This window comes from Pinus tabuliformis, chromosome 8 (assembly GCF_031772625.1).
Source record: "Pinus tabuliformis cultivar Carrire ecotype Pingquan chromosome 8, CPIR1, whole genome shotgun sequence".
Taxonomy (NCBI): Eukaryota; Viridiplantae; Streptophyta; class Pinopsida; order Pinales; family Pinaceae; genus Pinus; species Pinus tabuliformis.
The window spans coordinates 50,392,345-50,464,433 of NC_142294.1; positions in this window are offsets into that span (position 1 = coordinate 50,392,345).

Below are 72,089 nucleotides of genomic sequence, written 5' to 3' on the forward strand. Positions count from 1 at the left end.
GCACTAAGCACTCACCAAGCATACGAACCTCGCTGTTTGAAGACAAAGTAAACCACTCTCATGTGCTAACAAGCAAGAGCTAAGGAAAATATTTAAGATAATGGCAACCAGGCCATCATACCGGATGGGACTCCTACACCAAATGGTGTGAGGTCTAGTTAGGACTTCATACCAGGGAGATCCCCTGAATGTTGGCGGGTCCAGCACCGTCAACATTTCTGGTGCTAGAAGGAGGGCCAGATGACAAGATGAGTCCTCACAATCTGTTTTGAATCTCCGCATACTTATCATGACTAAACACATAATTTCTCTTCTGGAGTGTATGTCTTATGGAAATGAATTTGAAATCTTGGAAGAGCTCTGGAATAACTTTTCACGTAAAACATACGATGGTGGAGGACAAGTAGCCTTGGCTAGACACACGGTTGGTGTTGTAGGCTCTTGTGAAAGGCATTAAATCTTTGAAGTTTACATGACCTATGCACTGTTCACATACACACTTCAAGGGAACCCACTGCATTGGTATGCCACGCTGCCCGAAAAATCTATTCACTCTTTCCATCATCTGATCATAGAGATAGACCATGCTTTCAATCATTTTGACTGTAAAGCGCTTAATAAAGAAATTCTGAAATTACGAAAAGCACCTGATGAATCTGTTGAATAATTTTACATGCGCTTTCATAATATTGCATATCGATTTCTTGAAGATGAAATTGATTAGGAATTCCTCAAAGGAAGATTTAACTATCTTCTTTACATATTTGAAAATCCACAATTCTTAGAATCATTCAAACCTCGCTCAACATACTTCAGTGATGGAGTTGTACAATATCAAGCGGACACAATTGCTGTCAAAAGTGACTGTCCGCCTTCCCCTCATCAAACAACTCCACCACTGCAGAGTGTTGTGGGAGAACGTGCACAAACATATGTTAAACTGTCACATCCTCCCAACCCACCTGCTCTTGATATCTGCGTGGATTTGGCTTGTAATATTGCTATTTGTCATGTGGACTTGCTACCTCAACCTTTGTCCCCATGTTTTGCTGATGCTCTAGATTGTACTATCTTGTGTTCTTCCGTTCCAGACTCCACACTTGTTGTGAACAAGGATCAAATTTTCAATGGAGTCAGTGCTGTGAAATCAACCTGTGCTATCATTCATAATGAGTGTTTGTGGTAATATAAACAAGAACTCATGGTGAAGGATGAATCCCTTCCATCCGTGCCTCATCTGCTCTATCCTAACATCCCTTGTGATTCTGCCACTGTTGATTTTCCTTGTGAAAAATCATTTCTAGATGTTTCTACTTCCGATCATTCATAGGACACACTAGATGTCATTCTATCATTACACCGCATAGAGGACACATCTTCCTCTGAAAATCCATCACATTTGTCCTATGTCATTTCTGAAAACATAGAGGTTGAAAATTCTTGCTTCTCATCTACCCCTTTGTATGATTCATCAAATCATGAGGATGCCGAAAACATCCTGAATTTTCTGATCATGGCTGTCATGATATTTGTACGTCATCATTTGATCACAATGTTGATTCACTCGTTGTTAATCTGTCTAAGCCACTGGTTTCCCATGATCTATTTATTGACGAAGTGGAAACCCCGTAGGCTGTCAAGGCACTTCAACCTGAGATGATTCTAGTTATGTCAGGCCCTCGTTGTCCTGAGGTCAATTCCACTTTCGATCATAAAATTTTCTAAACACCCAAGGCTCCTCACACTCCCTACTTCGCATTGAAGATCAACCAAACACCCAAATTTCACTTCCTCCACTCGAATCACATAATCCCATCGCTGAAGCTTTGGAGGAATATTACAAAACGAGTGTACTTGCAAAGCATAAGCTGTTAGTATTTCTCGTGTTTGCTCGTATGTCACAGTTCAAAGAGTGTGTATGTTTATCATTTGCACCCGGTGCGTTGTATCACCATGGTACATCTACAAAATGTTTGTTTTGTACATTCACTCTTTTCTATTATGTGGATGTTTTAGAACTCAGAGCATGTTGGTCTTCGCTGATCTATCTTTCTTGTTTGCTGGTTTACATGCATATATTTCTTGTTAACCATGCCTTCACCAACATGGGCCAGTCAATGCATTGGTGGCTGCGTTGGAAATATCACTTCACATGAGTAGGCCCATAAACTATGTAACGTAGGAGTAGGAGTAGTGTTTTCTTCTTTGCTTTGATTTGATTTCTGGTTTGCATGTTTTTTTGCTTCCTTACTTGGTTTAGTTTTCTTGCTTGCTTGCTTTACTTGTTTTGCTTTCGCTTTACTTCTTTCTTTGTTTTCCTGTACCTGTAGGTTAGCCTCTCATGAAACCATGTTTGGTTCTCAAGACAAGCTGGGAAAATCTAAGAGGACTTGTACAACTATCATCATATGGTTATCTGTTTTCCTCTCTCTTTATGAAGAACTTGTTGTCTTCAGTTGATGATGCCTTGATGGAAAATACGTTCTGTTCAAAGTGAGTCTTGGTGAAATCACAATTCTTACTCTAGTTGGTTGTTTTGGGTTAACCCTTGTCAACTTAGTCAAGTAAAGTAAGGTGAGGGGGAAAACCTTAGCAAGTATGTCAGAGGTAGACATAACATACTTCTCTGAAGGAACAACTTGTTCTAATCTTAATAAGTTAGGATCCCTATTATACCTCTGTAATAAATAAGTACCTATGCACAGTCCTTCAAAAATAAAATGAAAAATGAATACGGTGAAAGAAGAGAAAGGCTTCCTGCATAGAGAGGTGATGCAAATAACTCCACCGGGGTACTGACTAGGCTTGCTGGCAGCGAAGCGATGCTTGCGTTCTTGCTTGAATCCACTGGGGTACTATCTAGGCCTACTGGTAGTGAAGAAACACCAGAGATGAAACTTAAACTCTGATAGTTATATTACTTGTGCACCAATATACCCCTCATCCCCAATTGAAATGACTAAGTTGACTTGGCTTGGAATGTGTGCTGATCGATCGAGAGAATGGTAGGGACTACATCTTTCACACAAGCTAGTGCAAAATCCATCATGATTGAAGAATCAAGCAATACTTCCGGAAGCGTTAGACTTGATTTTCATGAAACAAGGTCCATTCGGAGAGCTGGAGTTCTACCAGTGTGTCGCCAAGTGTTATAGAGACTACATCCACCCTCCAAAATTTTGGCTCGCATGCAAATTTCAGAGCCTACCTTGGATCCTGTGATCGATCATCCTTGGTCGCTTATTGGTAAGTTGATGATTTCAAGCTCCCTTCCTTGATCTTAAGAGTTGTTCGCGTTCTCATCTTTATGCAGTATGTGTCATCATTGTCATGCAAAGGGAATGTTGTTTTCCTTCAAGGGAAAGCATGTGCATATGAGTGGTTGTCATCACATAAACATGTTTCACTCTCACTTCATGCACTCTTGTCATGATGGTTGTGGCATCAATAAAAGTATGTCTTATGCATTTTGGATGGTCTATCTTATATTGCTAATTTTCCATGTGCAATTGTAGTCAAATCCTATCAATGTTTACATATGTTTCACTGATCTCACACTTAGCCATTTTCCTAAGCAACCTAGCCTCACCCAGCTTCCAGGAACTGTGAGCTTTGCTTATGCAACCATCAAGCTTCCTCCCTGCCTGCTGAAACCTCGTAGTGCCTAGAGACACCAACCTCCCTTTCCTACTAAAACCCTGCATCCTATAGAACCTCCCTTGCCTGCAGAAACCCCTTAGCCCGTAGAGACCCCAGCCAACGCTTCTCTCCAAAATGTGAACAGCAGTCAGGAAACCAACACTGCTCTCCGTAAATACGGAGAGCAGTCTAGTTGCACTGCACTCAAAAATTGTGTAGAGGTGTCCTCCCAGGACCCCCATCCTGCAACAGTGTCATGTGCCTCAAAACTACACAATGTTGTCCAAGTTTCCCTATCTGTCTTGCATGCAGAAACTATGCAGACAAGTCTCCCAGGGCCTCATCTCTTCAACAACCACTGTCCGCTGACTACAAGAGAAGGTGAAATGTTGAAATTACTTCCAAGGAGTTGAGGAGAAGGACCAAGGAACCAAGTAATGGGAAAGATCAAGACCACATGAAAACTCCGTTGGATGCATCATCATCTTGAGGGTAAGTATGGCAAGTAAAGAACATCTTTCGAAGTACACCTATTAGTTGAGTTTGTAGGAATGCTTGTCATTGTCATATCATCCTTTCCTTAGCAACATGCATGTGCGCAAACACTTATTCTACATGTCTTTCTTCATTGTCACTTGCTCGACCAACTGTCGTCTGCGGCATGTTGCTTGTTATGTCATGTCTGAGACCTCATTTTGGTTATGTTGAAGGTAGTGTTTGAGTTGTGTTCAATATGTAAACATCTATCGTAATCACACACAATGTTGTAAGTACTATCGTGCAAGCATTGTCACGGTCGTCCAGACGTCTATCACAAGTGTCGCGCTTGTCGCTCACACCTGTCGGTCAGTGACATTGAGTGCATGTTGTCTTTATGGTTTGAGGTGTCTTGTCATCAAGTCATGTCAAGTGTGTGTTCACAAGGTTAAACACGTACGAAGTCACTCATTCACACACATAGTCATTTTGTTGAAACCCTAACAACTGGACCACCCTCCAACAGTCGAACCTTTGCTGAGTTGTGCTGCGCAGTCTCAGGCCTCAGTGATCTTGTACTCCTGCCAAAAATTGCGCAAAGCTTGAGGCTATCTCCTAGGCAATCTGCACTGCAAAATCCTGGAATCAACCTGACTGACTTTCACCCAGAAAAATACAGAAGTTTCTCAGCAAGTCATCCCAAACTATGCTGCCCGCAAGCAAATCCATCAGGCCTGCAGCTGGTCAATGAGAGAGTATGACTGGACAGTGACCACGGGGTTCACTCCAAAAAATTACGCACAAGATGCCAAGCATGTCTACTTTCGCTGATTGATGAAACTTCACAGACATGCTAGACAGACACCCGCTGCATGTCACTACACTTCCCTAAAAAATGTGCAGTTTTCTCAGCTAGTGACCCTATCAGTCGACCTGCTGCTCCTCTTGAAAACTGCGCAGTTTTCATGGGCAGTCTCCCAGCTACCTAGCGTCCCACTTAGCCCAGAAACTGTGCAAGGATGTCCAATAGGACAACCTCCTAGCTCTGAGTAGTTTTTTCCAACAACCTCCCCCAGCCTACTGCCATCCTCCCCAGAGAAATTGCGCAGTTTTCACTGCCAGTCTCCCCCTGCTGCCTACACTGTCTTCCTGAAAAAATTGCGTAGATCTACCCTCCAGCCGAGCTAGATCCCACTGAAAGTCACTTCCTATTCATATTTCCCATCTCAGCCTCCTAATGACCTCTACGCAATTTTCATGGACGGTTCCTAGAGCCCGCATCCTGACTTGAAATGTACCATGCACAGTTTAAAAGCCTTGTCCTCTCTCCCGGTCACCTACATCCGAAAGCGAAAAATAATGCATCATGGTAGACTAGGAGATTTCTAGATTTGATTTCATCTCATCATGAGTGATTGAAGATACATGTACATGGATGAGACATGATGCGATGACAAACGAGATGGAAAAGGAGCACATGCAAGGAGACTTGTTTGTGAACGGACGAACACATGGAGCATGCCAAGTACAAGCGAAGGAGAGACATGCACGTGAAAAATCAAGAGAACAACAAGACCATTGAAGACTTCACACACCTTGCCATACGGAGGTGAGGCTATGATACACCAAGAGCACACTCATCACTCAGCAGAACTGCAGCTCGACATGGACACCACCAGTAGCATGAGCATATCAGCTCTGTCGTGTTGAGTCATGTCATGAGTCATCTTGGTCACATCACTAATGTGGGCCATACTGTTGTAATCAATGTAATTTAACGTGGAAGTCCAAGAGACCCATATGTAAAGTTGAAGAGTCTTGTAAAGTCAAAGAGTCATGTAATTCAAATAGTCATGAGGGAAGTTGAACAGTCACAAGGGTCAGTTTCACCCTTGGCTATATATACCCCTCATTTGTACACGCGAAGGAATTTTCACCTTGGCTCCTCCCACATAGCCTTGAGAGTCTGTAATCTTTTCTTTGAGGAGAAAGCAATGGCTTCAATGCCCCGCTATTGTGGTTAGTGATGTAAGGGTGTACGAATGTGTCTTGGAAAATTTTTTTAATTCAGAAGCCTGTTAACAGGCCAACACGTTTTCAAACATGTATTGTATTCATTTGTAAGACAATTCTTTAGAATCTTGTAATGCATGTTTCTTTAACCTGTATTAAGACAGTTGAACTATTCGATTTTTTTAGTACAGATGCTATTGGAAATGTGTTGTATCAGTTGTTAACGTTGTCTCGCCCGTGTTGGATATCCTACCAGACACTCGACAAATTCATTCTTGTAAACTTGTTATAACATCCATCGCACTTGTGTGGACTGTTCCATTGGGTGTTGTACGTGATATTTGTTCACCTTGTGTTTTTGACTGCCACTTCTGTGTGGAATACTCCGCCTTAAGCTGCACATGTCCTGTTGTGTTGTGTGTCTCTAGCAAAGTTGGGTGTACTCCCTCTCAACCTGAGACTCACTTACACCCTCTCCCTCTGCAATGAAAGAACTTTGACACAAGAGATACTAAGAACTCACTAGGCATGCGAACCTCATTGTTTGAAGACAAATTAGACCACTCTCGTGTGCTGACAAGCAAGAGCGAAGGCAAATCTTTAAGATAATGGCAACCAAGCCATCATACCGGATGGGACTACTACACAAAATGGTGTGAGGTCTATTTGGGACTTCATACCGAGGAGATCCCCTGAATGTTGGCGAGTCCAACACCATCAACAATTTCTTAGGTCCACACTTTGAGGAAACCATAGCTGCATCTCCTCCATTGTTGTTTCACCCTATGTTGCCTCCATCATTGGGTCTATTTGAAATTATATCCACAACCCCTGTGAAGTTACAATGTACCACAACATCATTTCTTCTCTTTTTTTCATGTGTAATAAGATACCTACAACGTGTCATGTACCTTATAACAATGCACATTTACTCTTCATTGTTCAAAATGTAACATTGTATTGGGGAGTGATGTAGATGCGAGAGAACAAAGTATCAGTCCCTTTTCCACCATATTAAATTTGATAGTCTCATTTTCAATCTATTTAAGGAATTCATTAGTAGAGCCTCCAACGAATTGAGTCCACTTTGTGGTTACCCAAATCAAAAAATAGATCGTGACAAAGACGCTTCCCCTATCTATTGTTCTCATGCAACAGGGAGAGCCCCTCAAATGGTATCCTACATTGAACATTCAAATTTTGAATGCATCATGATATAGATATATGTTGTGGTTGTATGCATTATGTATGCAACCTTCATATCATAAATTATCCACGTGGGAATAAAGCATTGCTCGTCATGTTACAACTTTGAAAAGCATCCCAAGAAACAAGGAGCATCGACCCCTGGTTTGTTGGGTACTTGAAAAAATGAGTATCGCCAACATGAAATCTAAGCCCTATAAAGTTTATTGATATTAGCATAGGAGTTGTGCATCCTACATTGGACAACACATATTGCAGTAGTGTGAACAAAGAACGTCGTATGGTTCTATTTTTGGGAAAGTTGTGGATTTACAAAAATTAGTCATAATCTGCTTGATGTTTTTCAATGTTGTGTTCGTTGTGGTAAATAAATTGTTACCAATTTATATGTTATAGCTATGAACCTTAGTGGATTTAAACCCTATATTTCTTGAATCTTGGCTAGTAGAAAATTACTCATCCTGAATAGCATTGTCCATTCTCAACAAAGCCACAAAATTAACATCTACAATATTGTCGACACCTTTCATTCGTTGAACTTGAGTTATGGAAAAAATGGCCATATTTAATGATTTGTTAGATTTATTAAGTACTCTAATGTTGTCTATAGTTCATGTCACAATAAAAATTATAAAGGACACTCAATTTGACATTCAAACATGTTTGCAACATCCATAGGAAAAGATCGAGTTTCTCTAACTCGAATCACAACTATAACAAGATGAGCCACAACATCATAGTCATCATTCTAAACTTGTTTTTGTTTAGAAAAAATCTCTGTTTGAGACAGACTCTGATCAACAAACAACACCAAATCAAATGAGTGATGTTGAATCACATCCAATTCCCATTTCAGGAGAAATTTTTCATAAACATGCAGAAGTTTAGATTGCACTTCCCAATCCCATCATCATACCTTAGGAATAAATTGTCAACAACAATAATAGAACTAGTCTTAGATATGACAAGGACGTGTCCTTTCATATCATGGTATATTATAAGCCCATTTAGTTTCAATGCGTTTGGTTTCTTCATGACAGTTCATCTTCACCTCATCCAGATCTTACTCCTCTACCATAACAACCACAGATTGTCAAATGCCAACATTGTGACAGAGTTGGCCATGTGAAAGATCATTGTTTTGATCTTCACCCATGGAAGCATTGTAATAAAAATACTCATCATTGAAACAATGCTTTAGAAACAAGGCTCCTACAAGAACAAAGATTCACCTTGGATGGATCACTTCTTAGCAATTTGATTCAACAATGAATAAGGTATTTTAGTCATAGCGCATAATCTGTTCTTGAGTATTGACACATCTTGCAATTGAGATTTTTTCATCTTCTCACCTTTTATCCAACAAGGGGGGAATCAATGGTCATCTAAAAGCTTCAAAGATACATCAAGTAATCCTGAGCCACAACCAGAGTCACCCATACCTAGATTCAGAGTTGTAACCAGAGATAGAGTCATGCTCAATGAGCATACATTTTGGTTGGTGCACTTCCTGTAACAGAAGACTTCAACTTCTAGCCAAATTTGAAACTTTTCTAGGAAGTACATCAAGCATTCTAGGTTGAGACCTCAATCATCTCCCTTTTCCAGCCATATTTGGAACTGTTCTAGGAACAACACCAAGCATTCCAAAGTTAATGGTCATCCTTAAGCCACCATCGGTTGAGACCTTGAGTTACCCCACCTTGTACCATTATTTTAGAGAGCACATTGATCCAATTGCTGCCATGCATTTTTTTCTTTTTTTGTGTTACAACTACGTTCTTGGATTCATATATACCCCTTTGGATTAAGGGGGGGAACGTTGGAAACCTAATCCACTAAAGGTTATGGTGTGGAATATGAACAATAATTGGAGTCTAAGAGACCACTTGGAATATGAAAACCAAGGGTCATAAGACATTGTATACATATGTATATCATTATGAATAAAATATATTCAATGATTATCTAAATTTTGTCCACATTTTCGTGTGTATAACGCTAAGGTAACTATGGGATTGTGCAATAGTAAACTACATTGGTTATGGAAAATTTTAGAAGGGGGAAGAGATTCATGAAGAGAAAAACATGTTAAACAATCATTCATGCATCGAGAGAGACACCCATAGAGAGTATAGACACACAAGTTCCCAGGGAAGCAAATTTGTGAGTAGAATGTTTCTATTCCCGAGTGAAAAGTTTATTGGGATGTTCTGAGTGATATATTGTGTTTTAGGTGACCAAATATGCCTAGAAAAGTGTCAATCATGGATTGAAATGATGCTATCGTGTTTAAGGCTTAATTTTTTTTCTTCTTGCAAACATTTATAGAACAACTGTGACTCTACCTGGGAAATGTGGGATGCAATTTGATGTTTTGGTTGAGCATGACATGTAAGAGGTGGGGTGGGGAAGTCATTGAGGAAATATATAGAAGTGAAGGGATTCCCTTATTTACTATTATAACCAGTTGAGATGCATTTGGAGATCATGGAGGCCTAATCTTAATTACAAAATGAGAGCCCTATCTCTATCATGTGTGAAGGAGAGTTGCTCTCACTTAGCCAAATTTATAGTAAGTTATTAGTTTTATCCTACTAGTATCATGGCTTGACTAGGGGGTGAACAATTGTAGAAAGTTTATGTGTAGCTAAGCGAAGGTTTGGTGGAAAAGGCTCCTTCCTAGATCGATTGTTGGCTTGAAATTTCAAATAAATGTTTCCTCTATTCAGTTGATCATTATGCGTTTGCTTCCAAAAAAATGTTGGTAAATTAGAAATGAAAATAAATTTGTGCATTTTGAATGTGTTACATAAGTTAAATTATTATGTATCTTTGGTTATGAGATTTGTTGTTAGTGCTTAAGAGGATTATTATATTTATGATTGTTGTCTCTATATATGAAGGTCCATTTGCATATGTTTGCTAAATGGATTTGTCATATTAAGGATGTAGATTTTTACTATGTAGATTCAACAACTTATCTGATATGCTAAAACATAAGACATAATCTACTCTACTCTTCAGCGGAAACCAAAATTGATCAATGAAAACAATAATCAGAAAAGGAAGACTATCAATCGCACATAACACAATATTTCTCCGGGGAAAGAAACTACTAAAAACCCCGACTATCCATATTACATTAACCAAAAGATCTGAGAAGAAAATACAATGCTTGTTCAACCCGAACAATTCCTGCACAAGTACAATCTAACTCTCTGCTTCCTAGGCTAACAACTCAAAGGAACTCAAACCGGGCCCCTAAAATTTAGGGTTCACTCTACATAACTCTATATAGAATTCCAACTCGAATTTCCTAAGTCAATTAAGTCAATTTAACTTGATTAACTATTACAAGTTGTTATGAGAATATAATTACAATTTAATTCAAGGAAAAATTAAATTGGAATTTCTAGATGCTATTTTTAACATTTCTTGTTGCCATTTTCAACACTCCCTCTCAACAAGAAAGGAATTCAACTCTATCTCGATCTGGTACTTTTGAAATGTTTTGCATGCAACACTTGTCACTATTGTTGTTGCTACTACAATATTTGCAACCAAAAATAATTTAACCTGAATTAGTATGATGCATCTGTCACCACAGTCTCTGACTGATACTAGCTCTATCTTTTTCGACTGAAAACTTTGCACTTCTGCTGACTCTACCTCTATGCCATCTGCACTGCTTTCTGTTAGAGCCTGGATCTACCTCAGGCTGAAGGAAGGCAGGTCTAGGGTAACATCAAACCATGCTTAACCTGGTCGCTAGCCCTACTAGGTCGGGAGAGGGCTCTCTCCTTGTCAATCTCAATTAGGATATTGGAAATTAGGGATTCAGATGGCTGAATTGAATGTAGATTTTAGGCTAGGTATAGTAGATGAGGGTTTTCTGGTTTGATTTTTAGGTTTTGGTTGTTGGATCAATTGGAGAAGGCAGATTGGGTCCGAGAAATTAGCTCAGGGATACAATCATATTCTGTGGGGCGAGGTAGACAAGGGTTTATGTACTAGAAATGGATTAAGATGGTAGATTAAGATAGCTAAGGAGTTGAGGAGGGCATAGAGAAAATATGAATCCTCTTCAAATAGTTGAAAACATTGAAACCCAAATGCATTCCCAAGACAAAGCACAACAATGTATTTTTCCTATTCACCTTGATTCATTTAGTTTTAGAAGAGAGAGATAGATTTGGATACATATAAAACATAGGAAAAACTCATTACAAAGAAGAAATAATACATAAACTCATTGTCACAAGAATCCCACAAAAATAGTTGTGAAACCTGGTTTTATTCCTTGCCAAACTGCTGATACAAATGTTCAATGAGTGCCACCACTTCTACCAAAGTCCAACCTTTACAAATGACTAAGAAATTACATAATATAGGCAAGGAAACCACTCATGCTAGATATCAGGGTCGAATCCATGAGAAAAGGGGTGGTTTCAACCATATCTAAACTAGGAACACAAAAGTAGGCAATGGAACAACTTGCCTCTAAAACTTAGGGAACCAATTCATTACAGCTCAAAACCACTTGGAACTTGATGTATCTACCCTATGAGGTGATTTTCATCTATACTTACATAAAATACATCATTTACCATGCATACATTTACCTAAACAAGAAGAAAAGTCAACCACTGAAGAAACTGGGCGAAATTTTGAGTTTTAGGCAAAATTGACAAAATCTGCCTGATGCGCAGTGCCCTGAGCCTGATGTGTAGTGCCGCTTCAAAGCTACCTTTGGAGGCCTTCCACTCACCAAAATTAGGTCCAAGATGGCTTGTTGGAAAGCTATACTTGTCTAGTTTCTATAACACTTTACATTTTCTGATTTGGAGTTGATTTGACCCTTCAAAGGTTGATTCTCCCAAGACTTCTTCCTGTGGGTCCAAAAAGTGGCAGAGAGGGCATTTTTTGGGTGTGTTTTGCCCTTTAGGTGACCCAAATCTTCTCCAAAATTGATGAAACTTTCTGGGTTTTCTTATTTTTTGATTTTGAATCCAAATATATAAGCCATTTGTCAAGAGGATGCACCAATTCAATGCGCAGTACCGGTGGCACTGCGCATCAGCCGGAATTTCCTGTGTTTCTATTTTCAAAAATGCAAAATGACAAAAAATTTCCAAAATTTCCTCAAATTTGGTAAGAGGCAACCTCATTAAGTGCTTTGCTGAGCTAATGAAGCTTCAGCCAAGATTTTGAGTTTATCATGCTCTTTCTTGTTCCTCAAAACTCTTCTTAGCTTGGCTTTTAGCCTCTTTACCCTTGTTTTGCAAATCTTGTTCTGAGTTAAGTAATGATAAGCCATATGGTGCAACATTCTCTTCTCTTTGTTGGCTTTCTCAAGCAACTTCTCAAGGTGAATGTTCACCCTTTCCAACCATGTCTCTCGGTCATTCTCAATTTCTTGCTCAAGGGAGGTCATCTCGATCTTTGTTTTCTTTGCCTCTTGCCTATCTTCCCTAATCATCTGCAGCTCCATAATAGCTTGCTTATCTGTCAATTGTTTGTTTTCTTGCTCAAGATAGTTAATGATCCATTTGGCCCTCTCAAGGTTAAGTGATAAGGCTTGTATTTCAGCCTCCTTCTCTTTGATAATCATGTCCTTGAGTCTTGAGCTTTGAGAGCCCAAATCAGTAACATCCTCCTCAATCAAAGTAAACTCTCTGTCTTTCCCTTCAAGAGGGCTCTCCTCATGCATCTTTTGTTTCCCTTTGTCTTTGCTCTTCGACTGCTGGCCAACTTGTATAGCTGGAGAAGAAGGCAAAGCCCCTTCCACCCCTGGTGAAGATAGCATTTTCTTGTGGTCTGGTGAAGAAAATGAGACCCCTTCCACCCCCGGTGGAGATAGTACTCACCTAGCAGCAGCAAAAATCTTCCTTGTGCCTCTCTCATAGGTGATAAACACAGGAACCTCCTTTGTTTTATTTTCAGGCTCCTTTTGTTGCCCGGAAGGTTCACCTTCCTCTTGGGGATCTGAAAATATTTGAGGACCCTTGAAGCACTCATGGGCAATGAAAATTTCTTGTGGCATTCCAAATTGAGTGAGCTAATGAAAAACAATAATTTTGATGACAGAAAAATGATAAATGCTATTGAGTTGCTGTGGATATGGTTTGGTCTTTGGAATCACTGTCATCCTCTCTATGTTTTTGCATATGAAATAAGGGATTCTCATCATTCTGACCCTGGTGAAGTGCATGAGAAATCTGATGTGATAGGCATAAATTCTGGAGAACCTACCCTCACATGTAAAGCATTTAATAATAAGTTTCATGAGTGGAACATACCAGTCCTCTAGGAATTTAAAAGGAAACACCCTGCTGAGTTTGCCATGGTACTTGGCCTTGATATAAGGCTCATAATGCTACTTACTAATATTTTGCCTTTTGTTCCACTTTTCCCCTACATCTGGAATTCTTGTGGCCTCTGCAATGATAGTTGGTGAAAGAGTGAAGTTTACTCCAACAAGATATACCATATTGTTATCCATGTTTATCACAAACTGCCTTGCTAATTCATGGTGAAATTTGACCCTCTCAACCATTTCACAAAACTCAAAACATGTTGGGTCCCTATAATACTAGTGATTACCCCATTACTATTGTAGTTATACCCCTTATTTATATTGTTGTGCCCCTATTACCCCCATATTGTTATTTCTGTGCCCCATAGAATCCCTCTATTGTTATTTTTGTGGCTTTATATTATTATTGTTAGGTCGGCTGGATTATATTGTGACTCCTTAGACTCCTATATATAGAAAGGAGGTTTTGTCATTTGTATCATCCAAGAATTGTTCATTTATGTAATGTAAAGGAGGTTGCCCCCTCGAAGAGGCTGAATTCTAAGGCGTTGATCTATCTTTTCTATCTTTTCTTGAGCTGGTTTCATAACATTTGGTATCAGAGCTTTGGATTCTAGGGTTTCGCTGCTCCAAACAGGTCATCGTGGAATTTTCGCTATAACTTTTTTTCTGTGACGTTTCAGAAGTCGCAAAAAAAACCCATTTGAGAAGAAATCGCGCTGAACCTTGGGTCCGAATTTCAGAGCTTTTTGCACGATATTTGCGGAGATATGATCTGAGGAAGTTGGTCTTTTTGCAGACTCCTGAATTACATTCAAAACAGGTGACCTGGGGAAAATCGTCATAACTTTCTCTCTGGGGATCGGATTGAAATTTCGTAAGAAGGTACAGAAAGAGGACGGACTGTAGTTTCTTTTGTGTGTGTTTCAGATTCAAAGGTTGAAACAGTGACTCGTGGCACGTCGTACAAGTTCGCTCTACTGAACCAGTCTAAAAGCAAGTCACTGTGGGAGATTTCACATAACTCTTCCTTGGAGAATCCAATTTGGCTCAGACTTGTGGCATTGGAAAGAGGACGCAGAAGGCTACTACAGGTAGCAATTTCAGAACTGGATGATCCGAAATTACAGAGATACATCAGATTCAATATCAGGCTTCTATAAAGTGAAAAAAGGTGTGTAGTTTTTTTTTAAATTTTTGTGTAAGCTTGGTTTAACGGAATTCAAAGGGCATAGTAAAGCATTATTATCGGTAACTGATGCCCCGAGGAAAGAAAATGCAAACACCTAGTAAGGAACCTGAAAGCTCTAGCATGACTCATGAAGAAGAGGAAGAAATGCTACATGATATATCAAAATTACAAGAACAAGTGCAACAAATGTCACGCTCACAAAAGCTAACAGAAGCTAAGATAAGTGGCGTGGAATCTAAGATAAATGGCATGGAATCTAAGGTAAATGGCGTGGAATCTAAGATAAAGGGCATGGAAGCTAAGATGGAGGATTCGATGGCAAATTTGAAGATAGATTTGAAGACAGACATGGAAGAATTGAAGAAGTTGCTACAAGAAAGGGTCACTAATGGTGAAAAGGTAGTAAAGGAAACTCATGATGAGAACAAAAGAAATGTTAATCATGATTCCATAGACTCTAATGTTGGATCGAAGACTCACCATATTCCAAAAATCGATATGAGGAAGTTTGATGGCAAGGATCCCGCCACATGGATATTACAGATGGAGCAATTCTTCGATCTCAATAATGTGCAAAACACACAAAAGGTACGTATGGCAACTGTATATTTGGAACCAAATCAGTTTGTATGGTATCAATGGCTTTGCTCTCGTAAACAATTTATCACTTGGGCAATTTTTACGGAAGAATTGATAGCACATTATGAAGATACAAAAAGCAACACTTTTTTTAGCCAATTGATAAGTCTCAAACAAAAGGGTTCAATAATGGAGCACATTGAGGAGTTCCAAAAATTGAACATAAGGGTAAAAGATATTCCAGAGGAGCATAGGATTGATGTGTTCATAGGGTCTTTAAAGGATAATATCCAACATGATGTTCGCCTTTGGGAACCTGATTCATTAGAGAAGGCATTCAGGTTAGCAAGAAAAATGGAAAGCAAAATTATGGCAACCAGGAAGCATACCACTCACAACTATAAAGACGGAAGTGTTGTTGCCCCTAGTCTTCCACAACCTATAAGGTTGACACCACAACAATTGGAAGAAAAAAGAGCAAAAGGGCTTTGTTACAGTTGTGATAGCAAATACACTAAAGGTCATAAGTGTGCTGAGAAGAAATTATTCTACATAGATTGTGAAGAGGAAGAAGAAAAGGAGCAAGAAAGGTCAAAAGAAGAGATATACTCCAGGAACAAAGCCTAGATGAAGAACAAATAAATCCGACCATATCTTGTAATGCATTGGCGGGAATTACCACTCCTCAAACCATCAAGATAGAAGGACAAATCAAGAAGAAAAAGGTAATAGTGTTGATTGATTCAGGAAGCACCCACAATTTTATTCATTGTAGGGTAGCAAAAGAATTGAATTGCTTCCTATATCCAGCACCAGAGTGTCAAGTGATGATTGCAAATGGAGGAACAATAAATTGCTCTGGAAAGTGCCATAATATCAAGCTATCCATGGGAGAATATGTATTGACTAGCCCAATGCTTTCCATTCCAATGGGAGGTGCTGATGTTGTACTAGGAGTCCAATGGCTACAATCCTTGGGTACAATAGCTTTTAATTTTCAAGAACTTTTCATCAAATTTTCTACGGAAGGAAAGGAAGTTGAATTAAGGGGTATTGCAGGGAAACCAGGAAAGATAATCAGCTCTAATGGCATGACAAAGCTTCTAAAAAAGGAGCAAAGAGGTGTAATTGCACAATTATGTTCGCTAGATGTTTCCACATTGGAATCATCTATTTCTCCAGATCTCCAAAAAGTCCTGGACAATCATTCCAAGGTATTTGAGACTCCCAAAGGTCTCCCACCTATGCGTGATCATGATCATGCTATTCATCTGATTCCAGGAAGTGTTCCTCCAAACATCAGGCCGTACAGATATCCCTATGTCCAAAAAAGTGAAATTGAACGTATGGTTGCAGAAATGCTAGAGGCTGGTATAATTCAACCGAGTCAAAGTTCTTTCTCAGCTCCAGTAGTATTGGTGCACAAGAAGGATGGATCATGGCGCATGTGTCCGGATTATAGGGAGCTCAACAAGCTCACTATTAAAGATAAGTTCCCCATTCCTGTCATTGATGAATTACTGGATGAATTGCATGGATCAATTTACTTCACCAAGTTGGATCTTCGTTCGGGATATCATCAAATCAGAATGAAGATTGAAGACATTCCGAAAACGACATTTAGAACTCATGAGGGTCATTATGAATTTTTGGTCATGCCTTTTGGCCTTACCAATGCACCTTCAACATTTCAAGGTTTGATGAATTCAATTTTCAAACCATTCCTTAGAAAATTTGTGTTAGTATTTTTTGATGATATACTAATCTACAGCAAGTCTTGGAAGGATCATGTTGAACATGTTGACAGGGTGCTACAACTATTGGAGGAGAAACAATTATATGCAAAAAGATCCAAATGTTTCTTTGGAGTCCAGGAGGTGGAATATTTGGGTCATATTGTATCTCATGAAGGAGTTAAGGTAGACCCTAGCAAAATTAAAGCCATTAAGGAATGGAAAATCCCCACATCCATAAAGCATCTGCGAGGATTTCTTGGGTTGACAGGGTATTATCGCAAGTTTGTTAAGAATTATGGGAGAATAGCAGCACCTCTAACAACATTATTGAAGAAAGATTCATTTTCATGGACTTCGGAAGCAACAAAGGCCTTTGAACATCTTAAAGAGGCAATGTGCCAAGCACCGGTCTTAGCTACACCGGACTTCACAAAAACCTTTATTGTGGAATGTGATGCTTCAGGAAATGGAATTGGTGTTGTTCTAATGCAAGATGAAAGACCCATTGCTTTTGAAAGTCGTCCAATCAAGGGAAAGTTTTTAAGCAAAGCTATTTATGAGAAGGAAATGTTGGCAATACTCCATGCACTTAAGAAATGGCGACCCTACCTAATGGGAAGACACTTCAAGGTAAAAACGGATCATGATAGCCTTAAATACTTTTTAGAACAAAGATTATCCTCTGAAGAGCAACAAAAGTGGGTCACAAAGATGTTGGGTTATGACTTTGAAATCATCTACAAAAAAGGGAAGCAAAATGTGGTGGCAGATGCACTCTCAAGAAAGGATGAGGATGTGGAAGCATTGTTGTGTGCCATTTCTATTATCCAACCAGATTGGATAAACGAAGCAAGGGAGGAATGGAAGAATGACGAAGAAGTGTGGGCACTTATTCGAAAGCTACAACAAGATTCCAGTACTTCTGATACATTTAGCTGGCAAAATGATTCGTTATGGTACAAAGATCGCTTATACCTCTGTAAGAATTCCCAGCTAAAACAAAAGATTCTTATGGAATTGCACACTTCTCCCTTAGGAGGGCACTCAGGATTTTTAAAAACTTACCACAGGGTTAAGAAGGAATTTTTTTGGGATGGCCTTAAATCAGATATTCAAAAGTTTGTGGCGGAATGTTTGGTTTGCCAACAAAATAAAGTTGAAACAATTAAGACACCGGGTCTATTACAACCTTTATCCATTCCAAGCCAACGTTGGGAGGAGGTTTCAATGGATTTTATCACAGGTTTACCCAAGTCTGAGGGAAAGAGTGTCATCATGGTGGTAGTTGACAGACTTACCAAGTATGCACACTTTTGTGCATTATCACATCCATTTAAAGCCAGTACAGTTTCTACTGCATTTATGGAAACAGTTCAAAAGCTACATGGAAACCCAAAGATTATTGTAAGTGACAGAGATCCCATTTTCACTGGAAATTTTTGGACAGAATTATTTTCTTGTCTTGGTACTCAGTTAGCTCATAGCTCATCTTATCATCCTCAATCTGATGGGCAAACTGAGATAGTAAACAAATGTTTGGAAGGATATCTTCGTTGCTTTGTATCTGATAAACAGACACAATGGGTCAAATGGTTGCCTCTGGCTGAATGGTGGTATAACACTTCCTTCCATACAGCAACAAAAATGACCCCATTTATGGCACTTTATGGGTATCAACCACCATCCATCACATCATATTTAAGAGAAAATTCTAAGGTTCAGGCAGTGGAACATCACATCGAACATCAACAAGTCCTCCAACTCTTAAAGGATAACCTCGTGTTGGCACAAAATAGAATGAAACAACAGGCAGATCAACATCGCAGTGAAAGAAGTTTTGATGTAGGTGATTGGGTATTCCTACGGCTACAACCATATAAGCAAATGTCCCTAAAGCAAGCTAAGAAGGATAATAAATTATCACCAAAGTATTATGGTCCGTACAAGGTGTTGCAAAAGATTGGTACTATGGCATACAAATTGGAGCTTCCTGCAGCTTCTCGATTGCACCCAGTTTTCCATGTTTCATGTTTAAAGAAGGTTATAGGTGACAAGCTCCCAATTCAAACAATATTGCCAGAACTTGACGAGGAAGGAAAAATTATATTGGAACCGGAAGCAGTCACAGAAACAAGAACTCGACAGCTACGAAATCGATCAATTTCAGAGTATCTTATCAAGTGGAAGAACTTATCCGCTGAAGATTCCACATGGGAGGATGAGAATTTTATGCAGAAGTATCCAGAACTACTCAAGCGTTGAGTACAACACTTTTTTGAAGGAGAGGGGCATGTTGGGTCCCTATAATACTAGTGATTACCCCATTACTATTGTAGTTATACCCCTTATTTATATTGTTGTGCCCCTATTGCCCCCATATTGTTATTTCTGTGCCCCATAGAATCCCTCTATTGTTATTTTTGTGGCTTTATATTATTATTGTTAGGTCGGCTAGATTATATTGTGACTCCTTAGACTCCTATATATAGAAAGGAGGTTTTGTCATTTGTATCATCCAAGAATTGTTCATTTATGTAATGTAAAGGAGGTTGCCCCCTCGAAGAGGCTGAATTCTAGGGCGTTGATCTATCTTTTCTATCTTTTCTTGAGCTGGTTTCATAACAAAATAGGACTGATATCTGAAACATGTGGTGGCTAGTGGGCAAGCAAGGAGTTCACTCATGCTAATAGGTTCCTCCCTGATGATTTTTCCACCTTTGTGAGGCTTTCTTGACTGCACATTTCTTTCCCTTGAGCTATCACTAAGTGTGTCTTCTTCAAAATCTGATTCACTGCTTCTTTCCATGCTTGTCTCTATGAGAATAATGGATATAGTGAAGATATGGTGAATAATGGATAATAGGTGGGAATAAAAGGTGAGTATGAAGAGATTTTGTAAATGGAACAATAGTAATGAGATGAGGTAGGGGAATGAAGGGAAGGATTTGGGGAGCTAGGGTTTTAATTTATGAGGGACTTAGGGTTTAATAAAGGGGATTAGTTTCTTAGGGAAAAAGGGAAAGGGAAAATAGAATCAAGGGGTAGTTTTAGTGCAATGGAATTGGGAAAAGGGACAAGGGATCGTGGTTTTGCAATGATGTGAAATAGGGTATGGAGGCAAGCTAGGGTTTGACCTTTAGGAAGCAAAAATCATGAACAAAACATGAAAAACCCTATTTAAGCTTAGGATATATGAACACTTACTTGTTAGGAGGTGAATGCAACATTTGGGAAGATTTGAGATGATTTTGTGTGGTTTTGAAACCTCACTGCCCAATGCGCAGTGCACTGAGCCCAATGCGCAGCGCCTGCCTGATGCGCAGCGCCAGTGTATTTTTACACAAGGAAAAGTTGCCTGATGTGCAACGCCGACCCTCTGATGCATAGCGCCAGGAAAACTTGCTGCAAATTTCGTGTTTTCTTCCTCCTTTGCTCAATCTTCCTTCAAAACGCGATTTTGGCTCTTCACTTGAATTTTTCATAATGAAATGGCTTGCTATCATGAATTTGCTTTATATACCATACACTTTAATTTTTGTTCATTTCCAACCCACTTTTCTAAAGTCTTAGTCACTTTTATTAAAACTATGTTTTTTTCAGTTTGATGTTTGACTCTTTCTCTTGGCAATTTGATGGACTGATGTCTTGATGCTTTTGTTTTTGCAGTGGCAGGAGTTGGCAAGGTGACCAGGAACAGCTGCTGAGTGCTTATTACATATAGAAACAATTAAATTACATGAAATTTTTACAAAAATGGAAAAACTCTATTTTCACCTCAAAACAGAGTTTTGAGGTGAAAAAGATTTATTGAGCATATCAGAAGAAAACTTATAACTTTATGAACCTTCATGTGCCTGTTGACCTCTTTATTTGAGCATAATTGACAAACCCTAAGACCTAATGGACTAAAACCTAGGACTAGTTGTTATACATGAAATGAAACAGGATGACTGTGAATGACTAAAAAAAATGTGTAAACAGGTCAGCAGGTGGATGTCATGAGGGAAACTGACATGAAACCACTACCATTAGTTGATCCATGACCTAATGGAATGCAACTGATTGAATGAGACACCTAATATGCATGCAAAAGAGCAATTTGATCATCGATGGAAATGTGAAGACACTGACACTAACACTTTCAACTCTTCTCTGCACTCTACAATATCTAATTACTGCTAGCCTCTTCTTCTGTCACTCTGATATCTGACTGCATCAACCGCCACTGATCCATCCTACTACTGTGTACTGTGGGCTCCCGTAGCAAGGTAATGATCCATGAGACAAACCATCTCAATGGACCCTGCCCAAATTTATGCACTCTTAGGACTATTACTTCACATTTCCCCACCTATCTCCTAGAGGTATGGCTGCATGTGCTCCCTCTGCTCACTTGACTCAAAATTCCCCCCTATTGGAGGTCTCTGCTTGAGTGGATGTCTCCACTTGGTCTCCTCTTTGCTTCTCCAATTATGGTTGCTCCACAACTTTCTGAGGCTGCTTCTGAGGCTTCTTCTAGGGCTGAATGTTGAGAGATAATTCAATCTCCCTCTCAACCACAAAGTCTCTAACCTTTTCCTTACTCCTCAAGACTTTGCATGCATCTTGTACCTCAAGTTCATATAGGTTCTTGACTCTCACACCAATCTATTTCACCTGTCCCATGGCGATGTGTATAAGGAAAACCTTACTCTTGCTAAAAATCACATCGTAGCGAAGGTCTTCCAATACCGCGATGGAAAAAATATTCTTCTTTGGTCTTGGAAAATACATAACATCTGTGATTCTGAGAGGGGAGCTAGACTCTCTCTAAAAGGTAACTGTACCGATGCCAGTCACACTATACCTCCCATCATCTCCAAACTCTATGTTCTGCTTGAGGTCTTTCTCCTCAAAGTCACTGAAGAGATCTCTATTCCCCGTCATATGGAACGAGGCATCGCTGTTGAGATACCACATGCTTCCCATTACAATGCTGGCCATGCATGCAATGAGAGTGAAATCAAGTTTGAATTGTGAAGCTAAAGCTTCACCTATTACTGCTATTGATTTGTGTAGCCTAGGAGGTAATCCAAGACCTAATGTTTGAGGGTTAGAGGTCAAAGCACCACAAGTAGGCTTGTGGGCTTAGAAACTAAGCCTAGGGTTTTGCACCCAATCATGTTTGGAGCATTTCTAGAAGCACATTTCTATATGTGATGGCATGAAACAATAGAGGGTGGAAAGGAGAATCCAACGCTTCGAGAATCGTCAAATTTTGAGTTGTAGAAGTGGAGATATGAATTTTTGAAGGTTAATGATGGGTTTGCAAGTGTGTATGTAGGCCAGCCTAAGGTGTTTTAGGATCATGAAATTTCACAACCCCTCATTATGACATTTTATGGAGCCCATTTATTGGTGCATAAATAAAGGGTGAAGTGAAGGCTTAACTCATCCATTATGTGCAACATCTTCTCAAGAAAAGGGATTCAGTGGAGGAAGAAACAGTGAGCCCTAGCTGCAGCAAGAGGAGGACACCATAGGGAGTTCGAGATTTGTTTTAGGGCTAGAATGGGGGTCTAAGCTTGTAGTAATGTAGGTCGAGGATGCTAGTTGTTATGCCGAGTTTCTTATGGGAAAAATGTAGCTGTTTGGAGTATGTTTGGGCATTGTTTTGAAGATTGTCTCAATGTTGGAGGGTTTTTGTGCTAGGCTGCAGGACATAACACACAGCTGAGCTTCTTTAAGGGTTGTCAAGGGTTGAAATATGCCTTAAGGAAGCAACGTGGGTGAGGAGGATCCCTCTTAAGGTGTGATCAGGTGCTCAAAATTAGCCTAAAAAATAAAAGTGTCAGAATCTTGATAAAATTAGCTTCATATTGAAGAACTCGTCATTTTGATTCCAACGGTGCGAACAACACTCGAATCTGAGCTCGTATGAAGAAGTTAGAGCAAGTCAAAGTTTAGGTTTGACTTGGATAAATGGCATGAAAAGATGATGTGGCAAGGCCCTTTAGTGAATGGGGAGGCACCAAGTGACAAGCCATCATTGTCTCCCGCATATCGAAAATCGTATGTCACAGGCGGATCATGTTAAAAAATTTGCCCTAGAACAACTAGGGTTGCGAAGCGATAAATCACAATCGCACTTCGCAAAATATAAGCAGAAAGGTGTTAAAAGATCGACCCTAGAGTTGTGATGTGATGGATCAGCCAGAGTTTCGATGTGATGGATCACAGATCGTAATCTCACTTCATAGAAAGCAGAGTCCCGCATTATATTACCTATTGGTTCTCCATCGATTGCGAAATGCGATACGTTCCCAGATGCGATGCGACTATAGGTTCCGGTTAATTGTTTCGTTGGGTCCGCTAGATTGCAATCGTACATTGTCCCACTGCTATCATAGACCATAAGACCATTGGTTTCCTCACTGATCGCAATTTGCAATAAGATAGTCGACCGACAGATTATGGCTCGCCGTGTGGCGAAATTTTCGCCCAGTTAGCGCATTTTTGGGACTAATTTGTAGGATCATGCTGGAAATGGGGCAATTTGTGGAGCGAATATTGGGAGAACTAGGAGAAGTCCTAAATTATTCAGTTTTCCACCAAATTGGATGCAAAAGGAGGCTAGATGACCATTTTTCAATATTCTAGACTCATTGGAGTAGGTTTCATAAGCATTTGAGCATTAAAAACACATATTTTTACACTTTTAAGAAGAATAGAGAGGCCCAAGCCATTGGAAGTTGGACCAAGGAGACATAGCCTAGGAGGGGTGAAATCCTTTATCGTGTTCATGTTGTAATGTGTTTTTGATGTTGTTATGTACATGTTTATGTTTTTGTTTAGTCTCTTATTTATGTTAAATTGCTCATAAAATTGACATAAAAAATCTTTCTTTCACTTGCAAAAAAAAAATTCATGAATCCTTAAGCACAATGAAAGAATTTTGTTTATAATCTGAGGAGGATCTTAGCACTGCAATCTAATATTCTAAATCATATCAATTTGGTATCAGAGCACTAGGTTTGCTTTGTGAAAGAAGGATTTAATTGTTTGCAAGTTTATGCCATGCTTACAAGGTTAAAACTCAAAAGAGGTGAAGGAAAGCTGGTTGGAAGCCCTGAAGTTGGGTCAAGGGGAAGGAAGCAAGGTTTCCACAATCTCCAACACGAGTTAAGCCTCGAGTTGTAGTTGAGACTCTAGAGATCATGTCTCATGAAGGAGAACCTACAAACATGATAGAAGATGAGAATACTTTTAGAAAGGCTTTCTTTGATATGACAAAGGCGGTGAAGGTCCTATATGAAGAGAGGAATACTAGGTTGCAAGGGGAAAGTTACAAACCTCCCAAAGGAGAAGGCTCTTCAGGACGAGGTAATGGAAATGGAGACAAACCTCCACCCTCTCCACCATCTTCTTCATCTTCTTCTTCACAAGAATCTTCACCTTCTTCCACTAACACAACCCTTAGTCATACCCATTATCATTTTTCAAAAGGAACTGGTAAATCACCTCTTTTAAAACTTGATGTTAAATTTGAGCTACCCATGTATAATGGTGAAGTGAATGTAGAGAAGCTTGATAATTGGATTTGTCAGTTGGAGGTCTATTGCAGGATTCAAAACCTTCAAGAGGATGACATAAAGATTCAGTTAGCTTCCTTGAGAATGGAGGGTGCAACACTAGTATGGTGGGGATCAAAGACCTAAGAGGAGATTAAGAAACACGGTAAAATATCAATTTCTTGGAATGATTTCATTGTTGCAATTAAAAGACAATTCTATCCTCTATCTTATATACAGAAAGCCATCATGAATTGGTAGAACTTTAGATGGCTTAAAGGTCAAAATGTGTAAGATTACACCCAAGAATTCAGAAAAAGGTCTATGATGTTAGGTGTAGATTTGCAATCATAGGACACATCACTGAAGTACATAGGGGGTTTACATAGGTACCTTAGGCATACTGTATTAATGTTTAATCCTAATAATATAGATGATGTGTGTGTGCAAGCCACTCATCTTGAGGCAAGAGGGAAAAACACCCCAGAATAACGTAGTAAAAATCCATTTAAGGGTAAAGAGAAAGAAAAGGGTTTCAAGGGGAAGAAAAATAGATCCATTAAAAAGGAAGGAGAGAAAACAATATGTAAACATTGTTCCAGAGAGGGTCATGATGAAGCTCATTTCTGAAAGATTCATCCCATATTGAAACCAAAGAAATTCAACAACAAAGGAAAAGAAAAGACAACTTCCATCACTCGAGAGGATTTGGGATCCGAATCGGGCGATGAAACTCAAATCATAACGATGGGGTTTCAAAGAAAGGAATCCATTGCCAACACTAGTTCTTCAAACTTGCAAAATGAAACTCCAAATGAAAAGAGGAGAATAGAACTTTTTCATATAAGGGTGATCTCAAAACATAATAAGATAGATATGATGTTTGATAGCGGTTCTCAAGCCAATCTTATCTCTGAAAACATTGTCAAGAGTTTAAATTTGGAAATCGTTCCACATCATAAACTGTATCCACTTGGATGGGTATGTGACAGTGCGCAATTGTAGGTTACGAGAAAGTGTAAAATGAGATTCACCATTACTGCAAAATTCATAAATGAAGTGGAGCTTGATGTTGTGTCGTTAGATATATGTGGCATTGTTTTGGGTAGTCTGTACCTTTATGTCAGAAAAGATATCTTCCATAGATCTAAAAATAAATATCATTTATTCAAAAATGGAGTAGAATATATTGTGAGAGATCACAGCAAGAAAACAAATCTTTCACTTGTTAATGCAGGGAAGATGAAAAGACTGGTGAATTTGAGTAAGAATCTTGTGCTTCTCATGATCAAACCCAAGAATGATATTGATTATGAAGCGTTTGAAGGTTGTGATTCGAATTTGAAATGTGAATTGTTTGACGATGTTAACCAATCTGATGAGATGTTTCAGGAACCAAAGGGATTACCTCCCAAGAGAGGAATCCAACATGAGTTACAGTTGTAGCAAAGGTGTCTTCTTCCTAACATTGGCATGTATAGGATGTCAATGATGGAAAGCACTAAAATTAAGACGCAAATCCAGGGATTGTTGAATAAAAAGATCATTCAATCTACTCCTTTACCATGTGGTGTGTAGAAATTTCACCTGTAGAACAAACCGATATATCCAATGTCCTAAAGCATAATACTTGTTCTACTTCTACAAAACATTAAGCAGAAGCATAATCGAATTCATGAGCAACATCAAGTAGGAACATGCATAACTGATCAAGAGAAATAATCACACATAACACAAGATATATCCATGGGAAAGCACAAGCATAAAACCCCAACCATGTATTATCAATCAAGTGTAGATGCTCAACAACATACAAAAAGAATTAGCTCAATAGCTATCCTGCTCTCTATGTAATCAAAAGATCCTAATGATCTTCATTCAGAAGATGAAAATCATGGACTACCTAGGCCTCATTATATAGGCCACAAGTCCTCCAATCTCCTATAATACATATTTCTCTTGAAATAGATCCTTCTCCATGAAAGGAATACTTACTAGAAATATCCAAGAATCTGATAGTACACTGTCCCACATCTGATCTCAACTGGGTCTCTGACAGAACTGACATGCAACAGTTATCCATGAGTGAATTCTCAGTTATCTAAAATAATAGTTGTCACATGCATGCAAGCATTAACAAACTATATTTTATTATTTTAACAACTTGTTAAAATAATCTAACTGGACTTGACTAGTTAGAACTAAGTCAACTGATTCTCTCATTATAGAACTCATACTTATTCCCTCAATCAGTGGAGGAAATTAAGGATAAATTCCTCAATCAGTGGGACAACTCATGTGCATGCTCACAAAGACTTCAAATTTGAATTTCCTTAACTAATTAACTCAACTGAATTAATTAATTAATATTTCCAACTGTTGTTAAGACCAAAATTAATTTTAATTCCTATAGATAGACTAGAGACTGCTATAGATAGGAAGGGACCCAGAATGCTATTTTTAGAACTTTCTATTTTTAGTAGTTTCACCTCTCACCCAATGTGGCCAAAGACCTCACTAGCCAAACTGCTATTTTTAGCCGGTCTATTTTTAGCACATTCTAAATTTAACATTTCTTGTTGCACATTTTTCAACACTCCCTCTCAACAAGAAAGGCTTTCTCTCAAACTCGATCCTATAACTCTGGAATGTTCTGCATGCAACACATCTACCCAGTCCACTTGCTCCAACAACACTTGGAACAAAAACACTCCCAACTGACCACTCTATTGGGCTAAGAACATACTCTGATGTTGAAGCTCTACCTGCTGCTGACAAGTGCTCCCTCTCTAACATCTACGCTGCTGCAACATCTCCATGCATCTTGCACCATTGCACACCTCTCTGTGCCATCTAGCATTATGCAAAACACTTGTGCCTCTCGCATTGTTGTAGCCTGCTCGCTATGCGCTATCCTAGGATTCCCTGCATTGTCGCTCTCTCTACCGCTCCATCCGCATTTGTCTCTACCCAATCAGTCAGTTCCTACTACTCCACATCGGGGCTCCTGTAGCAAGGTCTCATCCAAGAGGTTGGGTACCTCAAGGATCCTGCCCCTCCTCCTTGGGATGATCACTCTACATCGCCCCACCTCCTACCTAGAGGTATGGCTGCATGTGATCCCTCAGCCCACTTGGCTTGAAGTTTCCCCCTACTGGAGGTCTCCGCATGAGTATATGTCTCTACTCGATCTCCACTCAACTTCCCCTATTGTGGCTGCTCCACAACCTCTTGAAGTTGCGGCACTAATCGTGGCTCCTCCACAATCGTCTGAGACTTCTTCTGGCTCTGCATGTTGAGAGGTAATATACCCTCCCTCTCAACCAACAAGTCTCCATCAGTTGCCTTGCTGCTCAAGGCTTTGCATGTATCTTGAACCTTAAGAGCATACAGGTTCTTGACCCGTGAACCAATCTGCTTCACCTGTCTAGTGATGACGTGTCTAAGGAAAACCTCTCCCTTACTGAAGACTACATCATAGCCTCTGTCTTCCAACATCAGGATCGACACCAAGCTTCTCTTCAGTCCTAGTACATACTTGACATTGTCAAGGTAAGGCGAGATCCATGCTCCTTCTGAAAAATAATCGTGCCTACACCTGAGACACCATACTTCTCATCATTACCCATCGCTATGAGTATCTAGAGATATTTCTCCTCCAAAGTACTGAACAAACTCTTGTCATCGATCATGTGGAAAGAAGCTCCACTGTCAAGAAACCAACCACTTCCCACCATGGATGAAACCATGCATGCGAAGAGTGTGAAATCCAACTCAAACTGTGAAGCAAATGCCTCATCTTCAGATCCTTCCTCAGATCCCTTCTTGGATTTCCTCTGTGGGCAATTTGCAACATAATGGCCCACCTCATGACAACGAAAGCATCACACTTTCGATTTGTCAACCTTCTTCCCATCATTGGAAGAACTGGATTCGAAAAGAGAAACCTTCTCCTTCCCCTTCTTCACCTTAATCGCTAAGGCACAGTTCTCCTCATCATGCATGGATGAAGAACTATCTCTAGTGCTCTGTCTGATCTCCTCCTGCATCAAATCCAACCATAGTCGTTCCCAATCTGGCAGTTTCTCCCTTCCATTCACTGAGTCTTGGTAGCTATACCAGCTCTTAGGAAGGCCAAGGAGTGCTAGACTCACCATATCCTCATCTGATGTCACAACCCCTACACTTGCAAGCTCATCCCTGCATGTGATGAGCTTGGTCAGACACATAGAGATCGTCTCATCCCTTTCACACTTGATCTTTCAAAGTTTGTCCTTCAGTGTGAGCTTCCTCTGATCACTGCTATTCTGATATAAATATTTCAATGTTTTCCACATTGCATGCGGAGTCTCCTTCCCATGGAGGCTCGAGACAATGTGATCTCACACTCCCTCCAAGAGAATTCTCCTGGCTCTAGCCACACACTTCCTCCATTCCACCTGCTCAGTCTTGTCAGTAGGCTTAGGGATTTCTTGATCAATGAAATCCTTAAGACCATTATCTTCCAAAACTACCTCCATGTGATCCTTCCAAGCTATATAGTTTGAGTTTCCATCAAGGGCATACTCAAGCCTCATCAATGAAATAGATGTGATAAGAACTTGAGATCTATATCCCGAATAACAAACTTCGAATTTCTCCTGCTAGTATACTATTCTTGCTTGATCACCTGTGCTCTGATACCATGTAGAAATTTCACTTGTAGAACAAACCGATATATGCAATGTCCTAAAGCATAATACTTGTTCTACTTATACAAAACATTAAGTGGAAGCATAATCGAATTCATGAGCAACATCAAGTAGAAACATGCATAACTGATCAAGAGAAATAATCACACATAACACAAGATATATCCAGGGGAAAGCACCAGCATAAAACCCCAACCATGTATTATCAATCAAGTGTAGATCCTCAACAACATACAAAAAGAATCAGCTCAATAGCTATCCTGCTCTCTCTATAATCAGAAGATCCTGATGATCTTCAATCAGAAGATGAAAATCATGGACTACCCAGGCCTCATTATATAGGCCACATTTCCTCCAATCTCCTATAATACATATTTCTCTTGAAATAGATCCTTCTCCATGCAAGGGATACTTACTAGAAATATCCAAGAATCTGATAGTACACTATCCCACATCTAATCTCAACTGGGTCTCTGACAGAACTAACATGCAACAGTTATCCATGAGTGAATTCTCAGTTATCTAAAATAATAGTTGTCACATGCATGCAAGCATTAACAAACTATATTTTATTATTTTAACAACTTGTTAAAATAATCTAACTGGGCTTGACTAGTTAGAACTAAGTCAATTGATTCTCTCATTATAGAACTCATACTTATTCCCTCAATTAGTGGAGGAAATTAAGGATAAATTCCTCAATCAATGGGACAACTCATGTGCCTGCTCACAAAGACTTCAAATTTGAATTTCCTTAACTACTTAACTCAACTGAATTAATTAATTAATATTTCCAACTGTTGTTAAGACCAAAATTAATTTTACTTCCTATAGATAGACTAGGGACTTCTATAAATAGGAATGGACCCAGAAATGCTATTTTTAGAACTTTCTATTTTTAGTAATTTCACCTCTCACCCAATGTGGCCAATGACCTCACTGGCCAAAATGCTATTTTTAGACATGCTATCTTTAGTAGGTCTATTTTTAGCACATTCTAAATTTAACATTTCTTGTCACTTATTGATGTATTATTCCCCACGCATCATTTTGTTTTACATGAAAGTTATGTTCAAAAGAATACATACTTTAAAGATGTATATTCAAGCTTGAGTCAAAGGAATCAAGTGGAGGAATTTGTTTACCATTTGCATCATAATGTTTTGTATCATCTTGGTAAGAAGGATGTTGCTACTGATAGTAACGTGGACAAAGACAAAGACAAAGAGTTGATTGAACGACTGCAAACGGTACATCAAACAATGAAAGAATAACTTGAAAAGGGAAAAGGCAAGTACACAACAAGCATCACGTAGATCACAAGTTCCAATTCAGTGATCAGTGGATCAAGATTGGAAAGGTGAGGGAACTATACCCTCACCTGTTGGACAATTGAAAGTGATCTTTTGGGGTCCAAAAGATTTCCAATGGGGAGGAGTGATCAGGTGCTCAAAATTAGGCTAAAAAATCAGAGCTTTAGAATCTTGATAAACTTAGCTTCAGATCGAAGAGCTCGTCATTCTGATTCCAACGATGTGAACGACACTCGAATCCAGGCTCATATGAAGAAGTTAGAGCAAGTCAAAGTTTAGGTTTGACATGGATAGATGGCAGGAAAAGATGATGTGGCAAGGCCCTTCAGCGAATGGGGAGGTGCTAAGTGGCAGGCTGCCATTGGCCCCCACATATTGCAAATCGCATGTTGCAGTCGGATTGTGTTAAAAAATTGGCCCCAGAACAACCAGGGTTGTGATACGATAAATCACAATCGCACTTCGCAAAAGACGAGCGGAAAGGTGTTAAAGGATTGACCCCGGAGTTGCGATGCGATGGATCTGCCGGAGTTGTGATGCGATGGATCGCAAATTGCAATCGAACTTCACAGAAAGCAGAGTCCTTCATTATATTATCCATTGGTTCTCCGCCGACTGTGAAATGCAATAGATTCCCGGATGCAATGCGACTATAGGTTCTGGTTAATTGCTCTGTTGGTTCGCAAGATCGCAATCGCACATTGCCCTGCTGTGATCATAGACCATAAGACCACTGGTTTCCTCGTTGATTGCAATTTGTGATAAGATAACCGATCGATAGATTATGGCCTGCTGCGCAGCGAATTTTTCTCCAGTTAGTGCGTTTTTGGGGCTAATTTGTAGGATCATGCCGAAAATGGGGCAATTTGTGGAGCAAATATTGGGAGAACTAGGAGAAGTCATAAATTCTTGAGTTTTCCACCAAATTGGATGAAAAAATAGGCTAGATGACCATTTTTGAATATTTTGGACTCATTGGAGTAGGTTCCAGAAGCATTTGAGAATTGTAAACACATTTTTTTACACTTTTGAGCATAATAGAGATTTCCAAGCCAGTGGAAGCTGGACCAAGGAGACGTAACCTAAGAGGGGTGAACTCCTTTATCATGTTCCTATTGTAATGTATTTTTGATGATGTTCTGTACATGTTTATGCTACTGTTCAATCTCTTATTTATGTTAAATTGCTCATAAAATTAACATAAAAGCTCTTCATTTCACTTGCAAAAAAATAAATTCATGAATCCTTAAGCACAATGAAAGCATTTTGTTTATAATATGAGGAGGATCTTAGCACTGCAATCTAATATTTTAAATCAAATCAAGGTGTGCCATATCCCTTTAAGGGATTGTTTGGTGACTGTTAGGAGGATTTAGGGCTACAAAAAGTTCCCTAACCAATTGCCACGAATAGCAAAGTGAAAACATAATTACAACAATGTTTGCAGAGGGATGTTGGGTCAAAGACTTTGACCAGTGCTTGGATCAGTTTGATGGATAGTTCTAGGAGACCTTAGGGGATGTTTGAAGGAGCCCATGAGGACTGTTGGGAAGCCTATCAAGTAGCCAAGCTGATAGCAGACACATTAGATGAGAGACAAGAGGACAACCACAAGGAGATTTGTAGATGTTCCCTTGATTATAGTTGGATAGATGTCCTAGGTAAGGACATGATTGTTTCCTAGATTTGTGCAATAGCTCCTCTATTGCAGAAGCAAAGGGTGGATTAGTGAAGTCTTTGGGAAGCCATGTGTAAGGATATCCTAGGTGTGGAGATGCCCTAACTAAGAGCAGATGCTACAACGTGGACTTGGTCTCTCATGGACCGTTGGAGGGCGGCATGAGAGAAGACCAAGTGTGGATGTGATTGGGCACTTATGGTCTACTGGAGGACAACATGATAGTGTCCAAGTTAGAGCCTGGTGAGAAACACCTTAGTGGACAAAGGTAGTTGCAAGAGAGGTTGTTGTTGAGATCAAGGGTTGACGAACCAAAGGAGAAGTTGTGGAGCCCAAGACTTGTGTGTGGAGAAGGACTTATACAACAGATGATGGGAATTCCTCCTAGCCCGTGTTCATTATAGGAGATGGACATCTTGCAATGATAGGTGGCAGCCCTCCGTGCCCTATTTTGGTCTTCATCGGAGTATCCTAGGAAGACCATAGTGGGTTGAAGTCCCTGAGTAGCTGAGGAGAAGCAGTGGGAAGTTGAGAGTTGTTCACAAGTGGAGTTGTGAATAACTTGACAGGAGTCTCGATGTGTTGTGGCCTTGATGGACTAAGGCAAAACTAAGGAGTGTGGTGGAGGTAAATTCTCAATGCGGAAAAAGACAATTCCTCTAGCCCGAGAGAGCGGGTCTAGCCACAAACAAACAATCTATGGAAAACTTCCTTAAACTAGAATCAAATAAGAGGGCCTACCTCTTAGAATGTTATTCCGCTTGGTGATGATCCTGCTTCCTTACTCCAGCTACTTTTTTTTTCCTTCCTTCGAATACTTGAAATGAGAAAACAAACAACAACAACAAACATGATAGCATACAAATTGCATTCAGCCTACTTAACAGGTCAAGGAACATTAAGCCATCAAATGTAAGATAACACTTTAATGTAGGAAATCAATCAATAGTTGTATTCATATAAGTTCAGAAAGAGATTACAACCAATGCCTTGACGTTGCTGGTCTCCTCCGACGTATCTGGGTTCCCACACTTCTGCTAGCATCTCATGGATAACCCCAACAATGGAAGTTTTAAGGCTTCTTCCCTTTAGTCTCAAACCAAACCAAACACACTATTCTCCCTCAAACATAAACTAGAGAGCTACAAGCTATAATATCTTGTTGGTTATTCAAGCTCCAAAAATACTAAGACTAAAACTACATCCAAAAACTAGTTTAGCTTGGGAAAGGAGGGGCTTATATAGCTTTGATGGAGGGGATATGGTTCCTCTTATCATGGGAGAGGCCTTATCTCTTGGGTTTGTTCCATCCTAATAAGGGAAAGGAACCCAAACTAACTTCCTTGGCTCCATCCAGCCCAAACATTTACCGGACTTCCGATACGAAGCTTCTAGACGTGGAAGCTTTGACTCCATATTTAAAAAACTTGCCAAAAAAGGATCGGTGCGACTAAGAAAAGGCTTAGTTGCCTCGTACGACGCTAGTCTTGGTTTCAATCTCTACAAATTAGTGTGAGGAGGAAATGGGTCATTAGCACCGGTCTTGTAAACTGGGGTAAAAGGAAGATTCTTGGGAAATGATGCAAAAGGGCAATGTGATTCTCATGAAGAGGGACATAATGGGAGTTTCTTCATGATGGGAAAGCATGTAGAGTTCACTGTAGAGGTCATCCAGGATCGTGGAACAGGGAGTACAGGGACAGTAACAAATTACTGTGTAACAAATGCCCCTTAAAGCGTGAAGGCCGAACTAGTGTGAGGGTGAAATGCTTTACAAGTAGATGTGGGGAACCAGAGTTTGTCATCGGAAAACCTGTAAGCAAGCATACATGTACATATCTAAAATATGATAGTAATTCCTCATAAACATGAGAGTCATATAACAATACATGAATCCATGGCATAGGCGCAACTATCCATCAAGAAAAATATCATGTGCATGGATGCAACCATCTGACTGGAGGGATCATATGAAATAGATCCATGACATGGGCACAACCATCCGTGTAAAGAATCATGTATATAATCATGAATGACTCATCACTCCTCGCAACCTAGACTTTTGTGACCTAAGCCCAGGGTCTTACACTCCAACACGACCCGATCAAAGTACAAATTCTGGCATGTGAATAGATGTGTTGACGTCGAACATGCTAGAAAATTGCTTGATTACCTTCCAATGATGTGAACCGTTAACAAGCACGAGAAAAACCACCAATAATGACAATGGCTCTCAAGGTACCAACAACACAATTCACGAAATGTGAATAACGAACTGAAGTCGAACACCCGTGAAATGATTCGATCAAAGGCTAATGATGAGAACCTGTCATCGAGTGCAAAGAACTTACCATTAGGGCATACAAGCTCTAAGGTATTGGAAATAGGTTTCTAGATCAACTTCCTCGATAATGAGTTGAAGTTGACAGGAAGTGATCGCCGAAGGAAGGTCATAATGAATCCTTCATCATCGGCACAAAACGAGAAACACAATGAACGAGAGTAATCCAAGATGATCAGACAATATATATGCAGGAAAACTTCTCTTGAACATATGGATGACACGACTCCAGAGTTTGGAAACATTTGACATCATAGGATCAAAGGTCATGGTGACGTGGCAGAGATCATATGAGAGGTTTAAAATGGATAACCCATAACCCAGGGAGGTAACTAACAGAGTGAGGATGTCCCAAAAACCCGACACAAAAAGCAGATGAGTTTCAATGTTCAAGAGCGAAAGGTTGCCTCAAATGAATACAACTATTGAAATACTTCCAATTTTCCCCCACCATTTCTGGCAAGTACCCCAGTTATTTTTACACAAGCTTGACAGGGATAGCATATGCTTGTAATATAAGTCCATCCTTTGGATGAATCTAACCTAGTAAGATTAATGAACCCTAGGAAGGGGAAGCTCATGTTCGTCATGGTGACAAATGCAATGTCGTTTAATGTTTTAACGAGTTCGACAAAGGTGTAACCCGGTATCTTTTTCATGTTTAGAGAGTTTGAAAAGAAAAAGAAAACTCCAAATGGTCCCTCTTCATACATTTGTGTCTCTCGAGCCTGAAAAGGTATAAAACGATACTTGAGATAATCACTTGACCATTCCAGTCAAGGAGTACCTTTTTCATAAATAGTTTATGTTAGGGTCCCACCCTAACCCCCTTATTTATGTAATGGGATCACGACATAGTCAAGAGTCAATAAAGCCCATATTAATAATTGTAAGTGGTTAATCCGCAATTAATGACGGAACCACAGTTAGTTGCAAATGGGCCGTAGTATTAGATAGATGGTATTAATAAAACCCACGGTATTGGCCCGTGGTATTGCATGTATGAGTCATATATAAAGGATAGAGACTCCCTACGAGGAGAATCGTGTCTTATTTTGTAATCGAGCTCTGCTCTATTGGAGGTTGCCCCCTCGAAGAGGCAAGTGAACATTACTCTCTGAATAATAAAATCATTGCTATTCTGTGTTCTGGGTATCTTTTCTTCGCATATTCTGTATTTGGGTATCATTTTGCAGGTTAAGAGCATAACAAGTGGTATCAGAGCACTTTCCAGGACCGGTGGGATCTCCATTTCTTAGCAATTTTTTTTTTTGGCTAGAGACGTGTTCCGGCGTCTTTAAACCACGGGATCTGTCGTTGAGCGCATAAACCTGCGGATTTGGGGAGGCATGCACGCAGGAAATACAAGAGGTGGTCACGTCTGTTGGACTCCCTTGTAACCCCTGTGGGTACCCCTTCGAGTAGTAGCACATTAGACAGAACCGTGCACAGACTGTCTTCCATGTACCCTCTGGGTATATCGGAAGCCCCCTAGGCTCCCTTGAAACCTCGCCATAGATAAACCGTCGGCCGTCTTGCGGCTACAGTACACCGAGAATAGCACTCGGAGAGATTACTTGCCCGTACGATAGGGTAGTCGGGTTGTACGGCTAAGGGTACAGTCGATCCTCCTTAGTTAGAGCCCTGAAACATTGGGCCGAGTACTACTGCCAGACCCTTATGTATATTGCAATCTGTAGCACCTGACACTCCTCAAGACCATAGTTCCCTTTTCTATCAGGGGATCACACATCATCTCTTCCAGATCCGCTTGTGCAAAGGGGTGCAGCAGCAGCAGACATCAGTCCCGTAGTCTCAAGTTCGCAGATCAGCCATTCCGATCTATTAGATCCATCAGATCTACAGAAGTGGTCTGTTCTGCCGCCCAGAGCTATCAGATCTTCCATTCAGATCTCTCAGATCCACCAGATCAGAGTCGTTGTGAAGGGTTCCTATACCGGGGTATAATTTTCGCAGGACTTTTGGCTGCATTGACATTTTGAGGATTTGGCCACTGCAGTATTGATAAGGAAGGAGTAAAACTCCGTTAGGAGTTTTCAGGAAAATAATAATAATAATAATAATAATAATAAATAAATAAATAAATAAATAAAAAATAAAAAAAAATAAAAAATAAAAAAAAAATAGAAATTTGAGATCTTTCGGGGCGCTTATTGGTGATCTAGCCCATCAGAATCAGGACGACGAGCTGAGCACGGTGGTACCATTCACTTCTTAGTGAATTTTTTTTTAGGCGGTCCCAATTTAAAAAAAAATCAGGTTGGTGTATGGTAGAAACTAGAGCTCAAGCGATGGCCAATGAAAGGATGGACAAACTTGAAGAATCAGTGCAATCCCTCCACATTCAGCTTAGCGGACTATGTAGCATGGTCGAGAAAATAATCCCGAAGGGCAAGGAGCAAGCCCACGAGGAGGCGTATAATGGCAATGAACACAATGAGGGTGAGTCTAGCCACTCTCCTCACGTCTGGCACACCCACCAACAACCCAGTCAGCGACCTCCCAAGTTGGATATGCATAAATTTGACGGTTCTCACCCGTCGGCATGGATAGCACAAATGGAGCAGTATTTCAAATTGAATCACATCTTCGATGATGAGACTCAGCTTATGTTGGGGAGCATGTACTTGGAAAATGAAAGGTGGCAATGGTGGGAATGGCATCAACGTTGCACTGGACCTTTTAGGACTTGGACCAAATTCACCAAAGCTCTTCAAGACCGCTTTGAACAGGAATCATCTTTTTTGGGTCGTCTTACTAAGCTCCGACAGGCTGGTACAGTGGATGAATATATTACAGCTTTTGAAGCCTTAGCCTTCCGCAGTTGGGGTCTCTCAGATGTGTTCTACACTGAATGTTTTATCAGCAGTCTTAAAGAATCTATCAAAGCCCAAGTCCTACTGCACCACCCTCCCACATGGATGGAGGCTTGCAAGGTAGCTCGTAACGTGGAACGTGCATTAGCAGCCTAATACAGTCGCCCAAATTTCTTCGCTAAAGGTCGCCCCCCATAGGCTCACAACACGACTCAAACACTTAAGGTCCAAAAGGTGTCACCTGCGGAAATGGCCGAAAGAAGAAAGCAAGGCCTATGTTACTACTGTGATGAAAAATAATCCCTAGGTCATAAATTCAAGGAGCCCAATTTTTTTCAAATTGATGCCACTGACTACAGCTCAACAGAGGAAGATCCACCACTGGAGGAACATGAGCCGCTAGAAGAAGACAACCAAAAGGACAATGTCTCTGACGAACCAGTTATTTTGTTACATGCTTTGGCAGGAATTTCTTCCCCTCAAACTCTCAAAATCAGAGGTTTTATTAAACATCGCCCAGTAGTAGTCTTGATTGATAGTGGAAATACACATAATTTCATCCATCAAAATGTCACAGAAGCAGTGCATTGTTTTGTACGAGCAGTTTCTAACTTCCAAGTTCAAATTGCCGATGGAGGCACAATGAAATGTGAAGGCCGCTGTGAAAATGTCAAACTTCAAATGGGGGATTATCAGTTGAAAACCCACATGTTTGCCATACACATGGGGGGTTGCGACATTGTCCTCGGCGCTGAATGGCTCCGCACTCTTGGGCCAATCACAATGGATTTCCATGAGTTATATATGAGTTTTAAGCAGAACAACTACACACATACCCTCCGTGGACTCCAGGCGGGAGCCCCCTCTATCATCAACTCGCATAGGATGGAAAAATTGTTAAAAAGGGCAATCATGGAGTTGTAGCTCAATTTAATGCCATCCAGGCAGTCGAAACCAAGCCTCTGCCAATTCATCCTGAGATGCAACAGATTTTAAATAACCATCTGCCGGTCTTTGACAAGCCTCATGAGCTTCCACCCTCGTGAGGGGAACATGATCTTTGCATCACCTTGGTTCCAGGGGCCCAACCCCCAAATGTGCGCCCATACAGATATCCGTTCACCCAAAAGAATGAAATAGAAAAAATCATCAAGGAAATTTTGGAAGCAGGTGTCATTCGTCCCAGCATTAGTCCTTATTCATCCCCAGTGGTCATGGTGCTCAAGAAAGATGGGGAGTGGCGGATGTGTCCCGACTTCAGGGCCCTCAATAAGTTGACAGTCAAAGATAAATTTCTCATCCCGGTGGTTGATGATTTGCTGGATGAACTCAATGGGGCTCAATTCTTCACTAAGCTGGATCTTCGCTCAGGCTACCACCAAATTTGAATGAAGGAAGTCGACATTCCCAAGACTGCTTTCAGAACTCATGAAGGCCATTATGAATTCCTGGTCATACCATTTGGTCTTTGTAATGCCCCCTCTACTTTTCAAGGCCTTATGAACCACATTCTCAAACCATATCTCAGGAAATTTGTCCTTGTCTTCTTTGATGACATCCTCATCTATAGTTGCACTTGGGCCGCACATCTTCAGCATGTAGATCTACTGTAAGAGAACTGCTCCGCAAGCATAAATTATTTGTCAAGATGTCCAAGTGTTCGTTTGGCATGGCAGAAGTAGAGTATTTGGGCCACATTGTGGGGCGTGAAGGTGTCAAGGTGGACCCCAAAAAGATCCAGGCAATGCAGGAATGGCCTCAACCTAAGACCTTGAAGAGCTTGAGAGGATTTTTGGGTCTCACAGGCTATTATCGTAAATTTGTCCGCAACTATGGTCGCATAGCGAAGCCACTCACCCAACTCCTAAAGAAAAATTCATTCTTCTGGAATGAGGAAGCACAACAAGCCTTTACAGCTCTAAAAAATGCCATGTGTTCCACTCCAGTCTTAGCACTACCTGACTTCACCAAATCTTTTGTCATTGAATGTGATGCTTCGGGTACAGGTATTGGGGCGGTCTTAATGCAGGAAGGGCGACCGTTGGCCCTCACAAGCCAACAACTCAGTGGGAGGAATCTGGGCCAATCTACCTACGAGAAGGGAATGATGGCCATCTTACATGCAGTCGAGACCTGGCGACCTTACTTATTGGGGCGACGTTTCCAAATCCACACAGATCATCACAGTCTTAAATATTTTTTGGAGCAACGCCTATCCTCCCCACAACAAAATAAATGGCTCGCCAACATGCTAGGATATGATTATGAGATCATTTACAAGAAAGGGAAAGACAATTGTGTAGCAGATGCATTATCTTGCCAATTTGAGGAGGAAAGTACTCTGCTAGCAATTTCCCTCCCCATTCCAGAATGGATTGAAGAGGCTCGCAGGGAATGGTTTTCACACCCCGGGCTCTCCTAACTCATTTCTCAATTGCAGGTAGATCCAAATTCCACCAAGGGATACTCGTGGCAGGATGATATTCTACGCTGCAAGGACAGAGTCGTAATATCACCAACATCCACCCTCAAAAGTCGCATTTTGGCAGAATTGCACTCATCTCCCATTGCAGGACATTCAGGCTTTCAGAAGACATATGCTCGCACCAGAAGATCATTTTTTTGGACAGGCATGAAAAATGACATCCTTACTTTCGTAGCAGAATGCGATGTCTGTCAACGCCACAAAGGGGAAACTGTCAACACACCAGGCACATTACAACCATTGCCCATTCCGGCATCAATTTGGACGGAGGTTTCTATGGATTTCATTACAGGTCTTCCAAAGTCAGGGAACAAGTCAGTCATCATGGTGGTTGTGGACCAACTATAGAAGTATGCTCATTTCTGCGCCCTACCCCACCCGTTTACACCAACTTTGGTTGCTCAATCTTTCATGGATCAGATCTTCAAATTGCATGGCATGCCCACTTCTATTGTGTCCGACCGCGACCCAATCTTCACTAGTAATTTTTGGCAAGAACTCTTCAGAATACAAGGCACTCAACTAAAACTCAGTACTTCCTATCATCCGTAAACAGATGGTCAAACCAAAGCCATCAACAAATGTCTAGAAACCTACCTTAGGTGTTTCACTTCAGAAAAGCAACACCTTTGGGTACAGTGGTTACCTCTGGCTGAATGGTGGTATAACACCAACTATCATGCCACCACCAAAATGACTCCCTATGAAGTAGTATATGGTCAACTCCCGCCTTCACCTACTTCGTATCTCAAGGGATGCTCAAAATTACAAGCAGTGGATCAACTCCTACAACACCGCACAACCATGCTCGCCCATCTTCGAGAGAATCTTCATCAAGCTCAGAACTGCATGAAGCAACAGGTAGACCAACATCGCTCAGAGCGCCAATTTCAAGAAGGGGATCAGGTCTTTTTATGGCTACAACCATATAAGCAAACATCACTCAAAGATAAGGGGTGTCAGAAACTCTCTCCCAAATTCTAGGGACCATATCAAGTACTTCAGCGCATTGGAGAAGTGGCCTACAAGTTGGCCTTGCCACCTACTGGAAAAATCCATCCAGTTTTCCATGTCTCATGCCTCAAGAAAGTGATTGGGAACAATTGCAGAATTCAGACCAGTCTACCTGAATTGGACGAAGAAGGGTCCATTTGGCTTCAACCCGAACAGGTCCTAGACACACGAGACAAGCAACTGCGCGGCCGCATGATTAAGGAAGTCCTCGTCAAATGGAAAGACACCTCTGCGGAAGATGCAACTTGGGAACCAGCCACTATTCTTCAACAGTTTCCGCAGCTTCAGCCTTGAGGACAAGGCTAGTCTTAAGGGGGAGGGCATGTTAGTGTCCCACCCTAACCCCCTTATTTATGTAATGGGATCACGTCATAGTCAAGAGTCAATAAAGCCCATATTAATAATTGTAAGTGGTTAATCCGCAATTAATGACGGAACCACAGTTAGTTGCAAATGGGCCGTAGTATTAGATAGATGGTATTAATAAAACCCACGGTATTGGCCCGTGGTATTGCATGTATGAGTCATATATAAAGGATAGAGACTCCCTACGAGGAGCATCGTGTCTTATTTTGTAATCGAGCTCTGCTCTATTGGAGGTTGCCCCCTCGAAGAGGCAAGTGAACATTACTCTCTGAATAATAAAATCATTGCTATTCTGTGTTCTGGGTATCTTTTATTTGCATATTCTATATTTGGGTATCATTTTGCAGGTTAAGAGCATAACATTTTATCCCAGCCCAAAAAAGAGGTAAACGTATACTGGGTAAATGACTTTTCACGGCCTTTAACGAGTTCAAAAATGACAAGAGCTCAACAATATTTTCATGTTTTAAGAGTCGAAAAAGAGCTAAAATAATAACCCCCATTTTTATTCTCTTTAACGAGTCAAAAAAGGGAAAAATACTCGGAAATCTTTTCATTTTTTACGAGTCAGAAAAGAACTTAAAGGTGACTCATCATGGAGGAACGAGTGGTATAAAGGGTAGCAACTGGTTCCGACAATGGAGGAACTACTCAAAACCTATAATGGTTAAGAGGCTAGCTAGTAAAACCACTCATTGTTGCGATTCCTCAAGAAAGGGTAAAACAACCAAGTGAAAGCGAATGATTGGCCAAAGAGATGGCAATGATGGAATGAAACAACCAAGGCTCATCTAGCAGAAATTATCTGATAAAAAAAGGCAATCACGATATGTAAATTGTGCATGGGTTCATTTTTATACAAGCTTGAACCATGGGGAACTCTGCATGAATCCAGTTTCATGTTTACATAAGCTTGAAATGAAAAACTATGCTTGAGTTTGGTTTCATTTTTACAAAAGCTTGAAACAAAAACAAACTATGCTTGAGTTAAGTTTGCATGCCCCCAGCATAATGACTCAATTCGAGGTACATGCCCCCCAAGCTTCATTTCATTCAGCTAAGTGGATGGAATGAAGGTTCACTTTTGAGATCTAGGAAAGACTCGACTGGGATTTTACGAGATCTTAATCAAAGACTCGATTCGAAAAAGGGATTTGTTTCATTTTTTAACGAGGTTGACATAGTAAAAGAACTATCCTCAGACATATGTTTCATCTTTTAATGAGGTAGAAACAGGAAGAAACTATCCTCGGACCCTTCTTTCATTTTCTAACGAGCTTGACATAAGACAAGGAACTATGCTCACACTCCTTGATTCATTTTTTAACGAGGCTATCACAAGACAAGGGACCATCCTCATGACTCCTTGTTTAAATTTTTTAATGAGGTTGACACAAGACCAAGAACTACTCATGACATCTGTTCATGACCCATAAGAGAACATGACTCCCAAGAGGTCTTCACTAGATGGGAGAACCATGCTCTGGGAGGAATACATGTCATTTGGTACCAAAGACAGATCAGGTTCCAATGACCGCAGTACATAATGTACAATACCATCTGTGTGATCATCAGCAGATGCGGAGACGGAATGAGAATCCACATAATTGTCCTATGGAGGGGAAGGTACTACTTGCAAATAAAAGCCGATAGGGGACGATGGTTGCAAAGGAGGGGCTTGGTGACCAATGAATGAAAGTTAATCAATAGTCACAATTCTCCCTTCGTGCAGAAAACAAACCACATAAAAAAGTGAAGAAACAAGAGCTCCCATGACATAAACATAGTCGTGTCCAAGGAGAAGATTGAAATCTAAGGGACCTTGGACTACCATCACATCTATATAGATAGTCTTTCCTCCCAAAGTAATAGGGAACTTCAGAAGGATCCCTAAGGGTTGACTGGTTCCTCCATTGAAAGCCAACAGATTCTGAGTGATAGTCACAAGCTATGGGGAACCCAAATCTTGCCAAGTAGTAGGAGACATGATGCTAACAGACGTGCCTTCATCTAATATAGTTCCATGTACTACCATATTATAGGCTTGTAGTGTGATTTGGAAAGGCACATAAGAGGGAAGGCAAAATGCAGTCAATTGAATCCAATCAAAAGAAATGATAGAAATACTTGGTGGGGGCATCATATGATTTCCCCCATGTTGTACAGGAATAGGAGAACTACTCTCCTAAAAAACTGAGATGGGAGGTTCACTCTTCGATTCATGAGAATCTGAGGAGACGAGAAGAACATGAGCAGTATAATCATCACTACTCTCTTTGGGAACAAAGTGAACAAGTGAAGGCAGAGCCAAGTCGACACTCTTTTCGACCAATGGTTGGTCAGGAACAGACACAAGAGAGTCATGCTCGGGAAGAGCAGGATGGGCAAGAGATGAATCCAAGTCAATCTCTTTTCCGACTAGGATAGGGTTAGAAGAAAGCCTCTGATAATCGACCACAAGTTGGGGTTGAGGGGCTATAAGGTTTTCCAAAACTTTGGAAGCTTTATTCATAAGAGGATAAAGGTGAAGAAGATGCCCCCCTTCACATAACGTATAGGGAAATTTAATCTTCCCTTCTTATTACCATCATTAGCTAAAGGTGTAGCATTGACATGATCTCCAGAGGTCGATGGGGATGGTCTATTCAGGTCTTGAGACCATACCTCTAAGACTCTGGGAATGCCAAGAAAATCTTGAAGGAGATGGTCACCCTTCCATAGCCTACAAGGGAATTTTACCTTTCATGGAGGATCGAAAGGTTTGTCTACGAGATGTGCATTTGGAGTAGCAACTGCATGGTTTCCCTCTCGCTTATCTATCTTCTTCTTCTTCTTAGCCTCCTAGTTACTAGATTTCAAACTTTCACCAGGCGAAGTGGAAGAGGAGGGTGAAGAAATAGGGGAAGAAGTGAGAGGTCAACCTTAGAATCAACCTGATGTGGTTCAAATGAAGGAGATGGCTGGGCAAGGGTCAGGACACTTGGGACCATCGAGGTTGAAAATAACTAGATAGGTAAACCAATGGTTAACCCAAGGAGGGACAACGTTGCCATATAAAGAGCACCAGCGTTTCCAAGCGAAGGAAAAGGACTAAGATACCAATCCGAGGGGAATCCTTGATTGGTAGACTCTAGAAATGTTTCCATTGGGATTGACCCTAAAGAATCACTAAGGAAGATAACTTTAACAAGGAATATTCCATGGTAATTTAATTTTAGAACACTAAAACAAAACTTTGCCTTTTCATGTTTTAAAAGTCAAGAAAAGGGAAAAAGGTGACTCTAGTCGCTTTCAAAGTTAACGAGCTTGAAAGGACAGGTACTCGATGATATTTTAAATTTAAAGAGTCAAAAAGACCAAAAATACTACTTAGGATAATCTAGGCAAAAGGATTACCAGGTAACCGTGAATTGTAGAATACCTCCCAGCGAACTGAGAAGTATGGGCAGACAATCTCCCCGATTGCTGTGTTTGGTGTATCATGTTTACAAGGTGGTAGACTCGGCTCCCAACGGATAAAGGATTTCAAACCTAGTGGGGTATCCCTTTATATACGCAATGGTACGGGGAGCACAAGTCCGTACTAGCGCTATCTAGTGCCAAAGCGAATGACAACTGCTAGGTCTAAAGATGCCGGAACACGTCTCTAGCCTAGACCTCTAAATGTGAGCGTTAAGCTTCAATGATTCCTTAGGTTAATTTGATAAATTTTAATAGTTTATCTTGATTTAGGTTTCAATTACAAGGCCCTACCGCTGTCATCTGAAAAAAACTCCTACATGCAACTATATGAGAAAAGAAATCTTTGTCTTCGATGAAAATTAACACTAATTGAGGGATAGAGAACACAAAATTAATGCAACAATTGAAGAATGAAATCTTTCGCTAATAAATCTCCTAAATGCAGTGAATATTCCTATCAAATTCACTTCAATTAGTCCTTTTAACAGTAAAGAGAATTCATTTCTTTCGAATACAAATGATGATGCGACTCTAGTCTTCAATGATGCTAGCTAATGTAACATATTGATTCAACAAACTAGAATTATGTATTTTTCAATGGAATGATAAAATTATTCTTTCACAAACACTTCAATGAAAATTTTTCAAAAGAGTCAACATCAATCAAATGGAAATCACGAAAAGAAAATTCCTTCCAAACTAATGATGCAACGATTTAATCAAGAACAAGACAAGTAATGTAATTTATGCTCGAAAAGAGACGCTTAATCAAGAGAAGAACAAATGAAACTTTTCAAACTTGTTTAATTGAAATCAAAGCGATAAAAGGACTAAAAAATGAAAATGCATGGAGCATCTAACCAACAACTTGACTTGCTGAGCACACAAATAGCTGAATGGATGACGACCTAGATTCCCTAGGGCCACAAACCATCCAAAGACTCAAAAAATCAAGTAAAAGAAGGCAAACCAAACAAGCACACAAACCAAGCCAATGAAGCTTTCTAGTCAGGGAGAACATAAGAAAAACGAGCTAAGAGGCAGAAATTAAGAGGGCAAGACACACTGGTTATGATCCAGGAGAAACCCTGATCTTCACCTACAGGAATTGAAGCGACTGCCTAACTGACAACAAGCGTTGATTGGCACGACTGGCCAAACTACAACTAGCGCTGATAGGCCTGATCAGAGTGACTGTTTGGCCAAAAAGAGCACTGACCGAGGGATTCAAGAAACAAATAAATTTTTCAAAGGCCAAAACCAGACCTGCTACTGTAAATTTTAGGCTCAGAGCAGTAAACCAGGCAAAGGAGAGAACTATAAAGGGAAATGGTGATACTAGAAAAGTTCACACAAAACCATAAAATGACAATCAATCAAATAGAAGGATTGGCTCCCCAGTGGAGTCACCAATTTGTGGTGTAGGTAAATTCTCGATGTGGACAAAGACAATTCCTCTAGCCCGAGAGAGCGAGTCTAGCCACAAACAAACAATCTATGGAAAACTTCCTTAAGCTAGAATCAAATAAGAGGGCCTACCTCTTAGAACACTATTCCACTTGGTGATGATCCTGCTTCCTTACTCTAGCTACTTTTTGTTTCCTTCCTTCGAATACCTGAAACAAGCAAACAAACAACAACAACAAACGTGATAACATACAAATTGCATTCAGCCTACTTAATAGGTCAAGGAACATTAAGCCATCAAATGTAAGATAACACTTTAATGTAGGAAATCAATCAATAGTTGTATTCATATAAGTTCAGAAAGAGATTACAACCAATGCCTTGACGTTGCTGGTCTCCTCTGACGTATCCAGGTTCCCACACTTCTGCTAGAATCTCATGGATAGCCCCAACAATGGAAGTTTTAAGGCTTCTTCCATTTAGTCTCAAACCAAACCAAACACACTATTCTCCATCAAACATAAACTAGAGAGCTACAACCTATAATATCTTGCTGATTATTCAAGCTCCAAAAATACTAAGACTGAAACTACATCCAAAAACTAGTTCAACTTGGGAAAGGAGGGGCTTATATAGCTTTGATGGAGGGGAGATGGTTCCTCTTATCATGGGAGAGGCCTTATCTCTTGGGTTTGTTCCATCCTAATAAGGGAAAGGAACCCCAACTAACTTCCTCGGTTCCATCCAACCCAACCATTTACCAAATTTATGTTACGAAGCTTCTAGACCTGGAAGCTTCGACTCCATATTTAAAAAACTTGCCAAAATAGGATCGATGCAATTGTGACAAGGATTAGTAGCATTGATTGGCGCTAGTCCCAATGTTAAACTCTGTAGATTTTCATGGGGGATGAACTGGTCATTAGTGCCGATCTCATAAACTAGGGTAAAATGAAGATTCTTGGGAAATGATGCAAAAGGGAAATGTTCTGCTCATGAAGAGGGACATAATGGGAGTTTATTCATGATGGAAAAGCATGTAGGGTTCACTGTAAAGGTCCTCCAGGATCGTGGAACGGGGAGTACAAGGACAGTGACAAATTACTTTGTAACAGGGAATAGATTGGATAGCCAAGATTTAGTGGCTAGTGTTGATTTCTGTGTAGCTTGGGAGGTACTCCAAGCCATAGTGTTTGAGGGTTGGAGGTCAATGTGCCACAAGTAGGCTTGTGGGCTTAGAACCCAAGCCTAGGCTTTTGCACCCAATCGTGTTTGGGGAAATTCTGGAAGCACATTTCTACATGTGATGGCATGAGATGATAGAGGGCGGAAAGGAGAATCCAACACTTCAAGAATCATCAAATTCAAAGTTGTAGAAGTGGAGAAATGAATTTTTGAAGTTGGAAAGTAATTATTGGTTTTCAAGTCATGTATGATTGAAGTAAAATTTGTCCAATATATGTGTCTCTTCACTAATTCGTGGAGCCCTTTTTTGTGTATAAATAAAGGGTGAAGGCAAGTCATTTTATCATCCATTTGGTGTAACACAAGGCAATAAATATAGCTCTAAAATTTCCCTATACGCAACAAGAGAGGGAGGCTCTAAGACAATGTGGAGGAGGTTCAAGCTCATTGATGGAGGATGAGTGAGATGTTGGAGCAACGATTTGTTTTTGGGTTACTTTGGTGGAGGTTGAGAGGCTGTCTTGGAGGCCACAGGATGTTCTTGAGGGTTGGTAGGACTGTCATTGATGCCCTAACCAATCCATGGATGCAACAGTCAAGGAGACCACAAACGATGAGCAAAGGTATGATATTTATGAAATTTCTTGTAGGTGTTGGATCCTAGTTTAGGATAAGATTTGGATCGTGTTAAGGTAGCCTATGGAAGTCAATGAGGAGAGGGTAGATCTCATGATTAGCTTCCCTAGACTAGTGCTAGTTTCCACAGTGATTGGGAAACAAAATTGGAGTGATAGTTTGTCATCTATTGGGTCAAAGTGTTGACTTTTGCATGGATCAGTTGATGCACATCTTGAGGAGGCCTTAGGAGTTTCTTGGAGGAGCCCACGTGGATTGTTAGGAGGCCTACCAAGCAGCCAAGGTGACAACAGACACATCATAATGGAAGGCAAGTGGACAACAACAAGCTGTGTTGTAGATGGGCCCGTGTATGATGGATTAATGGTGTCCTAGTTGAGGACATATTGATGGTGCCTAAATTTTCACAATAGCTCGTCCATTACAGAGGAAAGGGCATATTGGTGGAGTATATGAGAAGCCATGTGTAAGGGTCTCCTAAGTGTGGGGATGCCCTAACTAGGTGCAGATGCTACAGTGTGGACTTGGTCTCTCGTGGACTGTTGGAGGGCAGCGTGAGAGAAGACCAAGTGTGGATGTGATTGGGAACTTATGGTCTGCTGGAGGACAACGTGATAGTGTCCAAGTTGGAGCCCAATGAGCAACACCTTGATGGAAAAAGGTGGTTGCAAGAGAGGCAGTTGATGAGCTCAAGGGTCTGATCAACCAGGAGCAATTTGTGGAGCCCAGACTTGTGTGTGGAGAAGGACATATACAAAAAAAGATGGGAAGTCCTCCTAGCCCGTGTTCATTATGGGAGATGGAAATATTGCATTGATAGGTGGAAGCCCTCCATGCCCTATTTTGGTATTCATCGGAGCAACACATGAATACCATAGTGGGCTGAAGTCCTTGAGTAGTTGAGGAGCAGTAATGGGTAGTTGAGAGTTGTTCACAAGTGGAGTTGTGAACAACTCGACAAGAGTCTTGATGTGTTGTGGTCTTGATGGACAAAGGCACGCCTAGAGACCAGATTGGATAGTCGAGATTCAATGGTCAGATGGACTTAGAGAATCGATAGAGGCAGGAGCTACAGATCAGGAGCCGCAGGATAGGGTTGGTATAGGATACGACTGAGAGGAGCTAAGAGAGAATGTGACAGCTAGATGGTCAGAGTATCTTATTGAGGGAATATTGGTTGTCGATGGACTAACACCAAGCCCCAGTTTTGTATCTTGTACTAGTGGATGTATGAGGGCCATTATTCCTGGTACAAGATCCCTAGGCTGTTGTATTATATGTTATTTAATATAATGAAGTTGGGTTAAAAATTATAAAATGTTGTCCATATTATGTGCATGTGTGATTTACTATTGTTCATATTCCACTGTGCAAAGTAGTATTGTTGAGATTCTTGGTTTGGAGTGTCATAGATTTTAACATTCTATCCTAGACCCAAGGCCGTGGAAATTCAACAGCCAGATGGACTTGGAGCATTGATAGAGGCAGGAGCTACAAATCTAATCCAGGTGTATATTGGTGGCCACCTGTCTATTCCACTTGGACCCCCAACACTGTCTCTTTTAGTTTTTTGGTTTCCTTAATTGTAGCACAATTTACTATTTTTGGCAGTTTTTCGGGTCATGAACTTCCGAAGCCGTTTTGAGGCCCTAAACGGCATTTTTAGGGAAAACGAAGAGATCAGAAACATCCCAAACCTACTTTCAAGTTTATTTTCAGCCTTCTCTTTGGCATCTTCGAAATGAGGTATTATGATAGCCAAACGGAGATCATATGCCAAAGTTACGACCCCGAGAAGTTGATGTACCAATTTACCTAAACGGGGCCCACAATTTTGGTGCTTCATCTCCTAGGGTTAGGTTTTTGGATGTCTAGGGTTTTCCATTGTTTCTCAATAATAAATAGGCCTTTAAGCCTCATTGTAACATAGTTCACAGGCATGTAGCTGCCACATCTCTTCTCAGAGATAAGCTACCATCGCCCGAGCTAGTCTTATTTCCATTCTTTTCGTAAGCATATTTCAGTGTTTAATATTAATGAAATGAAGTGTTATTTCTACTGCATATTTGTATTTATGGTTTTATCTGTAATTTGTTGCATTCCTGTTTAAATCTGGATCAGTGGTATTAGAGCAGTCTACTCTTTCTCTGTTTTTCTTTGCATGTCCCCAATGACGTCGAGATACAAGGAGTTAGGGCTTGAACTGGTCGAACCTTTGCAAGACCAGTCTCGCAAATCCCAATGGCTTCCCATGGCGGATGAAAAGAAAGACGAGGGGGTGAGAGATCCTATCAAAATCTTGCTCAAAGAAGCCCTCGAGCGACAAAGGAACGTGACGATGCACAATTTTGTCCAGATCCTTCAACGACTACCCAAGGGCGATGCATCTACTTCTGGCAGCTACTCTGGAAGCGCCACACCCTTTAAGGTACAAGTTAACTTTGACATTCCCATATTTGAGGGTCATATAGTTGCAGACGCTGTAGATAAATTGTTAAATCTATTAGAAGGATATTTTTCCGTTCATGATTTTTCCAGTCGGGAAAAGATCACTTTTGCACTTATTAAAGCAGCCCCCCACATCAAGGATTGGTGGGAAACCTACTGTGAGCAGAAGGATGAAAGTATGAACTCTCTATTTTCAGGCGCACCCACTTGGAACTTAGTCCAAGATTCCATCAAGGAGCAGTACTACCCTATTGGGAGCTATGAGGATAAATACATAAAGTGGACAATGCTATGAAGGGAAGGGACCAAGATGTACCGGAGTTTACCAATGATTTTCATACCGCTCGCATGAAGTTGGGTATCAAGGATTTTGAGAACCATTTGGTTCTAAAGTACCGTGGCTGCCTACATAGGTACATCCAGGACGAGATGGAGTTCCTAAACATCTCCTCGCTCGGCACGACATACCGATATGCCATCAAGATCGAGCAAAAGTTTAAATAGAAGAAGCGAGACTTTGGATCTGCGAATCCAAAGCAAGGGAAAGGTACCCCCAAACCGTAGAACAAAGGACAAAACCAAGGCGGGGTGGCCTAGGACAACCCGCCAAAGATGCAAGCAAAGAACAACACCACGAAGCTGAAGAAGGACATGGGAAAGTGGTGTGAGTTCCATAAGAGCTCCAATCACAATACAAGTGAGTGTTGGGCCAAGTAGTCACTGGTGGCCGAGGTAAAGGCTTCAGAATCAGATGCATGTTCCGACTCTGAGTCAAAACCCAACAAGGGGAATGACAAAGGGAAGTAGATTATTGATGCGAAGCCCAACGCCACCGTTGCCACCACAAAGATCCAGAAGGAGGAACCTGAAGATCCAGAGGAGGAGGAGCACCTCTTCCACTCCCAGATGTGGGTAAAGGGTTCCCCACTACAGTTCATTATTGACAACGGGAGCCAAAAGAACCTCATTTCGGTAGAGTTTGTGAAGCAACTGGGCTTATCGACCATAGCACATCCTCAACCGTACACCATCGGGTGGCTTCACCATGGACGGGATCTTTGCGTGAGCCAGTAGTGCCGTCTTCCATACACCATCAAGTCCTTCACAGATGAGGTATTATGTGACGTTGCTCCCCTTTATGTTTGTGATGTATCATTAGGCCAACCATACTTATGGAAGCGACATTCTGTGTATGAGTCAAGGCCTCGTGTTGTTATTGTTACTTTGGGAAATAAGTTGTACAAGATACCGGAGGTAGCACCACCTACCGCCATCTCTTTGGTTACTGCAAAACAATGCAGTAAGCTCATTTCCAAAACTGGGAAATTTATTTTCTTGATGATACGCCCTCAGGGAAAGAAGAAGACGATGGCCACGACCTCTAGACAGGGCCCCTCCACACGACAACAACATATGGACAAGGTCGTGGAGGAGTACGAGGACATCTTCACCTCCCCCGCAGGGGTGCCTTTGCACTGTCAAGTCAAGCACTCCATCAATCTGACCCCAGGTGCGTCGCTGCCCAATGGACCAATCTATTGACGCTCCATTCTGGAGAACGACAAAATCAAGAGGCAGATTCAGGAGCTACTACAGAAAGGCCACATCCAGCCGAATTCATCACCTTGTGGGAGCCCAATCGTGTTGGTATAGAATAAGGATGGGACTTGGAGACTCTGTATTGACTATCAGGCGGTGAACAAGATCACCGTCCAGAATAGGTACCCGATCCCACGGATTATTGACCTTCTAGACCAATTGAAGCGAGAAAAATATTTGAGCAAGATCGAATTGAAGTTAGGATATCACCATGTACCAATCAAACCCTCTGATGTGTGGAAGACTGTGTTCAAAGCTAAGGAGGGCATTTTCAAATGGTTGGTTATGCATTTCGGGTTGACGAATTCTCCTGCAACCTTCATGAGGCTGATGGATGACATCTTGCAGCCATTCACCAACTCATTTGTAGAGGTATACTTGGATGACATCCTGATCTTCAGCTAGATTTGGGAAGAGCACCTCCACCACATCCGACAGGCTCTCCAAACACTGTGGTAACACAAGCTATGTGCCAATTCGAAGAAATGCACTTTTGGCATGACCTAGGTTTAGTATCTAGGATACATTATTGATGAACGGGGGGTGCATGCGGATCCAAACAAGATCCAAGTCATCCTGGATTGGCCAGCTCCAACCACTTTGACAGAGCTTCACAACTTTCTGGGTCTTGCCAATTTCTACCGCAGGTTTGTGTTGGGATTATTTCATATCACTTGGCCCTTGAGTCAAGTCACCAAGGGAGGAGTGAAAGAAAAATTCTTTTGGTCTGAATCTCAACAAAAGGCATTCATAGAGTTGAAACATTGCCTCTTCTCTGCACCAATGCTCACATTACCAGACTTGCAACAACCATTTGAGATCGAGACAGATGCCTTTGACTATGTTGTTGGGGTAGTCCTTACTCAATAGGGGCATCCAATGGCATATCACAGTTGGACACTTTCAGACACAATCTAGAAGTATCCCACTTATGACAAAGAGATGTATTCCATTGTGCAGGCTTGTTGACAATGGAAGCACTACATTTTGGGGAAGGAAACGGTCATCCACACAGACCACCGATCCCTGTAGTTCATACAAACAAAAGGGAAGTTGCAGAATGATCACCATCAGAAGTGGTCCACATACTTGCAACAATTCCATTTGAATATCAAGTATAAGAAGGGAAACACTGATAATGTTGCAGATTTCCTTAGCCGACCACTGATCATGGCATTAACTACCATGCTCAACTCTTGTGGGCACAAGACTTTTGATTGGCCACTTCTCTACAAAAGCGACCCAAAATTTGGCCATACATTCTAGACACTCTTTGAGGGTTAGCAAGTTCCATATTTTCACCTCCAAGATGCCCTATTATGCCACCTAGGACACCTTTGTGTTCCTTCAAGAGAGCATGCCAAGATGATTTTTGAAGCACACAACAGTCGAGCCGCTGGGCATTTCGGGGTCGATAAGATAGTGACAATACTACAGAAGTATTTCTATTGGCTGAATCTTCGACAGGATGTCGGGAAGTACATCAGATCTTGCACTGCCTGTGCCATTTCCAAACCGACCCTTAAGAAGCAAGGCCTCTATACTCCGCTGCCTACCCCTAGTCGACCTTGGGAATCCATCTCCATGGATTACATGTTAGGCCTTCCTTCTACTAAGCATGCCAACGACTATGTTTTTCTCGTCGGTGATAGAATCTCGAAGATGGCCATTTGGTGGCCTGCAAGAAGAATATCATAGCGCAAGCCACTGCTAAACTCTTCTTTGAACGAGTGTGGGTACACTTTGGGATACCATAGTCTATCATCTCAGATCAGGACAACAGGTTCCTCAATACATTTTGGTCCAGTCTTTGGTTGATGCTGAACACCAAGCTCACTAAGTCCACAACTTTCCATCCCCAAACTCATGGCCAGATAGAGGTCGTCAACAGGATGATCATACACATTATGTGCATGTGAAACTCAAAGCATCCATGCACATGGGAAAAGAGCCTCCCTAATGTCCAGCATAGCTATAACCACGATCTCCATAGCTCGACTGGCAACAACCATTTTCAAGTGGGCTTGGGATTCCAGCCACTATGTCCCATTGATGTGGCCATTCCATTTGCAGCTACTCATGTAGAGTCAGCTCATGTCCAGTCCGAAACCGATAAGGAAAACAACTTCATTGAGCACATCCAACATATCCACCAACAGGCCCACGACATTCTGGAGAAATCAAATGCCAAGTACAAGCAGCGACATGATCAACATCGGGTGCCACACAAGTTTCAGGTGGGCGATAAATTCTTGTTGCATTTGCAAAAGGAACGCCTTAACGGAGCCTATCGGAAACTTAGAGCACTCTAATATGGTCTGTAGACCATTACCAAGGTTGTGGGAGACAATGCATTTGAGCTCAGCATTCCCCTATTCCTTGGCTTGCACCCAGTGTTCAATGTGGACCACCTTCGACCATACTTCCCACCATTTCTAGACACATCAGACATTACAGAACATCTCACACCTACAGAGTTAAACCCAGATTGCATGGAACAAGCCACAATTGATTAGATCATGGACATGCAAATCAAGAACACATGATAGCAAAGGATCCAACTATATCGAGTTGTCAAAGTAGGCCAACTCCTTCACCAGGGCAAGTGGCTCACCAGGGACCAAGTTCAATAGAAGTTTCCTCATCTTATGGAGGAACTCAATGCAATGGGGACCATTGCTTCCTAAGGGGGGAGAAATGATCCAGGTGGATATTGGTAGCCACCTACCTATTCATGACGTAGGAGCATTCAGCCAAGGGAAAATCATTGTAAATAGTAGACATAGGGGGTTATGCATTTTGGGAAATTAGTTTCCTAAGTCTCAAGTCAATTTGATATTTAGGATTTTAAGTGATTTAATGAGATAATGGGAGAATATGTAAATGCTCTCAAAATAAATAAATGAGAACATGAGTGGTAGAAGTCAAATCCAAGTCTCTAGGAGCAAGGGGGAGATTTTAGGAATTAATTAGAGTAGATATGGACCATTGAGCTAATAAGGAGACTTTTCTGTTTTAAAACAGAGAAAAAGCTAGAGTGGATAAAGTCTGCCACATATGCATGCATGTAGCGAGCTTTAGGCTTTTGTTAAAGGATGGGATCAGGTCCTTCATAGTAATCCAATCCCAGTTTCCATATAAACATATGTAAGCCTATGGGCAGAGGAGGAGGCCACAAATGTTGAGAATCAGGCCTGTGTGAGAGACCGAGAGTCTCAATTGTAATCAATTATTTTTATGTTTTTATACAGAGGAGGAATTCAATTCTGAGTGTGCATATGTGTGAATTAAGTGTTTATGATTGATTACTGTGTCAACTCGTAGGTTCTGTAACAGTGGTTGCAGGCAGAGTTCAGAGGACGCGCAGAGGAAGAAGAATGATTCAAAGGAATCTTTAATGGGTCTTTGAATCCAATTAAGTTAGCAAAATGAAGCTCTAGAGAGGTAGCGGAGTGAGGATTCACTAAGGAGTGAAGCTCAGAGAATTTGAGCAGCAGAGACGAAAGAATAAACCCTTTGAAGAAACTGGAAGGAAAAGAACCGAACCATGGAGAAACGCTGAAGAAATCAATGTAAAAACCAAGTAAAAGGGACGAGCGGAGAAGTGGAGAGTGACGCTCAGCAACCGTTAGATCTCATAGATCAACAGCTGATAATTAATAACATCGGCAGGAGGGTCCTTTTTTTTTTTAAGTTATCGGAACCGGCCTTATAATAATGCAATCGTGATCCTGCAATTAATCGTCAACTGTTAGATCAAGAGCCAGGATTGACGGCTGCGATTAAATAGCTGATCGCAAATCAGAGAATCCAATTGACTGTGGGTAGTGGAATGCCGAACGCCGATAGTGATAAATCCAATTGGCAATTATAGATCAGTCCAAGCGAAGTTCGGCCTATCGGAGGAGTGGCGACTAAAGAGTGGACCCGACAGGGTTATAGTGGCAATTGTATACCCTTTGAAGTCCGATATATGTAATTGGAGCGGTTTTCCTATGTAAACTCATGTTGCGTTAAAGTTAGATGTTAACGCTCCGATAGTCGCATATCGGAAAAGGAGGGGATATGAGCATATATGTGTGACCATTGAATAAGCCGACAATCGATTGTGATTGAGGTATAGCCTCGGAAAACGTGACCAGACTGTACAGAAAGCGGATAAAAGGGTATGTTGCATAGTTTTCCTTTGTAAATGGGTTTAGTAGGAAATAGCACCGATAAAGCATTTCATGCGATTAAACATATGTAACCAATGCATAAAAGACCAAGATTATATATATGTGGCAAATGAAGGATTTTAAAGGTTAAGAAGGGTTTTTAAGTCCCGATAAGAGAGATTTAATGGAAGGCTTTGTTAAATTCTTATGTGAAGGTTATAAGAGTGGATATAATCTAGATAGAGTTTTAAGGCGAGGTGATTGAGTTCCTATGTACAGGAACTGCTGATGAATGGGCCATGACCATTTATGGTCTGTAGGTTTGACTCCATTGTAGAGTCAAATGACCTGGGACAATTGTAGATGCATTATTATTGAAGAATGCATACTGTGGGTATGTGCGGGTGGTTACCCTAGCATCAGTTTGGCTAAGTATGGTTATATGCTGGGACCTTGCACCATTAGTGGTATCAGAGTAGATTTGTAATCTGTAAAAGGAGAACTTTTGAAGTTCTTGGAAGACTGTAGCAGTCCCAGCAGAGGTTTGGAATAGCAGGAACAAAAGATTCCTTGAAGGAAGGAGAAAGCAAGATTTCTTAATGAAAGTTCTGAAGGAAAGAGGACTTGGAAACCAACCAGAGGACAATCCATTCAAAGTGCAGAAGAATGGGTGAAACAAGATCATGCTGAGATCTTGAAGGTATGTTCTGTTTTAAATTAAGAATGTGTGTTTTTATACTAATGCACAGGTGACAACAAGAGAAGCTGTGAGAGAAGAACCAGGTGAGTTCTTGAAGATAGAGTAAGGAGAATACTCTAATAGAAAAGTGGTAGTGAAACTGAAGAATCCAATAAGAAACTGGACAGAGAGGACAACTGAAGTGTTCTCAAGAGAGAGTGAGAGATTGTAGAAGCCTAGAAGGAGCAAAGGTGTTGCTCAAGAAGGGGAGGTTCCAGATAGAGAACCCATGCTTACCAAAAGACTGAGTGAGGAGAGCTTAGTGAGGTAAGATTGCAGCCAGGAGGACTAGCTGTTGCAGAGGCTTGTTGCAAAGGAGCTCATGAAGAAAGAAGAGAAGAAGATGACTACTGATAGTCATAGCAGAGGTTCAGAGAGAAGCCACAGTAGAGGATATAAGAAAGAGGATGCCAAAGCAAATGGAAAGAAGATGAGTCAAGAAGAAATTGACAAAGAGGTTGCTGAATTAAAATAACGACTCAATGGATTAAGGAGAATGCTTGAGGAAAGCCAGAGACTAGGTTGGGTCTTGAGGAAGAAGCCAGTGGAATGGCATGAGATGCAGAGAAGGCTACATCAAATGCAAATAAGGTGGCTGAAGGGAAAACTCAAGGAAGTGTTGTGCTCTACAACAACCCCCCATTTCATAACATTTTCATTCACACATAAAATTAATATATGGAATGGGTCCCTTTTAAAATTTAATTGGCATCAATGCTTTTGTGTTCAAAAAGGTATCATAATCAAATAAGTTTATCTATTGAAGCCTTTTTCAATAAAAGTGTTCCAATAATAAAGCAATCTTTTGTTATTGCGATAAAGCGATCGCAAGATTGCATATCGCAATGGCATGAGAAATACATTAAAACGGCACCTTGTTCTCTGCCGATGCGATATCGCTATCGGCGATCGGCGATATTCCATGCACACCTAATAAAGGCACATAACTCACGCCCCGACGTGACGCGATATTGGCGATCGGCTATCGGCGCTGCCTCATGTGGGGGAAAAACACTTTAAGTTATACACCCCGACCCGATGCGATATCGCTATCGGCCATCGGCAGGATCTCATGCACTTTGATAAGACGCTCGGGTCTTACCCCCGATGCGATGCGATGTCGCAATCGGCACTCGGCAAGATCTTTTCCTAATGATTGTGTTGCATCTATTCCCCGATGCGATGCGATATCGCTCATCGGCACTCGGCATTCTCAAAAAACTCATCGCTTGAAGCCTTAAAGTTATATCGCCATCCGGTTGATAAAGCGCAAATTTCAAAATGCCGTTAAATGCAGGGATAAGGTAATGCATGTGTATTTAAAACTTTGCCCCTTCGATTAACGAACACTTGCGTTTAACCGCCAAATATCTGTTGCACGCTTAAGGGGGGTCATTCAGTCGGATAACGGTGTGATACTCATTTAATGGGTAGCAGGCCTTAAATCACCATTAATGCATCTGCAATATTTTCCCAGTGATTAGATCCGCAGCCACTTTTGAGAATTAATATCACCACGCTTCAAATGATATATCTTTCCCTTTATGGATTGTCATTGTTATTTCCTTGTTACGATTTTTCTTGCCTTTGTGTAGAATTCATCTGTTGAGAGAAGCCTGAGCATGATGGGGAAGAAATCCAAGAGGACCGCGGGCTCCGCTGCTGCATCTGTTGCAGGACAAGCTGCCGCGGATAAGAAGAAAGCCCTAATTTCAGACACTACGTGCACTGGTCTCACTAGGACTTCATGGCAGGTCACATATAATCTATTAGAGGCTGAGCAACCGGAAGTGACAGTGACAGAGGCTAGTGTGGATGTACTAAAGAAGTCCGATGCTACTCTCAAAGACCTGGCCGACTCCTTTCTTCACAGGATAGCAGCCAGAGAACAGGTCCTTCCCTACACTGATGTAGTACGCTGGGCAATCGAGGAAATTCCAATCATTGATAGAACGTTCCACACAAGAGATGGAAGGATTTTCGGGTCGTTCAAGCCAGAGCACCTAAGGCAAATGTATGATTTGCCCGAGCTGGAGAAAATCTATAACAAAGCCTTCGTGGAGAAATTTGCAGTCGAGAATGAAGTACAATCTGAACCCATCCGGGATTGGAGGCAGAATCTGGCCAAACACAAGCACGAAAGCTCGGGTAAGTACTCCGTCGATTCTTTGGCTTCTCCCTATTGCTATGCGGGGATTATGATGTGTAGGCTATGGGGGTTACATGACTCTGCTAATTTCGACATAGAAATGGTTCCCCTGATGGAAGCAGCTGTTAATAGTATAATCATGGATTGGGCCACCATTCTTTCTGATAAGTTGGCCGTAGCTGTTCGTGACTTTAGAGCCAAATCCAGAGTTTCCGAAAGGAAAATCCCACCATTTTATTATAGCGCTTACATTATGGACACTTTATGTTTTAATTATGAATTTCCTATCCTCGGTTGGAGGTGGACCACCCAAGACCCCTCACCCATTCATTTGTATCATCAGAAATTGTGGAAGTCCTCTTACAAGGACCATTTGTATCAAATTTGCAATGGTTTTATGGTTCCCATTCATTATTCCATTTTTGATCGACCTATTCCCAAAATTTCCTATCTCGCTTCCTTCGACTTACCAGCTGTAGCAGGTTGGTTTGGAGAAGAGCATTTTACCTATATTAGGGTTTTTGGGAGCCAGGCCAAGCCACATGTTCTCCCTTTATATGTTCCAGACAAATTGTTGGCCCGAGAAATCTCTTACCAGATTATGGCCGAGAGTGTCACACAAACTCTCAAGAAAGAAAAGAAGAGGGGTTGGCCCTCTTTTCCCTTGAGAATTGGTGTTTATACTCTGCATGATCTCAAGCATGCAGAAAAAGAGGCAACAAAGATGCAAGCTTTATCCCTGGCCACTCTCCCAAGCAGACTCTATGATCCACATAAAACTGTCTACACTGCCCTAGAACAGGCCAAATTAACAAAAGTTGACCATCAAGAGGATATGTTTGATGACCTGTTCGTCACCGCCGATTCAATCGGTCAGGCCAAAGAGCTTGCTAGAATGAGATATAATGATGAGACGTTAACTGAGTTCAATAAACTTAGAGAGCAGAGGTTGCAAACTCTGCCTCTAGATTTATTGACAACAACCCCAGCGTCTTCCTCAAGTGAGCCTGGTCGGCAACAGACAAGCCAACCTCCTGTTACAACTAATGATCAAAAGAAACAACAGGAGGAAAGGCAAAAGAAGCTGCAGGCAGAAAAGCAAAGAAAAGAGCAAGCTGAGAGGCAGAAGAAGGAGCAGATAGAAAAACAACAAAAGGCGCAGAAGGATCAAGAACAGAGAAAGCAGAAAGAGATAGAGGAACAGAGGAAGAAAGAAGAAGAGGAGAAACAAAAGAAAGAACTGGCAGATAGGCAGAAAAAGGAATTGGCAGATAGGCAGAAAAGGGAGCAAGAAGAGAGACAAAGGGAGTTAGAAGAGCAGCAGCAAAAAGAGTTAGAGGAGCAGCAGAGGTTAGAACAAGAAAAAGAGCGGAGCAAATCCCAGACAGAGCAACATAAACAGACCTCCATTGATCCTGAATTGCTTAAACAATGGAACCAATTCGATTCCATTATCAGTGGAAAGGAAGGCTCCAAAGATACAGACACCTCTAAAACAAGCGATGCGCCAGAAACCACTTCTTCTCAGGTTCTAAGCGGAACCAGCGGCCCACCCATTTCAAAGGATGTTGAGGTAATTACTATAGATCCTTCCGATCAAATTGTTCTCCAGGTGGAAGATATTCCTCCCCTGGATGTTTTCTATAGCCCAAAGTATAAAGTTGTTGTTAAGCGCTCAAGGAAGAGACGAAGGCTTGATCAACCTTCTATCTTTCCTGAGCAAACAATCACGGGCAATGTAGTGTGGAAGGAGGAATTGGATCCCTCCGATGATCTAACAAAGTTGTCGCAGTATGCGGGAGCTTATTCTGCAGCGACTATTGAAAAAGCATCAGAGGTAAGTCTTCTGTTGAAGACTAAGGACCAGGAGATTTGTACATTACAGGTAGAAGTAACCGAGGCAAAAAACAAGGCAGCGCAGGTGGAAGAGCAGTTGCTGGCACAACAGCAAGAAAACAATATATTAACCCAGCAACTGCAGACTGAAAGACAGAGAATCGACCAGAGCGCAATCCAGAAGCAGAAAGAATTATCGGAGGCATTGGCACAGTTGAAAGAGGCGAATGAGCTGATGACGAAATCAAAAGACGAGCAAATAGCTCGACTATTAGCGCAACTTGAAGACATCAAGGGCACCCGGAAAGTGGAGGATTTCAGAGCAGAAGCAGCTCAAATAAATGGCGCATTAATATCTCAGATTAGACTCCTATGCCAACAACTTACAGAGGCTGAGCCATTATGCGAAATATCTACAGCAGTATGTCAGCGGATAGAGCAAGCCAGAAATGAACTAGATCAGGCCGAAGAAACCATAACCGGATATCTTGATTGGCAAGATACTGATGTGGGGAAGGCAGCGAACTTGCCTAGAATCTATGAGACATACAAAGACATACTCTTCGTGGAATGGAACACTCAGATGATGAAAGCGGAAAGGGCAGCTTCAAGGTGTAAGATGATCGCCAACAATATGATTGATTTAGTCAATAACACACTCTATTTGGCAAACATGATTTCCCAGTGCACACCTGGAAGCATAACAACAGCAAACATGATTGAACAAACAAGTTATCATGACTTGGAGGAGAGGGGAAGGTTAATCGCTGGAGTAAATACTTTAACCTCCGAGGCATATTGGCTCTTTCTAATCAAGCCACACACTCAAAGGTCGGCCCTCAAGTGTTTAACAGATGCTCTCGGATGCCTGATCCCCGACATTCAGGATGCCACATATGATGCCCAGCTCACTTCGCGTCTCAACACTCCACCGGAAGTAGAGCCAATGCTGGCGATATGTCAGCTGAGGTTTAAAGGCAAAGAGCCCACCGAATGAAGCATTGCTGCCGACTGCCAGATCGCCAAGGAAGATGGAAAAATATTTATTGATGCCAATTTAATAGCTTTTCAGTTTTTTTTAGATATTTAGATTAGATTAGTATTTATAGACCCTTTCATTGTTTTGGAAAGGGTCGTAAAATTTTGTAATAGACTTAAAGGCTGAAGTTTGCACTACTGTGCTTCAACCTATATTCTTTTATGAAACTCGACCGATAGTTCTTAATTTAACGAGAAGGTTGTTTTATACAATTGTGCACTATTGTCTCTTGTTTGGAGTGCTTTCTGGTTTGAAGGAAGGACTGCGACATAGCGATTAATATACTGGATTGTTAAGCAGCTTACATGGTACTTTTATCTGCATCTGTTTTCTTTCCTCTTATATGAATTGCTGTGTTATTATTTTTGCTATTGTTGAATACATGTATGCGCTGTAACAGCAAATCTTCATTTCATTCCACTATTGGATGTTTTGTGATATGCCCTTTCTTTTAATCATGCATGTAGCAATGATATGAATGACGAAGTGTAGTAATTCGCTATTATCGCTCTGCATAACTAATTATGCAGAGCAATCTTAAATGGTTTAAACATCTATGCTTTAACGTTAGAGTCATCTATATGCCTGCCTTAAAGCACAGATTATCAAACGCTACGCTTTAATGATTGATAAGTCCCGGGATTAGATTATAGTTAATATATTTCGCCGATAGTTTTAGTTGTTCGCTTATCACCATCATACATCATGAGTTACTCATCTATCCCACTTTTATCCATTATTGGGAAATTGGTCCCATTATCCCCAGTCAGAGCCACTATTCCAAACGGAAAAGGAGCTGTACTAAGGTCCGGACCGGGTGGTTTCCCCTATGTTGTTGCAACGATTTTCGTGGCCTCAACAGGAAGTTGACTTAGAAATGGAAGAATCCATTTGTAAACCAGAACAAGGAGAATTTATGGGAGAAAGTGAAGACTTGAAGACTGAAACTTCAAGTGAGACCAAAAGGTCCGATGATTTTCAATCTAACAATTTTTGTATGTTTGCAGGTGAAGGACAATTTGTTGATATTGTCATGAAGAAGGAAGAAGACCAGCAGAATCTAAATTCTGTTCTGGAAAAATATGAGATAGATAGGTCTCATATACAGTTGGAGAAAGATATCAAGAAACCAAGTGAAGGGCTTGAGGAGATTGAAGAAGAGACTATCAAAGAATTTCTGAATCATATGAATGATTTAGAACAGCAAGGAGAAATGATGGCTAAACCATCAAGTGAGACCATAGGGTCTTATATTTTTAAAACTGATAGTTTGTGTATGATGGCAGATATTGCAGGAGAAAAGCAGCCATTTGAAGATATCTTCAGAGAAGATAAACAGCAAGGGACTGAAGGAAAACTTGAGGAAGAGACTATGTTAGCTGAAAACATAGTAAAGGATCATCAATTCACTATGATGATAGGCACAGTGGAGATAGCCATGGAAACTGTTGAGACAGATAGTAGGGAAGAAGAACATCTACTGAAAGATGTTAAGGAAGAGGAAGTCTATGGGAAAGACTTAGCAAAGAGAAAAGGAACACTAACAAAAGAGTGTTTTGAAGAGGATGGACAATCTTTTGAAGATGTCAAAAGTCTGGAGGAGTACTCTAGGAGAACAAAGTATGATGGAGAAGACCTCTTGAAGGAGGGAAGTAGTGATTTGCTACAACAGAAAGACCTTGAGATTACAAGGGTCAAAGGAAGACAGTATTTTAATACTGTAACACAACATGTGAAGGATGAAGTTGGAAGAAGAGATCATTGTGATGAAGTGCTTGCTAAGTGTGAAGAGGAAATTAAATTGTTGGAGAAATTGATGAGAGAACCTGACGGTAGAGCAGAAGCTGCAGTTATAGTTTCTGAAGAAGAAGATGTGTCTCAAGTAGCCATGGAGACAGGAAGGTGTAATAATTTGTTTGCAGGTTCATTAAACAGCATGAATGAGTATGAGTATGTGATCAAAGAGATTGAGCAGAGGTTGTTTGAAGATGGTAAAGAGGCAGTAGGAATCAAACAATTTCAAAGTGAAGATAATTAGCAGCAGGTTAAGGGAGAAGAAGTTCACTACTGTGAACCCAAGCAGGAAGACATCATTAGAACAGATGATGTAGAAGAGAGATTAACTGACAGTCTCATGAATTCTGCTAAGAATTCAAATCAGCATATTGATGTGTTGACAGAGGAGAAGGAGAAAATAGAGCAGCAAACTAAATTGTTGCCAAAGGAAGATAAGGCACAACAGCCTTATGTTTTTAATTTTAACAAGTGTTTTGAGTGTGCAAGTTTTGTTGCAAATGCTGGAGGAGATTTGGCACAAGTGAACAACCAAATAAAGGTGAAAGAAGAGAATTCTATGGAAGAACTCAATCCATGGAATGGAGAAGTTAATTTTCTGGAAAGAATGCTGAACAGTCATGATTTAATCATGAAAGAGGGTAAGGATGATAGGGAGGCAGTCAGTAAAGTGAGCAAAGCAAAAGTTGGAGAAAATAAAAGAGAAGTCAGCATAGGAGTCACAACAAAAGTTGAAGTGAGCAAAGAAAAAGTTGGAGCAAATAAAAGAGAAGTCATCATAGGAGTCGCAGCAAAAGTTGAAGCAAGTAAAGCCAGCGTAGAAGACAACAACAATAACCTGAAACAAAGAGAAAGAGACAGAAATACAAAGCAGAAAATGGACCAGTTCAAAGATATGTTGGACATAGAAATTGAAGAAATGTGGCAACTAATGATGCAGCAATTCAAATGGAGGAAAATGGTAGCAGCATCAAGCAAGATCAATCAGAAGTTGAATCTGATTGACAGGAAGAAGAAAATGGAGCAAAAGACAGCAAAAATGCAGCAGCAACAAGGGAACAAAGCATGTGGACAGTTACAAAACAAAGTATGGGATCTAGGAAGACAAGACCAGAAGAAACATGATCAGGAGATCATGAATATTTTCTACTTTGGGAGTCTGATGCAGGAGCATTCAGCCAAGGGAAAATCATTTTAAATAGTAGACATAGGGGGTCATGCATTTTGCGAAATTAGTTTCCTAAGTCTCAAGTCAATTTAATATTTAGGCTTCTAAGTAATTTAATGAGATAATGGGAGAATATGTAAATGCTCTCAAAATAAATAAATGAGAACATGAGTGGTAGAAGTGAAATCCAACTCTCTAGGAGCAAGAGAGAGCTTTTAGGAATTAATTAGAGGAGATATGGACCATTGAGCTGATAAGGAGACTTTTCTGTTTTAAAATAGAGAAAAAGCTAGAGTGGATAAAGTCTGCCACATATGCATGCATGTAGCGAGATTTAGGCTTTTATTAAAGGATGGGATCAGGGAATTCATAGTAATCCAATCCCAGTTTCCATATAAACATATGTAAACCTAAGGGCAGAGGAGGAGGCTATAAATGTTGAGAATCAGGCCTGTGTGAGAGACTGAGAGTCTTAGTTGTAATCAATTATTTTTATGTTTTTATACAGAGGAGGAATTCGATTTTGTGTGTGCATATGTGTGAATTAAGTGTTTATGATTGATTACTGTGTCAACTCGTAGGTTTTCTAACAGTGGTTGCAAGGAGAGTTCAGAGGATGCACAGAGGAAGAAGAATGATTCAGAGGAATATTTAATGGGTCTTTGAATCCAATTAAGTTAGCAAAATGAAGCTCTGGAGAGGTAGTAGAGTGAGGATTCACTAAGGAGTGAAGCTCAAAGAATTTGAGCAGCAAAGACGGAAGAATAAACCCTTTAAAGAAACCAGAAGGAAAAGAACCGAACCATGGAGAAACGCTGAAGAAATCAGCGTAAAAACCAAGTAAAAGGGACGAGCGAAGAAGTGAAGAGTGACGCTCAGTAGCCATTAGATCTCATAGATCAACGGTCGAGATTTAATCACATCAGTGGGAGGGTCCTGTTTTTTTAATTTATTGGAACCGACCTTATAACAATGCGATCACGATCCTGCGATTAATCGTCAACCGTCATATCAAGAGCTAGCATCAACGATTGCGAAAAAATCGTTGATCGCAAATCGAAGAATCCAATTGACCGTGGGTAGTGGAATGCCAAACGCTAATAGCAATAAAGCCAATCGGCAATCGGAGATCGGGCCAAGTGGAGTTTGGCTATCGGAGGAGTGGAAACTAAAGAGTGCACCCGACAGGGTCACATTGGCAATTGTATACCATTTGAAGTCTGATATATGCAATTGGAGCGGTTTTCCTGTGTAAACTCATGTTGCATTAAAGTTAGATGTTAACGCTCTGATAGTCGCATATCGGAAAAGGAGGAGATATGAGCATATATGTATGACCGTTGAATAAGTCGACAGCCGATTGCGATTGAGGTATAGCCTCGGAAAACGTGACCAGATTGTACAGAAAGCGGATAAAAGGGTATGTTGCATAATTTTCGTTTGTAAATAGGTTTAGTAGGAAATAGAGTCGATAAAGAATTTCATGTGATTAAACATATGTAACCAATGCATAAAAGACCAAGATTATGTATATGCGGAAAATGAAGGATTTTAAAGGTTAAGAAGGGTTTTTAAGTCCCGATAAGAGAGATTTAATGGAAGGCGTTGTTAAAGTCTTATGTGAAGGTTATAAGAGTGGATATAATCCCGATAGAGGTTTAAGGCGGGGTGATTGAGTTCCTATGTACAAGAACTGTTGATGAATGGGCCATGACCATTTATGGTTTGTAGGTTTGACTCCATTGTAGAGCCAAATGACCTGGGACAGTTGTAGATGCATTATTATTGAAGAATGCATACTGTGGGTATGTGCGGGTGGTTACCCTGGCATTAGTTTGGCTAAGTATGGTTATATGTTGGGATCTTGCACCAATTCTACTTGGACCCCCAACACTGTCTCTTTCATTTTTTCGGTTTCCTTAATTGTAGCACAATTTACTATTTTTGGTAGTTTTTTGGGTCCTGAACTTCTGAATCCATTTTGAGGCCCTAAATGGCATTTTTAGGGAAAACAGAGAGACTATAAATGCCCTAAACCAACTTGCCCGTTTTTTCAGCCTTCTCTTCGAAATCTTCGAAATGAGGTATTATGATAGCCAAACGGGGATCGTATGCCAAAGTTACGACCCCGAGAAGTTGATGTACCAATTTACCAAAACGGGGCCCACAATTTTGGCGCTTCATCTCCTAGGGTTAGGTTTTTGGATGTTTAGGGTTTTCAATTGTTTCTCAATAATAAATAGGCCTTTGAGCCTCGTTGTAACACAGTTCACAGGCATGTAGCCACCACATCTCTTGTCAAAGATAAGCTACCATTTCCCAAGCTAGCCTTATTTCCATTCTGTTTGTAAGCATATTTGAGTATTTGATATTAATGAAATGAAGTGTTATTTCTACTGCATCTTTGTATTTATGGTTATATCTTTAATTTGTTGTGTTCTTGTTTAAATCCAGATCAAAATCAGGAGTCGAAGGACTGGGCAGGTACAAGGTACGACCAAGAAGAGCTGAGGGAGCATGCGACGGCCAAATGGCTAGAGTATCTTGTTGAGGGTAGATTGGTTGTCGATGGACTGAAACCAAGCCCTAGTTTTGTATCTTGTACTAGTGGATGTATGAGAGCCATTATCCCTGGTACAAGAACCCTAGAATGTTGTTTTATATGTTGATTAATATAACGAAGTTGGGTTGAAAAATGTAAAAAATTGTCTATATTCTGTGCATGTGTGATTTACTGCTCTTTATATTTCCATTGTGCAAAGTAGTTTATGGTTGAGATTCTTAGTTTGGTAGCATCAGTGATTTTAACACTCTAACCTAGACCCAAGGTCATGGAAATTCAACATGGTATCAAAGCGTATCTAACCTACATTGAGGGACAGTGAATAAGAGTGTGCACAACGAAGCAAATCAGAGGGAGTTGTGGGTGTCTCGATCATGGAGCAGAGGGTTCAGCTGAATACATGGAGATGTGGTCTGGGTAGACTACTTGATGAGATGGTCTGGGAATTCTGGCGGATCAGTGGTGAACCTAGTGCACTTCAGTATGTTGTGTGGTGGTTTGTAGATCGTGGACTTCCTATTTCTTGTCATGGATGGTTGGTACATCTCAAGGGTTTCTTTGGCATAGAGGAGATTAGGTTGATCGAGATGGGTTCATGTGATGGACTATAGTTTGGAAAGCTAGAGTCTTCATCGGATTGTGATGTTGCATATCTGAGATTGGAGAGATTTGCACGAGTGGTATTTGATCTAGGAGGATGAGTGCTTGCAGGACTGAGCTAGTGGAGATCATGTAGGCTCAGAGGGAGTCTAGCCTCAAAGGGAGAAGCCCTATGGAGGTTTGAGATCTTCAGGTTCAGATGTGATGAGGCAGAGGCACTACCGAGATTTGTCAAATTCATTCTACAGGGTATGCTACAGTGATGGATGCCAGATGGGCTAGTGTCACCAGATATTGATGGTTACTTCCTAGTCTTGGAAGTACCTCCCACGCTAAGAGGGAGTGTTGATTTGTGTAGGTTGGGATGTACTCCAAGCCCTAGTGTTCGAGGGTTGGAGTTTAAGGTGCCACAAGTAGGCTTGTGGGCTTAGAACCCAAGCCTAGGGTTTTGAACCCAATCATGTTTGGGGCATTTTCGGAAGCACAATTTTACACGTGATGGCATGAGACAATAGAGGGTGGAAAGGATGTTAATTTTAGGTATGTTCTATGCTTAGAGCAATTTATTACAATTTTCACAATTAGCTCCATATATTTTCCAGATTAGCAATCACATTAGCATTAAATTAAACAGGAGATAGAACATAAACATAAATCGTAGAAGACAATCCAAGATAAGAGGACACAAGATGTGGCACTAGCCAGGGAAAAACCCCAATGTGGGGAAACCCTTGATCAATTCTTCTTATATGTTCTTCAATAGTTCAGCAGAGAGAGAGAGAGAGATAGTACATTTACAACATAAGTCAACACTTTGACTTATCTAGATAAGAGCATAGATCATCTCTAAGAAGCTGATACATGAGATCAATTGAAGACATGCTGCTTCAACTGATTCTCCAAGGTGACTCCTTCACCTATCGTTGTGCTACATTTCATCATCATGCTGCACCTATCATCACTATGCTGCATCTCATCACGCTTCATTAATCATGACTGTACCCATGTCTGTATTGCATTATGTGCCATTGCTACACCATGTTGCCATATTGACCTATGTGTTGGTTGCATCTTGCTTGCTTGTTGTCCCTTGCTTGCTTGTTGTCCCTAGCATGCTTGTTGTCCTTAGCACGCTTGTTTTCCTTAGCATGCTTGTTGTTGCATGCTAGTTGTCCCTTGCATGCTAGCTATATCATTGCATGCTTGGTGTATTTGCTGTTAAGTACCATACAATTGTCCCAATGTTAGTTAGTTGTCCCTTACTTGCTGCTCTCCTTTAGAGACAAATGCTCCGGCTGTTTCGACAGTTCCCGACAGTTCTGTTAGTTCCGGCTGTTCCCGACAGTTCTGGCAGTTTCGGTTGTTAGTTCCGGCAGTCTCGGTAGTCCCGACAGTTCTGGCTTTTCCGGCAGTTATGGAATTTCCGGCAGTTCCGGCTTTTCCAGCAGTTCCGACTTTTTCGATAGTTCTAGATTTTCCGGCAGTTCCGGCTTTTCCGGCAGTTTTGGATTTTCTAGAAGTTCCAGATTTTCCGGCTTTTCTGACAGTTCCATCTTTTTCGGCAGTTCCGGCTTTTCCGACAGTTCCAACTTTTCCTGCATTTCCCACTTTTTCGGCAGTTCCGACATTTCTGGCTTTTCCGGTAGTTTTGGCTTTCCCAACAGTTCCGACTTTTCTGGCAATCCCAGATTTTCTGGATTTTCTGGCTTTTCCGGCAATTCTGGCTTTTTCGACAATTTTGGATTTTCCGGATTTTCTGACTTTTCCAGCAGTTCTGACTTTTCTGGATTTTCTGGCAGTTACGGCTTTTCTGGCATTTTCTGGCTTTTCTAGCAGTTCTGTCTTTTTCGGCAATTCTGACTTTTCTGGCAGTTCTGAATTTTCTGCTCTCTAGATCAGGGCAACATTATTCCTTAGGATCTCTCCTCCTACTAAAACCCAAAGACAAGTAGAGAGAGGAAGAGATCCCAAGTGTGTTGAAATGACTTGAATGCCACCTCTATTTATACTAAAATGTTGAGCACATGTGGGGTTTATTTGGTTGTTGGCCGACCTTGACGAATTGTCTTATAACGCAAATAAATTCATAACTCCATGAATACTTATTGGAATCAGATGATCTATTGATCAATCCTACACCTCGCGATGAGAGGGATCCAAGAAAAATATCAGCTGCCATAAATAAGATGACCCACATGGAGTTTGGCCCTAGTTTCCAATTTTAACACTCCCTCTCAACTAGGGAGAACTCCATCCATTGATCCATATGTCCGACTATAATATCTCTGCCATCAGTGCCCTGCACTACTCTGCTCTGCTTTGATCTGCTGAGCTCTTCTCTTCTTTGATTTGCTGAGATCTGCTCTGCTCTGCTAAACCATGAAGAAGAAGAATTGATCGAGAATGTCTCATACCATTCTCTACTGACCCGAAGTCAGTTTCATCTGAAGAGAGTGTGTCACATCACTCTTACTGACCCGAAGTCAGTTTTATTGATCCCAGATCAATATCACAAGAGAGTGTCTCAAACCAGTCATACTGATCCCAGATCAGTTTCATTGATCCCAGATCAATGTCACAAGAGAGTGTCTCAAACCACTCATACTGATCCTAGACCAATGGAGGTCATTCAAGCATAGGGAGTACGGTAGATACAACGATGCGTCCATCAATAGTACTATTATGGTCCCTATCCTCATTTCCCTGCTCATTGATCAGATGAGAGGTACTTCTCACCAGTCCCAGACTGCATGGGTAGGATGCCTCGACAGGAGAACTAATAATCCTATCCACAGGAGAACGAATCATCTTGTCAGTGGATGCCACACAGAACTAATCATCCTAGCCCACAGGAGAACTAATCACCTTGTTCCACAGTCGCCACGGAGAACAAATCATCTTGGCCCACGGGAGAACTAATCATCCTGTTCCATAGTCACCACGGAGAACAAATAATCCTGGCCCACAGGAGAACTAATCATCCTGTTCCACAGTTGCCACAGGAGAACTAATCATCCTGGCCCATAGAAGAACTAATAATCCTGTTCATAGCCATCCACCAGGGGAGGGTGAGTTTCCCTGTGGTCGTATGTTGCTCCAGTAAGTACCCCAAGCCCCCCAGAGCTCCCAGAGCTCAATGCATGCAACATGCAAGACCCATATAAGAAGGTCTCTCAACAACTCCAAGTCATTCGGGAAAGACAAAGATTTGACCTTTCCCCGAGGCTTTGACAAAATGTCTGTGACCTGTACATCAGTCTCAATGTGATGGAGCCTCCTCACTCATCAACTTACCATATCACAGATAAGGTAGTATCTGATGTTTATTTATTGGAGCAATCATTATATACGGGATTCCTCAATAATCGAATCCCCCCTCTGGTTGCCACATAGAATCACAGTGGTATTCATCATGTGTACAAACAGCTCACTTAAGAGCTTTTGCAACCATGCAGCTTCACACGAGATCATACTTCGTAGCTATGTATTCAGTCTCGGCGGTGCTTATAGCAATCGACTTCTGCTTCCTGCTCATCCATGATATTGAAGCAGAATCCAAAGAGAACCAGCACTGAGAAGTGCTCTACTGATCCTCCACACTACCTGCCCAGTCAGAATTCGAATAATCATGCAGTTTCATATTTCTGGCAGTGTATCTCAATCCATGAGAGATTGTGCCCTGAAGATATCTCAAAAGATTCTTGGCACCAATCCAGTGAGGCTAAACCAAATATGAGCTCACCATGCTAACTGTAAAACATATGTCTGGACGGAAGTTCACCAAGAACATCAACGCGAATGAGTTTATGAAAGTCATAGGCATTTCTGAAATCTGGTTCGACATCACTACCATATAACTTCTAAAAGTTAA